The sequence below is a fragment of the Crinia signifera genome, chromosome 19, assembly GCF_055691185.1.
Source record: "Crinia signifera chromosome 19, ASM5569118v1, whole genome shotgun sequence".
Classification (NCBI taxonomy): domain Eukaryota; kingdom Metazoa; phylum Chordata; class Amphibia; order Anura; family Myobatrachidae; genus Crinia; species Crinia signifera.
In genome coordinates, this window is record NC_139226.1 from 114736078 (window position 1) to 114808131 (window position 72054).

The following is a 72054-nucleotide window of genomic DNA, read 5'->3' on the forward strand; positions in this document are numbered from 1 at the left end:
AACCGGAGTACCCGGAGTAAACCCACGGAAGCACGGGGAGAATATACAAACTCCGCACAGTTACGGCCATGGTGGGTATTGAACCCATGACCTCAGTGCTGTGAGGCAGTAATGCTAACCATTACACAATCCGTACTGCCCCATGAGTGCATGAGAAAGCTATGATCTCAGTAACAGAGGTTAATTAAAAATCAACCCAAATATATAGATACAGAAGTACCAACAACACCATTCCTACGAATGGGGTGCAAAGCCATAAGGTACTTGGCAGTTGAGCTTTAACCCAAGAAAAAAACACATGTTCATTTTAGCTATGATGTGTAAGCAGTTGCCAGGTTCCTAAGAAAACCAGCGGTTAGTGTAGGACTTGCTGTGAAATTGGGTCCCTTGGCAATGGGCTGCAAGCTCAAATGCATTGATCAATTCATGAACTAAAGCCCCATTATTTATTTAATTGATTATTTGAATGTTAAGGTGAGTCAGTTTGTTGTAGCGAGTGCTGGGCCCCCTGTGTTTATATATATATATATATATATATATATATATATATGTGTGTGTGTGTGTAGTAGATAAGGTGGCACTCTAGACTTTTTTAGTGCAAAAACAAACGTGGGTTTATTACATTTGGGGCTTTCAATTCTTCGCCCCTTTCTCAAGCCACAACAAGTGAAATAATAATGATTAAACAAACAGTGTATAAATAACTTACAAATAAGATGTACCTCCTCCTTCCCTCCTCCAGCACGCCCGGCGTGCTGCCAGCGTTCCGCCACTCTGCCTACACCCGCTCTCACCAAGTGTCTGACGTCACAGGTCCTGCCCCGCGCAGCTCAGCCATTCTGTGCTGTGTAGGACGGTCAGGGCGTTTGGTTGCCGCAGCAACCAGTACATTACAACAAGCAACACAGACTTAACAAGTTTAGTTCAATATATACAATACATTTTAAAATCACATAACAACAAATATGTGTTAAAACAATCGGACCCCTCTGTATCGGGGAACAGTGTTATATAATCATACTATACTTAAATACTGGAAACGAGTGATTAATTTCACTGACATCTATTGGTAAACTGTGTGAGCGTTCAACATACAGATATAATAAATGTATATCCTCTGGTGATGAGTGATTATTTTCATACTAACGTGAACATGTTCCTCCCCATTCACTCTGTGACCTACTGTAAAGGATACACTATTTGCAATCTCATTTGAACAACAATGTTTCATTTTGAAAAATAAAATGATGTGTCTAAGTGTTTTATGGCCTATGCACCCATGGGGGAACCTAATCTATCAAGAACTAGGGTGTAGCTCATGTGCTAGACACCCGCTGAGACAACATATGCGCTACCAGCAAGTGAATGTCACATGCCCTACATGTCGCGTCCCCATTCCCCCTGATTGTTTCACTACAACTCACCCTTACTTGAACTCTTCTTAAGAGTGACTCCTGAGTAATGCACCACCTTTCTCTGTAGGTGCCCAGGTGGTATTACCCCGTGGTCCCCTCCGATTACAACTGTGAATGGACTGTACAAGTATTCAGTCCCTAAGGCTGTAACAGAATAGTACTCTGATAAACTGGACCACCTCTTCATAAATTAATTACTTTCCTACACCATGTATCGGCTTCCTTAAGATTAACAGGAGAGCTAATGTTATGAATTCACAGGAAGCAGCCCAACCATAGGGACTCATTTAGTCCCTTCGGGTGTACCGTATCCATCCTGTGGATCCATTTGGCCTCCAGCTGCAAAAGGGCTTTGCCCCTGTTTCCATCCCATGGAGATAAAGGTACCTGGTCTATGACCTTGTGTCGCATGGACGCCACCCCATGTTGTTTTAAAGCGAAGTGGCGGGCCACTGGCTGTTCACTGTTGCCACTTGCAATGGGCGCCCGGATGGCTGTGCCATTCTTTCCCTAAATTGTCGCTTTGTCTTGCCCACGTAACATAAGCCACATGGGCAGTACAGAACATATACAACAAATTTAGAGGTGCACGTGAAGGCCTTATCAATGAGAATCTTTTTGCCCCTGTGGGGATGGGCTATGGTGTTTCCCGTCAACATGAAGCCACACGTGGTGCAGCCCAGACATTTGTGACACCCTTTTTGTTTTTTCAACAGAAAGTGCATTTTGGTTGCTCCTGTCTGCAGTCCCGTCACTTCTGTTTTAAACAGCCAGTTTTTCAAGTTGTGGCCTCGTTAGTAACTGGGCATCAATCGATGATTTTTGAGGACTTTTAGTTTAGGATCAAGGTGACCACTGGGCAAAATCTTTTTCCTATATTCACCAGGCTTTTACTCTGTTCATGGTATTGTTGTACCCATGGAATAATCTCTGTTGTCCTTGTTCTCTTACAGTCCTTCAACAGTGCTTCCCTTGGTTGTTTGCCTGCCCTATTTCTTGCTGTCTGTAATTCTTAAAATTTAACTTTTAATAGATCAAGGCCTTGAGAAAGCTGCGTGGACAGTGAAACATGTGTTGGCTAGATCTATACTGAATGTCAATTAGCAGAATTGAAATAATCTTCAAATGTATTTAGATATTTAAACTTTCCCTATATGTGATACACTGAATGGAATTTTTTTTGATGTTATGTTCTTCTCTTTGTGAACAGTAGAGGGCACCCCTGCCTGTGAAGTATTTAAACTAGTATTGTGCTGGGGCTCTCTAGATCTGTTCACAAAACAATGACTAGGTGGCAACAAAAGAGGCAATATTGCCAGAATTAGTAAGACCACCCGGTCCCCGATTTAGGTGACTGTATTTAATTGTTGGTACTTTATCATAACATATAGTACTCTTTCAATATATTAAATTGTTCCTGTATATAATACACTGACCAGGAAACAACTTAGTGCTATGTTCTCTCTATAAACAGCAGAGGGCACCCTTGCTGATAAAGCATTTAAACCAGGGGTGTCCAAACTTTTTGCGACAAGGGCCAGATTTGGTAAAGTGAAAATGTGGGGGGCTGACCATTCAGCCTGACATTCTTTGAATCATTAATCACATCAGAATGTTCCCCCACTCTGCCCCCATTCACTCTATGTCCCCCAGCCTGCCCCTTCACTGTATTTCCCCCAGCGTGCCCCATTCACTGTATGTCCCCCAGCCTGCCCCTCCTTCACTGTATGTCCCCCATTCACTGTATGTTCCCCACTCTGCATCCATTCACTCTGTCCCACAGTCTGCCCCCTTCTCTTAATGTCCATCAGTGCCTCCATTCATTGTATGTCCCCAAGCCTGACCCTCCTTCACTGTATGACTCCCATTTACTGTATGACCCCCATTCACTATGTACCCCACTCTGCCCCCATTCACTGTATGTCCCCCAGCCTGCCCTTGCTCTCCCTTCTCTGAATGGCCATCACTGTAAGTCCCCCAGCCGGACCCTCCTTCACTGTATGTCCCCCACTCTGACCCCTCCCTTCTCTGTATGTTTCCTAGCCCCTTGTGTGAGCCAGAGGAAGGAGAGGCAAAGCAGGCACTGCAAGGACAGGAGATGCTTGGGCTCCCGCTGCTGCCCTCCTCCACTCTGCAAGCTTCCCCCTTGCTGCCCCCCCTCTCCAAACACTGCTGTCACTGTGATTGTGGAGTAGGGTGATATACGATTGCAGCAGCAGGGGTAGGACGCCAAACACATCTGACTGTGGCGGCCGGCACCTCCTCACTGCAGCAGACAGCAAGGTAAAGGCGCGCTCGCCAAGGCCCCACCTTTAGTGTCTTGTACTGTGCTTCCCACATCTGATGCTCTGCCCGCTTCCTGCTGGAGGCTGTGGGCCACTTGAAATGACAGCACGGGCTGCAATTGGCCCCCGGGCCTGACTTTGGGCATGCCTGATTTAAACTAACATACAGCCGGGGCTCTCTAGATCTGTTTATAAAATACCTATTAGGTGGCAACAATAGAGGCAACTGTGCCAGAATTATTAAGACCACCCGGTCCCTGATCCAGGTGACTGTATCCATTTGTTGGTACCTGAACATAGTACAGGGGATATTCATATATCCACCCCTGGGCCTTGTATATAAAAGTGCCTAGGACCCCTCAGTGGACCAGCAGAGGGCAGCAAAATAAGAGTATCAGAAATAAACAGTAGACATATTGGGTATAAAATAAAATAATTTTATTGTCAGAAGTATTTATACAACAAAGACAATTTCTTGACAATAAATCTTTCTCCTATACATTGAAGATCTGCTAAACCAATAAAATTGACATTTTCAGTTAAATATCTTTTTAGGATCACTTTTTCCTTACTATTTTTGTCACAAAAACACCACCTGTGTGTATATATGTTTGTATGTGTGATTTTAACCCCTATGAAGTCACTGCGGCCTCCCATCATATCACATAATGGGATTTTTTAGAAATATGATCTATTTAAAGTTTAATTTTATGTAAATATTTCTGTTCGAAATGCGCTCCCTGAATAACAGTCCTCTTTTCTTCTTGCCTATTGCTTAAATCTCTACTGTTTAGGAACTGCACCCCCACAAACCAATTGATTTAAATGTGGGGAATTGATCCGCGGATCATATGAACCTAATTTTTCTTAAGAGTGCAGACATACCCCAGCTCCGACAAGGAGCAAACCCGTTCCTGTCTGTAATTCTTGCATGGGGTATCCTCTGGCCACAAATTTTTTGGACATGAGGTCCAGTTGTATGTCTCTTTCTACAGGGTCACTGGTGCAGCGACATAGTTGTTTAAGGGTCACCCTCAAGGTGGTAACTTATTACATTACATACTGTAGTTAGGGTAAACTTAAGATTGTAGCAAATATAAAGTATTGGTATTATTGCATATTTATTTGATGTGTATGTTATTGTGTTAAAATTGTGTGCTGTGTTATTATTGTGGTTTTGTGCTTAAAAACACATACAAAGTAGAAAAGTTCCTCATAACTAAATGTAACAATTTTGTAATACTTATTGTGAAATTTACGGAGTTGCGTTTGAGGAACCACCTGCCTCTCTGCTGTGGGCATGCAAAGTCTGGGAGAAGCCCCAGGAATGAACAGTTTGCAAATCATACCAGTCAGTTCTCCAAAACACAAATACCCCACTAAGAGGGGGTTGTTACAAGAGACACAAACTGAGGATGAGACTGAAAGACAGAGGAGGTTGAGTGGTAGGCTGATGGACACAGAGGGGAAGGCTGAGGAACACATAGGGGAGGCTGATGGACACAGTGGGGAAACTGGAATGACAGGAGGCTAGAGGGCCAGGAATCTGTTAAGACAGACATCCAGAGGCTGGAGAGACACAAGAGGCAAGACGGAGAAAAGAAGGTGACATGATGGCATGAGTCTGGCTTAACCTTTGCTGTGTGATGATAACATTGGTTTTATTACTACACCAATAGGTACAGTATCTTCTATAACACATGATTTGCTACAGCAACACTGAATACCAACTCTTGTCTGTCCAGGGAGAATCAACTTCTTCAGCGGCTCCTTTTTGCACAGCAACCACCATATAATTACTGTAAGGTGTATTTGGATTGGAATGTTCCCAGAGTGATGAGAAATGGATGGCCTGTTATACTGACTATGCCCCTCATTCCAAGGACCACGCCACTCATGACACCTCCAGTACCACTAAGTAAATATTTCTATTTGCACCACTGCACAGAGTGTGCACACAAAGGCCCAGCTGCCATAAAGCTGGCACAGAGTGTACATACAAAGGCACAGCTGCCATAGAGATGGCACAGAGTGTACATACAAAGGCCCAGCTGCCATAAAGCTGGCACAGTGTACATACAAAGGCACCGCTGCCATAGATGATTGGTTGAACTAGATAGACGCAAGTCTTTTTTCAACCTTACCTACTATGTAACTATGTAACTATGTCATCGAATTTCGGTGACCAAACTGGCGCTAATATGTCTAAAAATTACTAATACATATCATTTCAAAAAAAGGTATAAATATATGGTACTCTTTACCTAGAACGGCGCCCGCGATTAGAATCGCGGGCGTCGGGGGTAAAAAATCGCGGTAATCGCGGGCATCGCGGGTAAATCGCGGGTACATAAAAATCGTGTACCCGCGATCACCGCGATTTTCCCATAGGGAACAATGTTAAAAAGCCTGATTGACCGCGATTTTACATTAAAATGCCTCAATGCCCGCGATTTTCACATAGGAATCAATGTCAAATGGGCTACAGAGCCCAAATAGGCAGAATTAACCCTTAAATGTCCCCCCAATTTTTGTACGCCACCCCACGATCCACGTCAACCCGAAGCGTGGCGAGCGCAGCGAGCCCGCGAGGGGCGGCGGTACGCGTCCTCCGACCTTTTCATGCCCTACTATCCACGTCGGCGTGGAGTTGAGAATAGAATAGTGTGGCGAGCGCAGCGAGCCACCGAGCCCGAAGCGTGGCGAGCGCAGCGAGCCCCGCGAGGGGACGCGGATACCTTCACAGTTATACGCGTCCCCTCGCGGGCTTCACAGGTATCCGTGGCGAAAAGCGGACACCTGTGAAGCCCGCGAGGGGACGCGTTTACCTGTGAAGGTATCCGCGTCCCCTCGCGGGGCTCGCTGCGCTCGCCACGCTTCGGGCTCGGTGGCTCGCTACGCTCGCCACACTATTCTATTCTCAACTCCACGCCGACGTGGATAGTAGGGCATGAAAAGGTCGGAGGACGCGTACCGCCGCCCCTCGCGGGCTCGCTGCGCTCGCCACGCTTCGGGTTGGCGTGGATCGTGGGGTGGCGTACAAAAATTGGGGGGACATTTAAGGGTTAATTCTGCCTATTTGGGCTCTGTAGCCCATTTAACATTGATTCCTATGTGAAAATCGCGGGCATTGAGGCATTGAATGCAAAATCGCGGTCAATTAGGCTTTTTAACATTGTTCCCTATGGGAAAATCGCGGTGATCGCGGGCATCGCGTCGCGGCCGTTTATGTACTGCCCGCGATGTCGCGATCACCGCGATGGGCGCCGTTCTAGGTAAAGAGTACCAAATATATATATATATGCAAGCTGCAGCTTTTCTATATGCTCAAGTGTTTGAACATATAAATTGTATTTAGTCCGATACCTAGGGTTACCACCTAGTCCCTTTAATTCCGGACACATGTTAATTACACAGGTTCTGTGGCAGTTTAAAATCAGGTGGAGCTGAGTATTGAAGTCAGCCAGCCACAGAACCTGTGTAATTAATATGTGTCAGGAATTAAAGGGACTAGGTGGTAACCCTACCGATACCAGAATTTTCGTATCCGGACTTCACACAAAAAAAACAGAAAACCCTATAGGGTTGGAAATGCTGTGCTAATTTGATAATATCTCTTTAAAAATCAATACACCATGAGTGAACACACGTGCAATAACAAGATGGAGACTGTCTTATAAAATATCAAAAATGTTTATTACATACAGTATATAAATTCTTATTTAATAGGCGGCCACCTATAAGCAATTATAAATCAATTACAAAAATCAAGAATAGTTATAATGCGCATACATTTAAAACCATACACAAGAACGAGCTTTCATATTAGTATTAATAGCTATTTTTTATATATATTTGTATATATCTCCAGATTTATGCCACAGATATTTTCAAAATAATGGATGGTGTGGGTATAAATTGCCAAATGGAAATAGTGTTCATATATACATATACAGGGCTATTTTTCTGCAGGCTCCAGCAGGAACTGAGGCCCTTATTCTAGTTCACTCTTTCTGACAAAATATTTCTTAGATGGACAAAACCATGTGCACTGCAGGTGAAGCAGGTGTTACTTGTGCAGATATAATTAGATTTGGGTGGGGTTTTACACCTGCCTCACCTGCAGTGCACATGGTTTTGTCCATCTTAGAAATATTTTGTCAGAAAGAGTGAACTAGAATAAGGGCCTCAGTTCCTGCTGGAGCCTGCAGAAAAATAGCCCTGTATATGTATATATATATATATATATATATAGGGGTTTGGGAAGCGGCACTCTCGCGGACTTGCAATAAAGACGCTACACAAGGTAGGTAGATTGACGTTTCGGATGTAATTCCTTTTTCAAAATCAAAGACCAACAATATACAGAAAGAGTGCTTACCTAAATACCAGTGCACATGTTCGCTCCACCTCCTGGCGTCCGTCCACGGCCCGCCCGGCATCCCAGGCACTTCCGGGATTGCGTCAGTTGCTCCGGTGACGTCACTGCGTCAGCACGTTGCTATCAGGTCACCACTATGCACTGGTTGCCTAGCATCCGCTGTGAACAAGACGCTGAGGGAACAAAAAGACATATACAAAGAATAAATACATGACATAAAGAAAATCAATACAATAATATAATCTGCAAAAGAACCGCGTGAAACAATAAACCAGATAGGATGAGGTAGAGATGGAACTGGCACATATTAAAGAAACATATTGTAAGACAATTGCTCATTTAGACCTCTGGGGCTCATGGTTCCAAGTTTGTGAATCCAAAAGGATTCCAGTTGGAGAAGTCTTTTAGAGCGATCTCCCCCTCTCTTATTCGCTGGTACATGGTCAATTATAATGTATTTTAAATTGGCCAGGCTATGTTTTGCCTCGAGAAAATGCCTAGCAACAGGCTGATCATTTTCCTTCTTGATCAAAGCAGATTTAATAGCATGACGATGAATAGCAATTCGTTCTCTGAAGGTTCGGATAGTCTTACCCACGTAGCATAAGCCACACGGACAATGTATGAGATACACTACGTGGGTAGAGGTACAAGTCACCGGATGTTTGATCATAATTTTATGTCCCAAATGAGGGTGGTGAAAGAATTTAGATTGTGTCATCCCACCACAAGTGGTACAACCCACACATTTATAACATCCCCCAGCTTTAGATCTAGTATTGGGGGGTAGTCTGGTAGAGATGTCAGTATTGACCACCCAATCCCGAATGTTCCGGCCGCGTTTGTAACACGGCATCAGGGTCACATTCTTGAGTTTCTTCAGATCCCTATCCAATTGCACAACGGGCCAGAGTTCACGGGAGGTGTTGGAAATACATCTATCCGCAGTGTTATAATCCCTTACCCACCCCAGTCTGTTGGCACACTTATCATCATTGGGGGGTTTTCTCTTCAAAAGGGCTTCTCTTGGGATAGCATCAATTTTAGCTCTGGCTTTATCCAGGATGTTGTGTTGGTACCCTCTTGACTCAAATTTGGACATCATTTTGTCCAAGTCGGCAGCTACTTTATTGCCGTCGCTCGTGATACGTTTCACTCTCACCAGTTGTGAGAAGGGTAAGCCTCTCAACAAAGCTGGTGGGTGATGACTCTTGGCACTTAAAAGTGTATTACGATCAGTCACTTTTGAGAAAATGGAGGTCACAATTTTGGATTCTTGGATAGCAATATTAACATCCAAGTAATGGATCGATGATTGGCTCATCTCGAAGGTAAATTTAATGGGACAATTCAATGAGTTGATGGACGACATGAGTGCCCTAAAGGCTTGTTCAGTACCACACCAGAAAAGCAAAATATCGTCAATGAAGCGGGTGTAAAATTTCACAAACGGAGCCACTTCATCATTCAGGAAGAGATCTCTCTCAATGCTGTACATAAAGGTATTGGCGAACGAGGGTGCGACAGGAGATCCCATCGCACACCCCGTTCGCTGCTGGAAGAATTCATTATTGAAAAGGAAAAAATTCCTTGTCAATGTTAACTCGAGGAGGCGAATGAATAGGGACACCGGAGGACCATTGTAGAGAGCATCCTCATTGAGGAGTTGAGCTGTAGCCTGCAGTCCCTCTTGGTGGGGTATACTCGTGTAAAGGCTACTAATGTTCAAAGAGCATAGCCACATCTCTGGAATGGCATCTCCAAATTGTTCCAATTTGTTAAGAAGGTCTGTAGTGTCTTGAAGGTAAGTCGATAGACGTTGGACACAAGGCTGCAGAAAGTGGTCTAGGAATGTTGAGACCGGGCTGTACAGGGAGTCACGAGCCGAAATTATAGGCCTCCCAGGAGGCTTAGATGAGTTTTTGTGCACCTTCGGCAGGCAATATAACAGCGGAGTCTTGGGAAATTCGGTAGTCAGGTATTCCTTGGTTTTCAATGGAATTTCCTGATTGAGTACTGCTGTATTGAGAATTTGATCCAGCTCTCGTTTGTAGTTTAGGGTAGGATCCGTGGCCAGACGATCATAAGTGTCAGGGTTGTTGATTTGGGAATACACCTCTTGTTTGTATGCCTCAAGGTCCCAGATAACGATCCCCCCACCTTTATCGGGGGGAAGGATCATAATGTCCTCATACGATTTTAAATTCTTAAGGGCTTGCCATTCTATCTTAGACAGGTTAGAGTAGGGCTGAAGGAGAGTCGCAGATGTATTCACTTGTACATCCAAAACTTTGATAAAGCTTTGGATTGCTACATTAGTAGAGGGAGGATCGAAATGAGATTTGCGTTTGAATGAATCAAATGGAGTGGTGGTTTTAGACGTTAGAGATACCACCTCATGTTTGAAAAAGTCTTTCAATTTAAGATTTCTATGAAGTTTATTTAAATCAATCTTCCATCTGAAGTCATCAAATTTCTGGGTCGGTACAAAGGATAACCCTTTGTTTAATACCCCAGTCTCAGCCTCTGTTAGGATCCTCTGCGACAGGTTGAAGATCAAGGTTTCTTGTTGCGACTCTTGGTTTTTGATCCTTCGCCCCTGCCCACCCCTGCGTTGGGGTCGGTTGTTTTTCCTCTGCCTGCCCGAGTGCGTACCCCTGTTTGGGGGCGCTGCAAGTTTTTTGACGATTGAGGCTCATTGCTGGATTCATTCTGGGATATCACGGATTCACTGCTGGAATCAGTTCCTTTATTCCAACGATGTTGTTGGTTTCTCTGTCTCCCATATCTCCTTGTTGCTCTGGTAGAGCCTGAAGACCACATGTAGACTCTCTGTTCAGCATAGTCTTTATTTACTTTATCAAACTTGCTGCGTTTGAATGTGACTAGTTCTTTTTTGAATGTCACAATTTGTACATCCAATTTCGTCAACCAATCATCCGATTTGTCGTCAATAAGTACTTGTTTGAAGTCTTTTTCATAAGTAGCAATCTTCGATTGCATCAGTGTCATTTCCCGTGCCGACTCTTCAATAACTAAAGTCATTAAATCGAAAGAGCAGTTATTAAGCACTGCCACCCATTTTCTGCAAAAATCGCTATTATAGCGACCGATGGTGGGCATATTTTTAATTCTGAACCCTCTGGGTATCTTTTTTTCTCTATAATACTCATTTCGATCCTCCCTCTACTAATGTAGCAATCCAAAGCTTTATCAAAGTTTTGGATGTACAAGTGAATACATCTGCGACTCTCCTTCAGCCCTACTCTAACCTGTCTAAGATAGAATGGCAAGCCCTTAAGAATTTAAAATCGTATGAGGACATTATGATCCTTCCCGCCGATAAAGGTGGGGGGATCGTTATCTGGGACCTTGAGGCATACAAACAAGAGGTGTATTCCCAAATCAACAACCCTGACACTTATGATCGTCTGGCCACGGATCCTACCCTAAACTACAAACGAGAGCTGGATCAAATTCTCAATACAGCAGTACTCAATCAGGAAATTCCATTGAAAACCAAGGAATACCTGACTACCAAATTTCCCAAGACTCCGCTGTTATATTGCCTGCCGAAGGTGCACAAAAACTCATCTAAGCCTCCTGGGAGGCCTATAATTTCGGCTTGTGACTCCCTGTACAGCCCGGTCTCAACATTCCTAGACCACTTTCTGCAGCCTTGTGTCCAACGTCTATCGACTTACCTTCAAGACACTACAGACCTTCTTAACAAATTGGAACAATTTGGAGATGCCATTCCAGAGATGTGGCTATGCTCTTTGGACATTAGTAGCCTTTACACGAGTATACCCCACCAAGAGGGACTGCAGGCTACAGCTCAACTCCTCAATGAGGATGCTCTCTACAATGGTCCTCCGGTGTCCCTATTCATTCACCTCCTCGAGTTAACATTGACAAGGAATTTTTTCCTTTTCAATAATGAATTCTTCCAGCAGCGAACGGGGTGTGCGATGGGATCTCCTGTCGCACCCTCGTTCGCCAATACCTTTATGTACAGCATTGAGAGAGATCTCTTCCTGAATGATGAAGTGGCTCCGTTTGTGAAATTTTACACCCGCTTCATTGACGATATTTTGCTTTTCTGGTGTGGTACTGAACAAGCCTTTAGGGCACTCATGTCGTCCATCAACTCATTGAATTGTCCCATTAAATTTACCTTCGAGATGAGCCAATCATCGATCCATTACTTGGATGTTAATATTGCTATCCAAGAATCCAAAATTGTGACCTCCATTTTCTCAAAAGTGACTGATCGTAATACACTTTTAAGTGCCAAGAGTCATCACCCACCAGCTTTGTTGAGAGGCTTACCCTTCTCACAACTGGTGAGAGTGAAACGTATCACGAGCGACGGCAATAAAGTAGCTGCCGACTTGGACAAAATGATGTCCAAATTTGAGTCAAGAGGGTACCAACACAACATCCTGGATAAAGCCAGAGCTAAAATTGATGCTATCCCAAGAGAAGCCCTTTTGAAGAGAAAACCCCCCAATGATGATAAGTGTGCCAACAGACTGGGGTGGGTAAGGGATTATAACACTGCGGATAGATGTATTTCCAACACCTCCCGTGAACTCTGGCCCGTTGTGCAATTGGATAGGGATCTGAAGAAGCTCAAGAATGTGACCCTGATGCCGTGTTACAAACGCGGCCGGAACATTCGGGATTGGGTGGTCAATACTGACATCTCTACCAGACTACCCCCCAATACTAGATCTAAAGCTGGGGGATGTTATAAATGTGTGGGTTGTACCACTTGTGGTGGGATGACACAATCTAAATTCTTTCACCACCCTCATTTGGGACATAAAATTATGATCAAACATCCGGTGACTTGTACCTCTACCCACGTAGTGTATCTCATACATTGTCCGTGTGGCTTATGCTACGTGGGTAAGACTATCCGAACCTTCAGAGAACGAATTGCTATTCATCGTCATGCTATTAAATCTGCTTTGATCAAGAAGGAAAATGATCAGCCTGTTGCTAGGCATTTTCTCGAGGCAAAACATAGCCTGGCCAATTTAAAATACATTATAATTGACCATGTACCAGCGAATAAGAGAGGGGGAGATCGCTCTAAAAGACTTCTCCAACTGGAATCCTTTTGGATTCACAAACTTGGAACCATGAGCCCCAGAGGTCTAAATGAGCAATTGTCTTACAATATGTTTCTTTAATATGTGCCAGTTCCATCTCTACCTCATCCTATCTGGTTTATTGTTTCACGCGGTTCTTTTGCAGATTATATTATTGTATTGATTTTCTTTATGTCATGTATTTATTCTTTGTATATGTCTTTTTGTTCCCTCAGCGTCTTGTTCACAGCGGCTGCTAGGCAACCAGTGCATAGTGGTGACCAGATAGCAACGTGCTGACGCAGTGACGTCACCGGAGCAACTGACGCAATCCCGGAAGTGCCTGGGATGCCGGGCGGGCCGTGGACGGACGCCAGGAGGTGGAGCGAACATGTGCACTGGTATTTAGGTAAGCACTCTTTCTGTATATTGTTGGTCTTTGATTTTGAAAAAGGAATTACATCCGAAACGTCAATCTACCTACCTTGTGTAGCGTCTTTATTGCAAGTCCGCGAGAGTGCCGCTTCCCGAACCCCTGTCTACTACCCCCGGTGTGCACCCCGGCAAGTTGTCTCCTGCATTATTCATCCACGGAGTGCCAGCGTATTGTACTGTGTATATATATATATATATATATATATATATATATATCTTATATATTTAGCCAGATCTGTCACTCATCCCCTGTGTAGGTAACGTTCCCGCCCAGCAGGATACACAAATCCGCCCCCTCCAGGGAAAAGTGTTCTATGTGTATAACGTTCTACACATCCAGATCCCAACCCCTTGACATCACCTCCCCCCGCCCAGCCAGGGCTACAGTACACACCCACCATCCACCATTACTCCACAGCCACCATCCACCATTACTCCCGCACCCCCCCTCTGCCAGCAAACCGACACCCACGACCCCCCTCCCGCGATTCGCGGCACCCAACGCGACCCCCCTCCCCCCATTCGCGGGACCCCCGCGACCCCCCCTCCCGCGATTCGCTGCACTCCCGCGACCCCCCCTCCCCCCATTCGCGGGACTCCCGCGACCCCCCCCTCCCCCCATTTGCGGAACCCCCCGCGACCCCCCTCCCCCATTCGCGGGACCCCCGCAACCCCCCCCCCGCGCGATTCGCGGCACCCCCATGACCCCCCCTCCCCCCATTCGCGGGACCCCCGCGACACCCCCCTCCTGCGATTCACAGGACCCCCGCGACACCCCCCTCCTGCGATTCACGGGACCCCCGCGACCACCCCCTCCCACGATCCGCGGGACCCCCGCGATTCGCGGGACCCAGCAACCCCCCCTTCCGCGGTTCGAGTGACCCCCGAGACCCCCCCTCCCGCGATTCGCGGCGACCCCCCCTCCCCCATTCCCCCTCCCACTGCCGGGAGCTGCATACTGTCCCCCACCCTCCTCCAGTTCTAGGGATGCCCATCGACCATCTATGATTTCAAATCATCGATGGTTTATGGCCGATGTTGAATACTTTTGCCATCAATGTGGGAGGACCAGATGGTTTCCCTACATCAATGGCAAAGGAGAACCAATCAAGTTTCACATTTTTTTAAGATGCCGGGACACGGAGCACAGCTTCGCCCCCCCACACCCGGAAGTCCCGCCACCGAGTTCTGATTGACCCATGGTCTATTCAGTCAGATATATTGGATGACCATCGATAGCTACAACAATCGATGGTTATCCAAGTAATATGTTATTACTATCGATGGCATGGTGCAAAATTGCCATCAATGCCAACCATCGATGGCGTCTGCACCAATGCCCATCCCTACTCTGCAACAGCCAAAAACCGTTACTACCCCTCATGCCCACACACCTCTATCACTGCCTTGCCTCCTGTCCTCCTGCCACGTAACTTCCGCCAGTGGGAAGCCGCTCACCCTGTGTTGCCCACATTCCCCTATCATGCTTTACCACCGAGCCTCCTGCTCTCATGCACCCTAACTCCCACCCAGTAGGAGGAGACACTGACTCAGGGCCACCATCCTGTACTCCTGTGCTGCCACGCTGGACCCTCACCCACTGGCAGAAGCTGCACAGTGTCCCCCACCCTCCTATTTAGTCCCCCTCATGCCAACACACCCCTATCACTACCCAGCCTCCTGTTTTCCTGTGTCATGACCTCCGCCAGTGGGGAGCCGCTGACTCAAAAATACCCTACTATACTATTGCACACACACACCTAAACAACATGCACCCCCCCACCCACAAATGTCAGTCACTGTACCCTCCACACTATCAATGTACATCTTACTCTGTAAACGCTTTTTAATTAAACAAAACAATACACACCCCCTTCCACATCATATGCTCTCTATTTAACACATTTCACCTGTAACTCAAGTTGCAATACAGGCATCTGTCATACAATTCTAACCATATTTCTCACAATACAAACGTTCACAAATTAACGGGGCACAGCCCCTTACGACGGTGTGAAGAGCGCCCGTAGGGCGCGATGAATCACCTAGTATATATATATATATATATATATATATATATATATATATATATATATATAAATGAAATAACCAAGCTTATACCTGCAGTGATGCCGGGCCACAGCACTTCACAGCGGGCAGTCCTTTGTAACGGAAAATTGCCTCATATATAAGCAGTTCCTGTATATCAATGCAGGTAGAATGGAGGTGGGTGTGTATTGTTTGCGTATCTCACCTAGACCTCCAAACAGAAATGTCCTTCCCTTGTATGGATTACGGAGTGTCCCGCCGTGCGGAGTTTAACAGGGTGTTTGGACAGGGGAGTGCGGTCAGATGGTCTCGCACTTAGCGCTGTCAGCTTTCCCCCCGATCCCAGAGTGTCTCTTACCCACGTGTATCGGGTACTCCTGCTGGCATTCTCCTTGAGAGGACTCTCGAATCGGTGGCTCTACACAGCTGTACGTGGAGCAGATTTTTTTTATCAATAGGTTTCAGCAAGTATGGCAAAATGCAACCAGTCATCCAGGACAGTCGGGTGGTAAATTGTATTTCCAATCGCTGGGGGGTACTACTAATGTGTTTCGCCCTCCAAAAGGGCACAGAGTGTACACACAAAGGGACAGCTGTGATAAAGATGGCACAGAGTGTACACACAAAGGCACAGCTGCCATGGAGATGGCACAGAGTGTACACACAAAGGGACAGCTATCATAGAGATGGCACAGAGTGTACACCCAAAGGGACAGCTATCATAGAGATGGCACAGAGTGTACACCCAAAGGGACAGCTATCATAGAGATGGCACAGAGTGCACACACAAAGGCATAGCTGCCATAGAGATGGCACAGAGTGTACACACAAAGGCACAGCTATCATAGAGATGGCACAGAGTGTACACCCAAAGGGACAGCTATCATAGAGATGGCACAGAGTGCACACACAAAGGCATAGCTGCCATAGAGATGGCACAGAATGTACACACAAAGGCACAGCTAGCACAGAGTGTACGCACAAAGGCACAGCTATCATAGAGATGGCACAGAGTGTAGACACAAAGGGACAGCTATCATAGAGATGGCACAGAGTGTACACACAAAGGCACAGCTGCCATAGAGATGGCACAGAGTGTACACACAAAGGCACAGCTGCCATAGAGATGGCACAGAGTGCACACACAAAGGCACAGCTATCATAGAGATGGCACAGAGTGTACACACACAAAGGCACAGCTATCATAGAGATGGCACAGAGTGTACACCCAAAGGGACAGCTATCATAGAGATGGCACAGAGTGTACACCCAAAGGGACAGCTATCATAGAGATGGCACAGAGTGTACACACAAAGGCACAGCTATCATAGAGATGGCACAGAGTGTACACACAAAGGCACAGCTGGCACAGAGTGTACACACAAAGGCACAGCTATCATAGAGATGGCACAGAGTGTACACACAAAGGCACAGCTATCATAGAGATGGCACAGAGTGTACACACAAAGGCACAGCTGGCACAGAGTGTACACACAAAGGCACAGCTATCATAGAGATGGCACAGAGTGTACACACAAAGGGACAGCTATCATAGAGATGGCACAGAGTGTACACCCAAAGGGACAGCTATCATAGAGATGGCACAGAGTGCACACACAAAGGCATAGCTGCCATAGAGATGGCACAGAATGTACACACAAAGGCAAAGCTGGCACAGAGTGTACGCACAAAGGCACAGCTATCATAGAGATGGCACAGAGTGTACACCCAAGAAGACAGCTATCATAGAGATGGCACAGAGTGTACACACAAAGGCATAGCTGCCACAGAGATGGCACAGAGTGTACACACAAAGGGACAGCTGCCACAGAGATGGCACAGAGTGTACACACAAAGGGACAGCTATCATAGAGATGGCACAGAGTGTACACACAAAGGCATAGCTGCCATAGAGATGACACATAATGTACACACAAAGGCACAGCTGCCATAGAGATGGCACAGAGTGTATGCACAAAGAGACAGCTGCCATAGAGATGGCACAGAGTGTACACACAAAGGGACAGCTATCATAGAGATGGCACAGAGTGTACACACAAAGGGACAGCCATGGGCAGATTCAGGGGGGTGGCACCCGGGAACGTGCCCCCCTCTGTCATTTCATTTTGTAGCTGAGGACCAGGGCTTTCCAACGAGCCCAGCCCTGTGTCTCTAGCCCCCCGGGAACCGGAGATATCGCCTGGCAAAGCTGTAACGTTTTCCCCATAGGATAATATGGGACTCGTTAATTCCGACCCCCACCCGTTTCCAGCGGCTGCCAGTCCCCACCTGGCATCACAGAAGCTTGTGGTTGATCTCATCCAATTCCAAATTGCTGGGCCTTCAATATGATACCAGGCTGGTCCATACCGGTCAATCAGTTCCAGAGATATTGCAGGTAAACCGTTTTTTTTTATTTTTGAAATGTAATTTCATTTCTGTTCATGTTCTTTGAGGGCAGATTACTCTGAAACCAAATTTTCCAGTTTCACGGGACCAAACTCATTCAAAGCCCACTCAAAAGTTCTTCAATATGATACTTGTCTCATGTAAATGGGTCAGTTCTTTCCGAAGATATAGCTGGTTAAATGAGATAACTGGTTTGTTTTCTCTCCCCTTCACACCAGAAAATGCAGGGACTAGGCTGGTGTAAAAGGGGCCAACCTGGGAATGCATTTTCTAGTGTGAAAGGGGTATTATTTCAAATAACCGGGACCTGCAGTGGTCTGAATACAGCCAGGCTCTGCCACTGTCAGTGGCTGTCACTTCTGCCTGGCGGCGGCTGTCCCCATTTACTGCGAGCATGTATTCCCCCTTGTCAATGAGCATGTAATCCCACATGGCAACGAGCATGGAACCTCCGGCAATGAGTATGGAACCCTTGCCAATGAGCATGTAGATAGGCAGCACTTATGTAGCATAATTTTTAATAAGCATTATGGTGTTTGGCATAATAAGTAATGGACATAATTACGTGTAACTTAATATGTAATGGACATTATGGTGTAAATATTTAATGCACGCCTTTGGCGCACAATGTCCCTGTTTATGAATCGTATTGTGAATTTTGGCATAATTTGTGTGGCATTATGTGAATTCTGGCTCAATCCTTGTGGCATTATGTGAATTTTGACTCAATCCGTGTGGCATCATGTGAATTTTGGCTCAATCCATGTAGCATTGTGTGACTGTTGACACAACCCATGTGGCATTATTTGAATTTTGGCTCAATCCATGTGGCATTATGTGTAAGGGGCATGTATAATGGGGTTTAGTATTTTGTTGCATAATGTGTAGAAGCTGTATATGGTGTGGTACTCTACACTCAAGGAGACTCCCCCTGTTGAGTGGTAACACCCCCTTTCCGGAGCGCGCCTTCGGCACGTACACAACTACATTCTTTACTTTTGTCGCCATGGTGGGCCTGCATACTTTAAATGCCAGGGCCTATTTTTAATCCCATTCCCACCCTCTCTCTGCTCTCCTCTCTCTCGCCGGTCTCTTAGCATGTACACTGGCAGCACTAACACCGACCCTCCCCAACCCAAACCCTCTTTTATCATGGTGCTCCCCCTGTCATTTTATCCTGGATCTGCCCCTGCGGACAGCTATCATAGAGATGGCACAGAGTGTACACCCAAGTGGACAGCTATCATAGAGATGGCACAGAGTGTACACGCAAGTGGACAGCTATCATAGAGATTGCACAGAGTGTAAACACAAAGGCACAGTTGGGATAGAATTGGCACAGGACTGGGACTTAACTAATAGGTGCACACTACACAGATATGGTCGGTCTTATGGCTGTATTATGGGAGTGTCACGGGTGTGTTGTTGGAAATCTTTGGATACACAGAAGCTCAGCCACTCACACAAGAGGCCATACACAGATAGCAGAACTACACCTACCATACAGCTAGTGCAAGTTTCGGTGATGCAATGATTGGTCCACCTAAAGACATACCAACCAGTATTTCAGTACCTAAAGACAATGACAGTGGGTGTCTCCACCCTTACACATTCATATGTACTCCTGTGCACCATGGAAGGACTTAATTGGGGCATTTGCATTAAGACACGGGGAGGGGGCGGGTGTACTAATATCTGCCACCATACATCGTAGCTTACCGCATATGCACTAACATATGCAATTATTAATGCAAAGGACAGCTATTGTGATAAGAGCTGTCCTTTGTGAAACGACTCTGGCAATGGACTTCTGGGACCCGGTGGGGCATGCTGGGAGGGATCCATCACTCAGCACTGCAGAATGAGAGGCTTCTATAGGTTATTGCCAATTTCCTCCACAGCGGAGCCCAAAAATTGGGTTTTTACCACATTTTAACTTTAGTGCATCCTGCCCATAGACGGATGACCACCAATAGTAATGGCCGACAGATGTAAGTCAATGTAGTTTTGTGCCTGACTGATATGCATACAAGGTAAATGGATTTAATGACAGAAATGAGGATACACACTAAGCAATGTGCAGTTCTACATGACTCCTTTATTCATTTTGATACAGTAATTAATAGTAAATCATCAAAGGTGATTTTGAGAATTCATCAGGATAGATTCGTACAGAGGACAGATCAATTTCTTCTTTTCAGGCAAATCATTGTGGAGCCTGGAAAACAAAGCAATATTTTAAAAACATTTAATCATGTCATAGTAAAACTACAGATAAAGGGAGATTTTGGGTGTACCTGCGCACTGAATCTGTAGTTCAGGCTAGCTGCTGCACTTAACGGATGACTGTGTCCGTTCATTTTACAGGAGAAATAGTTTGGTTAGTGCTGCGCTCTGCCCCGTCTGTGTTTCTAAATAAGTGCTTTCTATAGATTTTAAATATAACTTTGAATTTTATTCTAAATGAACAAATTATAAACAATATATAAACAATATATATACAGTAAGTGTTCGTTGCATAATATTGTCTTATGCACATAGAAAACCTTTTCAATAAGACTGACCAGCTCCCTGCTGTATCAGTTTACTCCCTCAAGGATTTTTAAACGTCTTCAATGATGTGCATTTAACTGTACATACTGTATATGTAGAGAAAATTTGAAGAAAGGAAAAAATAATCCTCCTATTCTGGCAAAGTGTATAAAGGGTTTCATCCGCAAGAGCTACATGCTTTGTGGAATCGCAACGCTTTAGCTCCTCCTTCACTTTCTCCAGCTGCTTCTGCAATAGCTTGATCAGGGGAATCACATGACTCAAGCTGGCAGTGTAGGAACTGACTTCACGTGTGCAAGTTCAAACGGCTGGAGAACCTCACACAACACAGAAATAAGCCTCCACTGCGCTTGAGTCAGGTGCATCCCTCCTTCTTTGCCTATGTCATAGGGGGCTGTGTAGGCCTTTTGCTGCTCCTCCATCCTCTGCAGCATATAAAGGGTGGAGTTCCAGCATGTCACAACCTCTTGTTTGAGGTGATGGCAGGGCAGGTTCATGAGGGTATGATGGCGCTCCAGTCTTTGGCAGGCAGTAACAAAATGGCACAAGCATCTGGTTAGACCCTGAGGAAGATCCACCAACCTGCCCCCTAACTCTGTTGCCTCTGAACCAAGGTCCGTGGGTCTGTGCAAAAACTAGGCTTCGCCTATAACAGCCGCGTTTCAAGGAGCCGGTAAGGCCAGCTCCAACCCTGATGCCGCCAGGTCTTGAGGAGGGAAAACGGAACTACGGAGACGGCCAGTTGGCAATAGGAAGTCTAACTACCTGCTGAATGGCCAGGCCAGGGGACCCCTCACTGGACACTATGAGCAATGATGCACAGTGGTGGTTACTGCATCAAGCCTGATAATTGCAACAATGCAAAGATGGTGGCATATAAATAAATAGCAAATGGCAACTATGCACAAACGATGGTATATTAATAATGACAATTGCAACAATGCACAAATGATGGAATAAAGGTAAATAATGAAGGCAACAATGCTCAGATGATGGTACCAAAAATCCAACAACCTCTTCCCCCAATTCCCTACACTGCAAGGGGCAAGCCCCAAATACAGATACCCGCAAGGATACAGGTGGAACTGAAGGCAAGAGGACGTCAGGAATGAAGCAGGTAACTTAGCTGAAGCAGGGACTGGAACTTCGGAGCAAACAGGCTAAGGTTTAAAGGAACCAGGAACACCACTTGACTGCTGTCGCAGGGTTAAAGAAGCTATAACCGGCGTCTGTTCCCAGCAGACGCCGGCTATTTATTCAAAATTACCACCCACCACGGCTGCTGACGTCAGCCGCACTGTGGACGCTTGCTGGGCGGAAGTTCGTTTATGTTGCCGAGCAATGCCCTGACGCCCGGCAGGAGGAAGTGAGAGAGCGGAAGATCGGGGCATTGCCTGGCAACATCCCCGAAGCTCCCCCGCTGCACTGCGCCTGCCCCAGACCAGTGCACATGGTTTTGTCCATCTAAGAAGGATTTTGTCAGAAAGAGTGAACTAGAATAAGGTCTTTAGTCCTCCTGGCAAAGAAGTAACTACAAATTGAAATACTGTATTACACTCTGACATAGATCCTGAGGGTAGATTCTTACTGGTTGACCTCAATCTTTTTAATTCGGCTATGTGTTTTGCAACACATACTGTATGCCCCTAACTCCCACAGCGCCCCTTTTTTCAAGATGGTTATAACTAAACTAAACTCTTATATTTCGGAACGTTTGATTTTGGGAGGTGATTTCAATATTGTCTCCTCAAATATTATGGATTCTAACCCCCCACACATAGGAGACCCCCCACCAAGATTGGTATCCCATTCCTCCTACAACAATTGAACTTGACTGATGCATGGACAGCATTACATCCACTTGATAGAGATTTCACGTGTCTATCTGCCTCACATGGCTCCCTATCCAGAATTGATAATTTGCTGTTGTCTGATCTCATATTTTTCAACATTATTGATGCCCACATTGAGCCAATGTTTATTTCGGATCACTCACTTATTTGGGTATCGTTTACATCCTTGCTAGATTTAGCTTATAGACTTATAGATTATGGCACTTTCCTTCCCACCTTGCTTCCTCCTTAGACTTTAGTGAAAAATTAGAATCCTTCTGGGAGGAGTTCAGACTTAACGTCCTAAAGGTATCAGAAACCAATCCCATTTTATTCTGGCAATCCTCCAAGGCAGTTATACAGGGGTCGTATAATACAATATGTTTCTCAAAAAAATAAAAAAAGGAAAATGCTTCCTAAACTAGTATAGTCCCAATTGACAGACGCTTACCAAACCTACAAAGCGTCTCCATCTCCTATGCCAAGTCTGTATTCACAAAGGCAAAACAAATTTTTTAAGGCCTGCTTGTTAGGAGTCATCACCTATGACTCCTATCTTTCTTACCTGTCATGGGTTTATTGCAGCCTGTGTTAGTATCCACTCTCTGGTGGCCTCCAGTGGTGAGTCTGTGCCATTTCAGTCCACTCCTCTGTGCATCAATTATGCACAAGTGTGTGTTGATTACACCCTGCTAGCCTGGAGTTCACAGCTGCTCTAATCACCTGAGGCCTTCATAAGGCAGCCTCACCTGTTCAGCCCTGCCAGTCATAGCCCTCAGTCAGCCGTGTGCAAGTCTCATAGTCCTGTGCTCTTGCATGTTTGGAAGTCATACTGTAGCTTCTTGAACTCCTGTCTTGCTGTGTCCTGCCGGTCTGTCATAGCCTCTTGTATCCAGAGTGTTCTTGGTTCCCGGTGGTTAACCCTCGCCTGTCCAGCCTGTTTGGCGTGCCGCGTATCCAGAGTGTCATCCCTGTGATCCAGTGTACCCTTTCTGTGTTTTCCTGCCAGTCTATGCTGTGGTGTCCCTACTTCCCTGCTGTGTACATCTTACAGATAAGTTGGGGATTACCCACCAGATCATTGTTTGGCATTGTTTTAGTTGCTTATTATACCTCAGTGTATTGTTACACCTGCACCCTGTATTGACACTATAGGTACCGGTCCATTCATTTTTATAGTGTCTCATCTCCTGAGCATTGTTGCTCCCCTGGAGTTTCTGGGAGTTCCCCGTTTCTTGTGGGCAGTAGTTAGTTTGTCCCCTTTCTCTCTCCTGGCCTTGGTGGGCGCGTTGTCACTCTTAAGACCTGGTGGCATTGGGGTTGGAGCTAGGCTAACTGGCTCCTTTGAACGCGGCTATTAAAGGCGAAGCCTAGCTCTGCACGCGTACGCCAACCCTATTGAGAGGCAACGGAGTTAGGTTTGGCGTGGACACTCTCAGTTCCCTTACACTGCTCACCTCTGTCGGAGAGAGACATTCTTTCTATAAAGATTATAGATTCTACAGATTTGGAAACAAGACGGGTCGTTTACTTTCCAATCTACTCAAGACATCCCCCCCCTCACCTCTTATCCCATCCATCCAGTGTCCTGATGGTACAAATACCTCTACTGGGAAGGAAATTTCATCCATGCTGCATGCATTTTATAGTGATATCTACACACAGCCCCCTAGAGACACATCGGGTGAAGTTGCTTTTTGGGACTCCGTAGACACCCCCTCATTGTCTACAGATGCAACTGCGCACATCTGTACCCCATTCACAACACATGAAGTGGAGGCTGCTATAAAGTGCCTCAAGCTGGTGAAATCGCCTTCTATGGATGGGTTTTCTGGAGAGTACTAAAAGATTCTATTGTATAAAATTCTAGAACCCCTTGTGTCGGTCTTCAACACTATAATCTCAACCCAATCTATCCCTCAATATTTTACTGGTGCTATAATTAGTTTATTACCTAAACTAGGAAGAGCCACACATTTACCTGGTTCATATAGACTGATCTCCCTCCTTAACACGACTATAAATTGTTTACGAAACTGTTGGCAGATAGGATAAAACACCTTCTTCCCGATATTGTCCATCCGGATCAGACGGGCTTTATAGTTGTCAGGCACTCATTGGCTAATATACGTAAAGTTATCTCAGCCTCTTATTGGCTGCAGGCTACTTCTGAATCATCCGCTTCCTATTTATTATCCCTCGATGCTGAAAAAGCTTTTGATATGGTCTCTTGGGACGACTTATTCTATACACTATCTAAATTTGGCTTCCCCGACCAATTAATATCCACACTACCGGACATTAGAGGTGTGGTTATTGTTCAACATTCACTTAAGATTGCATTATTTGCAGACAACATGTTATTTCGGACTCTCTGAATGGCCAGTATTTCCCAACCACTGCACAGGAACAGGAGGCTGCTTCTACTGTACAGCATTGACAGTAATGCCACAGGATAATGACAGATAAAAGGGAGGCATGGGGGGAAGGGGGGGGGGCACATTATCTGCCCTACCTGCATCAAGAAAAGACCCAGGTAATTAGTAAACCCACACACCTGTATATGGCATGTGTAGACAAACAGGGCCTGCTTGATGAAAAATATACATCTAATACCAGTGATTAATTACATCCATTGAAACGCAGAGGAAGGCACCGCCTTTTATAACCAATTTTTAGTAAAGACTTTAAAAAATTGTTTTATACTATTGATTCCAATATTATCAGTTTATAAAAATGTTATATCACTGAAGCAATGTCAGTCTAGTTAGCATTAAATAATTAAGACTAAATACTGTACCAATTCTGCAAAGACCAAGTTTGTACCACAACTCAAAGAGCCAGGTCTGCCTAAAGGAAACAGGAAAACATATTTTAACATCCAACTACAGTATATTGTAGTAATGCATAAAATAATAATACAGCAATGGTTTACATTTCATAAGCAAATACCTAAGGCACTGTTGAAATTCTAATGATGTCAGCCAATTGATGCATCACGACTGGTTGTTTTATTATTTTGATTGCTCATTTTAACTCAGTAGCAGACACTTTTTTCCAGCCCGCTCTCCCTGACACTGTCCCTCTCTCTCCCTGATGCTGTCTCCCTCTCTTCCTGACACTCTGTCCCCCCTCTCTGACACTCTGTCCTCCTTCTATCCCTGAAAATGTTTCCCCTTTCTCTCCCCGACACTCTGTCCCAGCCCCGATACTCTGTCCTCACCTCTCTCTCCCTGATACTCTGTCCTCGCCTCTCTCTTCACGACACTCTGTCCCCCCTCACTCCCTGACACTCTGTCCCCCCTCACTACGTGACACTCTGTCCTCCCCTCTCTCCCTGACACAATCTCTCTTGTTTCTTTCTCTCCCTCCCTGACAATACTGTCTCCCTCTCTCTCCCTGACACTCTGTCCTCCCCTCACTCCCTGACACTCTGTCCCCCTCACTCCCTGACACTCTCTCCCCATCACTCCCTGACACTCTATCCCCCCTCTCTTTCTGACACTCTGTCCCCCCCCCCCCCCCTCTCTCTGACACTCTGTCCTCCTCTCTCTCCCTGACACAATATTTCTTGTTTGTTTCTTTCTCTCCCTCCCTGACAACACTGTCTCCCTCTCCTCCTGACACACTCTCCCTGAGTGGTGTTTTCGTACTCAACTAGACAACCAGAGCCTCTTCCTGTCCTCACTTGGTGTGACATGCCATCACGAGGTGATGCAGCAGGCAAATGGGGAGAAACCATATCACAACACCCAGGAGGCTGCGCGATGGGCTTTGTAAACATGCTTGTCCGGGCTCACAGGGTGTCACGTTCAGGAGCCTCTGGGGGAAGAAGGTGTTCCAGAGCCAAGAGGATCACCGCTGGGAACACCAACCGGGCCTTGCCATGGACAAACCCACGGAAATCAGGTAAGCCCTTACTGAGGTCTTCATTTGCAAATTTGCACAGGAGGATAGGGGAATTTTTGCCTAGGGTGCCAAGAAACTTTGCCCCGGCCCTGCGAATACCACCTGCATTATTGTATATAGGGCCTAATTCAGACCTGTTCTCTAGGCTGTGTGTAATCGCAACCTAACAAACAAGTAAACGCCGCCCAGCCGAACGCCCTTTTGGATCATTGGCAAAAGTAAATTCTCTCTCTAACGGACAAAACCATGCTGCACTGCAGGTGGGGATGATGTAACAGGTGCATAGTTAGATTTATGTGAGTTATTGTGTTTCTGTGCAGAGTAAATACTGGCTGCTTTATTCTTACACTGCAATATAGATATCAGTTTGAACACACCCCACCCAAATCTAACTCTCTCTGCACATGTTACATCAGCCCCATCTGCAGTGCAGCATGGTTTTGTCCATTAGAGAGAGTATTCGCTTTTGCGAGTGAACCAGAATCAGGCCCCAGGTGTGTGACATGTGCCATGGTGTCAACTCTGGATACTGTGTAAGAGGCACTGCAGGTGGCACGTGTAATATGCACTACTAGGGGCAGTGTGTAAGGGGAACTACTGGGGGAATTATGTGTGTGGCATAATGCGATATGGGCATTAGGGTGTGTGGCATAATGTGATATGGGCATTAGCATACCTCCCAACATGACCTTCTCCAGGAGGGACACAGTACTCAGTTTCTGGACTTACCTCTTAATTTATGATTACCATCACATGTAGTGAAACACCTTTCTTTTCAATTAACCTGTTTTGAACAGGTGATGGCAATCATAGATTAAAAGGAAAATCCAGAAACAGAGCATTGTGTACCTCCTGGAGAGGGTCATGTTGGGAGGTATGCATTAGGGTGTGTGGTATAATGTGATATGGGCATTAGGGTGCATGGCACAATGTGATATGGGCATTGGGGGGTGTGGCATAATGTGATATGGTTATTAGGGTGCATGGCATAATGTGATATGGGCATTAGGTTGTATGGCATAATGTGATATGGGCATTAGGATATGTGACATAATGTTATATGGGCATTAGGGTGTGTGGCATAATGTGATATGGGCATTAGGATGTGTGGCATAATGTTATATGGGCATTAGGGTGTGTGGTATAATGTGAGATGGGCATTAGGGTGCATGGCACAATGTGTTATGGGCATTAGGGTGTGTGGCATAATGCGATATGGCTATTAGAGTGCATGGCATAATGTGTTATGGGCATTAGGGTGTGTGGCATAATGTGATATGGGCACTAGGATGTGTGGCATAACGTTATATGGGCATTAGGGTGTGTGTCACAATGTGGAAGGGGCATTACTGTATTATTGGTACTATTATGTGTCTCACACAGTCTTACAGGTTGCTCCCTGCTCTACTGCATGCTAAAAAATGATGGACAGAATTTGGTTGGTCACTATGGACAGCAACTCCACTTGTCTACTTTACAAGCTTATGTAAGTTTCCCCTGCATGTTTAATGGTTCAAGTTGTTTTCTTGGCACAAGAAGGTGAATGGACTATTACTTGAATTAAAGCTTTAAGATATTCCCTTTTTCTTCCAAGCTGATACAGTAGCTGACTAACTTACATTGTTCAGCATTACAGTTAGCATATTGCAATGAATCACCACAATCCCCAAATCCCATAATATAGTAATGTCATTTTCATTTACCACATTTTTGCGGAAATTTGATATAATGCATATCCTTATGTTAGTCGGTTTATTTGAATTTTCAGGAATAAGTTTCTGCAATAAGAGAAATAAGAATCATAGTGAGTAGTACAGAGAGCCAACAGCTTCCCTATTAGATGAAATGTATTTTAACGTACAGTAAATATTATTTCATTTTAATATTTTATTTTATTATTCATATCTGTATCCACACACCATCCTTTCCCACCTGTGGCACATACAGGTACCTTTAGGGGACTCACTGCCCACCTACTTACTAATGCACAATAGGCTGCTGCACAATATTCTCATCTTTTGTTTTTAGGCATTGTTGATATTCTCGGTTGTAACTGACAAGTTTGTGCACTATCATTGATTATCTTATTTAGGCCCTTATTCAGATTCGAGCGGTACGGCCCGCGTGCGGCCGTACCGCCGATGTTTTCCGTCTGCACATGCGCAGAGGTCAATCTGCGCATGTGCAGGCGAATTCGCCGCACATAAATTTACTACGCCGCAAAGGGGGCGTATAGGGGAGTGAGGGGCTTCATGCCCTCATTTCCCTATGTATACGCCCCGCGTTTCATGGGCGTTCCCATGCAAACGCGGGGCGTACGCATGCTAATGAGGGCATGACGCAACTCATGGGGGCGGAAAGCTGACGTCGCCGGATGTCAGCTTTCAGCCCCCATACAAGCTACCACACGGACGATTGTCCGTGTGGTCTCAGCTTGCGGGAGCTGCCGCGGCGTGCGGACCTGCCTTCGATGGTCGACGACCATCGAATGCAGGGGGCAGCTCCCACCATGGTGGAGGCGTAGCCTCCACCATTTTTATGCGGATCGCCAGCCGTCCGTGTACGGACGGCCGTGGCGATCCGTAGGGTGGGCGGGGATTCGTCTGGTGCGGTCGGAGCCGCATATGCGGCTCGACCGCACCAACCAGAATAAGGGCCTTAGTTGTGTACCATACTCAACAATAGTACTATGAACTCCAGTAGCCATAAAGGGTGAGCGCTTGGCTAAATACCATGACTGGAAAGAGAGGCAGCCAGTCCTCCCCCCTTCCATGATGTGCGGGAGGTGGGGGGAGTGATCACACCAGCAAGCCCACTGTCCCTTGTAGCAGTTCCCCCTTCCCACCCCCACCCCTACCCCTACCCCCACCACTTCCTGTGCAGAGTGTGTGGGCTACTTGCTTGATACAAATTTAGCATCACCACACTGGCCACACCCCATCTTATCATCGGTGCCCGACAGAGCTGTTTACGCCCCTGGAAACACTTAATAAATTAAAAATACCTTTAATTGTTCATATTCCTTCATAAAGCCATTATAAGCCTCCATTTGTTGATCCTGAAATGCATACAAATAAAACATAACGGTAAACTTATATATTGTATGAAATAACCTCACTTTTCTGTGTGTGTATGTGTACAGAAGAAGTTCGGCACCACCGATGTGTGTGGGAACATTATGCTCTTTAAAAACAGATACTGTATTTAAAGGGAATCAGATAACTGACCATAAAATGGCTTATTTCATGTCATTTAAAAATATTATCAGTGTTAAAAAGTTAACAGGGTGGATTTATTAAGATAAGTAAAACATAAAAAAGATGACAATTAAATAAAAAAGGATAATAATAAAACAGTATAGTGAATCTAAAACATTGGACAAGTATAAGGAGGCTCAAGATGTAGCTTATCTGGATGAAGGAGGTAGAGCAATACCAAATGAGTTTTGTCTAAGGAGACTTTAACAAGGGGTGAAGTCCACATCTGCCGGCACTCATACAGTATACAGTATCAAAGTCAGCTGCTCCGGTGCCATTCAAAGTATTACCATAAGAATCCAGGAAGAGACTTTACATCCAACAAGAGCAAAAACATGCATTCAAGTTAACTTAATAAGTTATTTTTATATATTTTTATTGTTTTGTAAAAGCACTCTCAGGCTGTGAGGTATTTTTGGGCTCACATCGAAACTGTCTCCTGGTAATACCATTTTATACAGGCTCTTTTAAAGTGAATGAACCAGTGTTTTGTGTATTAAGCACTCTTAACTGTTATACACCAAGAGCGGACTAAGTTTCCTGGTTATAGAATTGTTTGTGGTTATTGAATTTTACCTATATTGAATATGGTGTTACCTCATTAAAAGTTGTATTATCATTAGGATTTTAAAACTGAATTTAAGTGGCCACTTGGACGGGACCCTCATTTATTGGACCCTAGCCTCATTTGACCACACAAGGTCTGGCCATTTAGACCCTGATTATTCCAGAACCTCATTTTATTATTTATTCGCTTAGTTGAGTTTACTAAAATGTTAAAGCTAAACCACTGATGAAGTCTCGTTGGAGACTAAACGCTTTGGGTGATGTGGCCCATTAACCTTGAATGTACATCGAAATACCTTAATTGAAGCTTTAATTTACTAAAAAAAGAGACTTTTAATATACGTATACTGCCAATATATGGGGCCCATATATTGATTGATACACTGCAATCTACTCAACGTGAACATTTCTCTAAAACCTTTGATCCGCACTACCTTAACAATATCTAAAAGTTAAAAGATATATTTGGAAGTGCCATTATTATTATTATTAATATTATTTTTATTATTATTAATGCTATCATAGGGTGAAAGTAGAATTTGACCATATTTCCCCCCCTCTCCGCCTCCCCATCCTCCACCTTTCAAACCCCCCCCCCCCAGTATGTATGTATGAATGAATGATTTGTTCAATATTTCTTGTTTTTTCTCTGTTCACTGTTCATATATTATATATTATTTTAATCCTTATAAGTTGCTTTATTTCCTTATACGTATACATCTGTTTTACAAGCATATCTAGGTGGCGCCGTGCTAGGAAACAAGTATCTGGAATTTTAATATTATACAGGCCATTGTGCTTTGTTTCTATTGTATTAAATATTTAGCAGTATTCAGTAACTTGCTCCAAAGCTCTGTTTGCCTGTATATTTTTTTCTATAACAAGAGGTCTTGTAAGAAGACAATACACGTAGGGTAAAATGCTGTAGGATCCATCTTGAGGATACACAATTGAAACAACCTCAAGAGTGAATAACCTAAAAGCAATTTAAAAACTGTATTGTGTAAGCATTGCTCTGGCATTATTTAAAATTGTGTCTTTTGATACATTTTAAATATATATATATATATATATATATATTAGGAAAAGAGTGAGAAACAGCGCACTCTAGTGTAATAGGTAAGTATCCACACTTTTTGGAAATTGGTAATGTATTCTAGTGATTTTAGAGCTCATCAAATAGTGATCTTTATTACTTTTCCTCATGGTTACCAGGATGCTACCCGGACGAGTTCAAAGTTGTGATCCAAATATAGGTGCCATGCAGTGTTATAAAAAAAGAAAACTCCAATTAAAATTAAATTGTGGAGTTTATTAAAGTGCATAAGTGATTAAAAAAAAAGGTAGCTTACATGAATAAAAAAGCTGGGGTAGAAACAAGCTGCTTTCTATGCGTTTCATCACTTATGCCCTATTACATGGGCTGGACTTCATCAGGAGAGTATAGTTACAAGTTCAAAAAGGTTCTGCACTTATAGCCAGGCTCGGACTGGCCTGGCGGGGAACCGGGGAATCCCCCGGTGGGCCCCGGTGATTTCTAGCCCCGCCCACTTGTTTAGGGGGGCGGGGCTATTGCTCTTTATTCCCCCGCCGCCACAGTACAGTAGCAATATCCCGGCAGCCTTGCCTGGGAACCTGTCACACTGACTGCTGTGCTGCGCTGCGTCGTGCGTCATGACATCAGACGCCGCAGCCACACGCCACAGACAGTTCTCCCGACCAGGCTTGCCTACCCTCCCGCACTTAGCAGGAGGCTCCCGATTTTTACAGGAGCCTCCCGCTGCCCCGCATACCCCCCTTTCCTCCCGGTTTTTGGGACCTCTCCAGAGAGTTCCAGAGTGCGCATGCGCACGTCTGGAAATGGTGGGGTCGGGGGTCGCAGCCGGCCACCACAGGGTAGCGGTGGCTGAGCTGCTGTAACTTGTAACGCTGCCAGGAAGTCACTGTGTGTGACTGGGCATCGGAAGGAGCAGAGAGGAGAGACCTGACAGCCAGAGCTCTGCTGCTTCCCGGAGGCTCCCCCCCGCCCACCACACTGACCAAGCTCCGTGAGGCCAGCTCTCCCTGCTCTTCATGGCTGCTTCTGACTGAGCCTGCGGTGAGCTGCCTCCCCCACCACACTGCCGGGTCCCTGCACCTTCCAGGCTGGAGCAACACAGCCAGGTGAGTGCTGTGTATACTGGGGAAGTGGGGTGTGGGGTGTGTATATAATGTGGGGGGTGTATATAATGTGGGATGTGTATATAATGTGGGGGGTGTATATAATGTGGGGGAGGGGGTGTGTATATAATGTGGGGGAGTGGGGTGTGTATATAATGTGGGACCTATGTGCTGTACTATATGGGGGACCTATGTGCTGTACTATATGGGGGACCTATGTGCTGTACTATATGGGGGACCTATGTGCTGTACTATATGGGGGACCTATGTGCTGTACTATATGGGGGACCTATGTGCTGTACTATATGGGGGACCTATGTGCTGTACTATATGGGGGACCTATGTGCTGTACTATATGGGGGACCTATGTGCTGTACTATATGGGGGGCCTATGTGCTGTACTATATGGGGGCCTATGTGCTGTACTATATGGGGGGCCTATGTGCTGTACTATTTGAGTGGGGGACCTATGTGCTGTACTATATGGGGGGCCTATGTGCTGTACTATATGGGGGGCCTATGTGCTGTTCTATTTGATTAGGTAGACCTATGTGCTGTATTATATGTGGGGGGACCTACGTGCTGTACTATTATCTGTGTGTGGAGGACCTATGTAAAGTATTATATGTGGGGGTACATATGTGTGGTATTATGAGTGGGGGGGGGCTATGTAATGTATCATATGTAGTGTTCCCACTAGGCTTCTTTCACAGGGCGCTGCGCCCTGCCCCTTTGAAAGCCGCCGAATTCCGCCCTGCCCGGCTTTTTCCGCCCTGCACAGTAAATATCTGCCGCTGACAAAATAAGGTCTGTGGGTCCCTGGGAGGTAGGTGGTACCTGGGCAGCAGGGTCCGGGCATGGGGGTGCCTGCGGCGTATAGACAATCTCGGCGAGGTCCCTGTGGTGTATGGACAATCAGTGGCGGGGTCCCTACGGCATATGGGAACTAGTTCAGTTCCCATCCACCGCAGGGACGCCGCCGTTGATTGTCCATCCGCTGCAGGGAACTCAAGCCCGCCTGCGCTTCCTGGACCCCGCTTCCCAGGTTACCACCTGCCTCCCAGGGACCCACAGACCTTAATTTGTCAGGGGACCCTTCCCAACCCCCCCTTGCACCTATTCATGTGCCACGTGAATCTGAGCTGTGCACTGCTGCCGGCAGCAGTGTTCAGTCACAGGTTTCACAAGAAATGCACCCAGCACTGCGGTCCCACCACCCCCCTCCTCTGCCCGGCATCTGAGCTGCACAAGCAGCTGGGTACAGGGCAGCTGAACAAGTAAAGTGCCCAGCACGGCGCCGCAGTCCCGTCCCTCCTCCTCTCCTGCTGCGGGCAGGCTGCACAAGCAGCGTACCCAGTGCTGGGGTCCGCCACCCCCCTCCTCTGCCGTGGCATCTGAACTGTGCACAGGCAGCTGGGTACCAGGCTGCTGAACAAGTAAAGTGCCCAGCACCACAGTCCCGTCTTCCTCCTCTCCTGCTGCGGGCGGCTGGGTACAGTCACAGGCTGCACAAGCAGCGCTCCCAGTGCTGTGGTCCCGCTTCCCTTCCTCCTTTGGCCCAAGTTCTGAGCTTTACTCTGAAGCAGGCAGCTGGGTACAGGCTCAACTAGCAAAGTGCCCAGCGCCTCTGTACACCTGAGCGGGCAGCAAAGGTGCAAGATGAAGAAGGTGCCCAGTGTGTGTAGTATGTATGAATGAGGGTGGCAGTGTGTAGTATGTATGTATGTATGTATGACGGCTTCAGTGTGTGGAGTTTGTATAAATGACGGCGGCAGTGTGTATAGTATGAATGAGGGGGACAGTGTGTGTAGTATGTATGAATGAGAGCGGCAGTGAGTGTAGTATGTATGAATGAGAGCGGCAGTGAGTGTAGTATGTATGAATGAGAGAGGCAGTGGGTGTAGTATGTATGTATGAATGAGGGCGACAGTGTGTGTAGGATGTATGAATGAGGGTGGCAGTGTGTGTTGTATGTATGTATGTTGTATGTATGTATGTATGTATGACGGCGTCAGTGTGTGTAGTTTGTATAAATGACGGCGGCAGTGTGTGTAGTATGTATGATTGAGAGCGGCAGTGAGTGTAGTATGTATGAATGAGAGAGGCAGTGGGTGTAGTATGTATGTATGAATGAGGGCGACAGTGTGTGTAGGATGTATGAATGAGGGTGGCAGTGTGTGTAGTATGTATGTATGTCTGACGGCGTCAGTGTGTGTAGTTTGTATAAATGATGGCGGCAGTGTGTGTAGTATGTATAAATGAGGGCGGCATTGTGTGGAGTATGTATAAATGATGGTGGCAGTGTGTGTAGAATGGATGAATGAGGGCGGCAGTGTGTGGAGTATGTATGAATGAGAGCGGCAGTGGGTGTAGTATGTATGAATGTAGAAGATGCTGGTACCTGGTAGAAGATGCTGCTATTGGGTCCTAGGGGAGAGGGAATGTAAAATGAAGGTAGATTCTACCTCCATTTTACATTTTAATTTGATTTAATTTGATTTGATTGCTCTGCATCGGATTAAACATTCCAAAGTGCACTAGTGGAGGGGGGCCTTTACACTTGAAAAGAGACCCCCTCCCACCTCATAACATTTTGCATCATTCAGTGAGGAGCATACAGCGAGGAGCCCTAGAAGACAGAAGGAGAAGAAAAGAGAAGAAAGACAGAAGGAGAAGAAAAGAGAAAGACAGAAGGAGAAGAAAGAAGACCAAGAACATGGTAAGTAAAAGAAAGATCATTATCTTGGCAGACAGTGGTTGTTTTAGGGTAGGGCAGTGCACCAACACCAACACATGCCCCCTGTCATTAAACACTAGTGAAAAACATAATAATGTGTATGGGTGGAGGCAGAAGCAGCCTGATCTGTGTCCCACACAGGGACGTAACTATCTGTGTGCCAGTTGTGCCTTGCCTTGCCTTGCCCACAGTGCATTTGCACTGTATAATGGACTCATTATACATAGGCCACACACCGTGATGCCCATTATACATTTGCCACACACAATGATGCTCAATATACATATGTGGCTCTCTCTGTGTCCTCGCTGTCACTCTCTGTCTGCTGTCACTCTCTCTGTCCTTGCCGGGGACATAGCCAGCAGCTCAGAGCCACTAGCCATGCCCCACAGCGTCAAAAATGGGGGCGTGGTCTCATTGAAATAGGCCACACCCCCATATTGCTAGGTCACGCCCCCTAAAAAAATCGGGCGCGCCTGCGGCGCGCAACACACCTCTTGGTGGGCCCCTGTCAGTGATTTCCCTGGTGGGCCCTTCATGCCCCAGTCCGACACTGCTTATAGCGTAGTCAATATTTGAAGTTGTAACTATACTCTTCTGATTTTTTTTTTTTTATGGTGGTCCTAGTGGTATTTTATTAGGTGTTTTTATTTGATATCGGAGTTCATGTTTAGATGCCACAGCCATTGACATAAGTTTATAGGCATCTCTTTTAGACAGTGTTATAATGAATATTAAATATTGAGGCCAAGAACCTTTAGCTCCATAAGGTGTTTAACTTCATCATACATTCTGCAATTATATTGGGGAAGATGTATTAACCCTGGTGAAAATATAAAGTGGAGATAAAGTAGAAAGTAATAACACACCAGCCAATCAGCTGTTTTTGAAAAATTACAGTTAGGAGTTGATTGGCTGTACTTTCTCATCTTCCACTTTATCTCCACTTTGGCCCTTATTCAGGTTGACTCGATCGGGCGTGTATTCGCACTGGGACCGATGTTTTGTGTATGCACAGCCACAGCAGCATTTCTGCACATGTGTATATGCTGGGAGCATGCAAACTTGGTGCAAAATCTGATCACTGAGTGCACGCTCCCTGCCTTTCGAGGGGGGATGGAGAGGGGCGTGGGGTGCCGGCCTGAGCCATTAGTATATGTGAATGTCCAGCGTTTCATGGGCGTTCCCATAAAAATGCTGGACGTACACATGCTAATGTGTTCATGACACACGTGCAGGGGGCGGACAGCTGACATAACCGGATGTCAGCTGCCCGCCCAATTCCCTGCAATTCTACATGCATATGTACTAGTAGTCAGGACCACCCTTACATGTGCATGCGCCTTCACCATCATTCGATGGTCGGCGACCATCGAAAGATGGGGGAGGTTCCCACTGGCATGCGAATGGATGTTTATGTAAAACATCCATTCTCTTGCTGGGCAAAGGAACCTGTCGTGCGAAGGGGGCGGGCGTACAGCCAATCGCAGGTCAGGTTCCAGTTGACTCGCAAGGGTGCGAATTCGCCTCCAAGCAAGTCAACCTGAATTAGGGCCCTTATCTCTTCACCAGGCTTAATACATCTGCATGAAGCAAGGTTTCAAAACATGATTCAAAGTTTGAACTCAGACACTGAACTTGAATTCTCCTTGGCAGCAGCTGTATCAGGAGACAGGGAAGAGCCCGGTGCGTGCGGGTGCAGTGTAGCATTATGGCCATGGCTGGCGCCACTGCTCAGCCTCTAAGCTGAAGCAGGGATCCCACCCCCTGCCGCAGGTGATTCGTGCAGCTGTCGCATCCCCTCTCAGACTATCAGTAATGCTCTGAGGGTGGGCTGCGGACTGCAGGGTGGGCCGCGGGCATCCGGCATCAGAGCCAAGTCAGGGTGTTAAATGCGGTGTGGAACAGGGTGCAATTGGGGGGCAGGGGGGGCTGGGCCTTATCTATGAGGGTGGTAGGCTTTGGGACCCTAGCACTTTGGGGTCCCTGGGCAACTGCACATCAAGCCCATACATTAAGACGGCCCTGCAGTAGTGCCAGTTACATATTATGTCCACAGTAGTGCCAATTAAAGATGTCCCCCCCTTATGTTAGTTACAGATGTCCCCAGTATTGCCAGTTACAGATGTTCCCGGTAGTGCTGTTCACAGTAGTGCTAGCTAAATATCATGTCCCCAGTAGTGCCAGTTACATATCATGTCCCCAGTAGTGTTACTTACAGATGTCCCCAGTGGTGCCAGTTACAGAAGTTCCCAGTAGTGCTAGTTACATATCATGTCCCCAGTAGTGCCAGATACATATCATGTCCCTACATGTTAGTTACAGATGTCCCCAGTACTGCCTGTTACATGTTATGTCCCCAGTAGTGCCAGTTGTATATGATGTCCCCAGTAGTGCCAGTTATATAGTAGATGTCTTAAGTAGTGCCAGTTACAGATGTTTCCAGTAGTGCTAGCTACATACAGTATCACGTCCCCAGTAGTGCCAGATACATATCATGTCCCCATTAGTGTTAGTTACAGATCTCCCCAGTAGTGCCAGTTACATGTCATGTCCCAAGTAGTGCTAGTTACATGTCATGTCCCCAGTAGTGCCAGTTTCATGTCATGTCCCTAGTAGTGCCAGTTACATATGATGTCCACAGTAGTGCTAGTTCCATGTCATGTCCCCAGTAGTGCCAGTTAAAGATGTTTCTGTAGTGCCAGCTACATATTATGTCCCCAGAAGTGTTAGTTATATTTGTCCCCAGTAGTGTTAGTTATAGGTGTCCCCAGTAGTGCCAGTTACATGTAATGTCCCCAGTAATGCTAGTTACATATCATATGCCCAGTAGTGCCAGTTTCATGTCATATCCCAAGTAGTGCTAGTTACATATAATGTCACACATTATGCTAAACACTACAATGTCCATTACACATTATGCCACATGCCATAATGCCCATTAGACAATAGATCTCACATCGTAATGCCTCTCTTACACATTCTGCACAGGGTAGGCTAATGCTGTGCAATGGGAGGGTTAGGTTTAGGCACTAGTGGGGAGGGTAAGGGTCAGACTGTGTGTGTGTGGGGGGAATAAGGTGATATAATCTATCTGTACGAACACACTGACCCTGACCCCCCTGCACCTCTCGGTTCCCCATGCACCTCTCCATTCCCTGTCCTACCTGCACCTCTCCATACACCTGCACCTCTATGTCCCTCTGTTCTTCGCTGCACCTTTCCAACCCCTGAACCTCTTGGTACCTCTGTCCTCCCCTGCACCTCTCCATCCTCCTGTCCCCTCTGCACCTCTCTGTCCCCCCTTTACCTCTCCATCCTCCTGTCCCCCCTGCACCTCTCTGGCTCCCTTTACCCCTCCATCCCCCTGTCCCCCCTTAACCTCTATTCCCCTGTATCTCTCTGTCCCTCTGTCCTCCCTGTTACTCAAATAAAATATACTGTACGTAGAAAACATAAAAAATACTAAGAACAAATTATATTTACCTAAGTTAAGGCAGACAGCAGGCGGAGGATGGGGCGGGCCGCGTGCGGCAGATAGCAGATGGGCGGGCAGAGGAGGTAAAGTGCCGCTCTAACAGCCACGCCTGTGTCCCAGACTCCCAGTCTCATCCATTGCAGTCTTGCCCCACCAAAGCCATGGCAAGACAGGCTTTCAGAGAGGGGGGCCCATGGGTATTAGTGTTAGCAGGTCCCGGGTTTTATGCCTCCACAATGCTGCCATGTATGTGCTGTCTGCTGACTACACATGTGATGTGATGGGTTATGGTATATTAGACCCCTCCCATCATTTTGTGCCTCCACAATGCTGCCATGTATGTGCTGTCTGCTGACTACACATGTGATGTGATGGGTTATGGTATATCAGACTCCTCCCATCACTCTGTGCCTCCACAATGCTGCCATGTATGTGCTGTCTGCTGACTACACATGTGATGTGATGGGTTATGGTATATTAGACTCCTCCCATCACTCTGTGCCTCCACAATGCTGCCATGTATGTGCTGTCTGCTGACTACACGTGATGTGATGGGTTATGGTATATCAGACTCCTCCCATCACTCTGTGCCTCCACAATGCTGCCATGTATGTGCTGTCTGCTGACTACACGTGATGTGATGTGATGGGTTATGGTATATCAGACTCCTCTCATCACTCTGTGCCTCCACAATGCTGCCATGTATGTGCTGTCTGCTGACTACACATGTCATGTGATGGGTTATGGTATATTAGACTCCTCCCATCATTTTGTGCCTCCACAATGCTGCCATGTATGTGCTGTCTGCTGACTACACGTGATGTGATGACCGTCTGCAGTAACTTTCTGGGGTCCTGTCATTATTTTTATTGTCTAATGGGGTCCCAGAGCAAAATAGTTTGAGGACCCCTGAAATATTGCATTGCAAATTTGGCCGAGTTTACCACATCCCATCTAAGATGCGAATTAAGATAAAGATAATGCTCTGTACTATCTAGAAGCATACAATGTTCACAAAAAGTATGATGTTATCAAAATAAATTGCTGATAATAGAAACATTAATACTCTGCGGTCCGTCTAGACCAGGGATGGGGAACCTTTTTTGTGCCAAGGGCCATATGTATGGGGAAAAAAGGGGCCATATGTAAAAATGTCTCTTACAAATTGTCCTGCTGCAGCCGTCCCACGCTCCAGCAGGTGAATAGGACTGACAGTCTCTGACTGCTGCTGATGAAGAGGAATCTCGCAAGAACTACCGACCTCTCACGAGAATTCCCCTGTACTTGACTCCCGGCAAAGCCGCCGGGTGGGTGGGCCACTCAGACCGGCTAAGGGGGCCGCATACGGCCCCCGGGCCTGAGGTTCGCCACCCCTGGTCTAGACAGTTTCATATGGGGCATCGGGAATAACTTGTACAGTTGTACAGTACTAGCAGAGCAGAATGGTGATGTCAGTAACTTGGGAATAACTATAATTGTTGAACAAAAAAGAACAAAGACAAAAGAAACATTTTCTTACCGAAATCTGCGCAGGGCAAGTTTGCAACGCAACTAGAAAAAAATATATATATTTTTTAATATAACATTTACAGATAGAATAGAAGCATTTAGCAAGGTAAAGTGAAAACATAATTAAAAGAGCAACATTTTAATTTGTTCTTGATATTGAATAGAGAATAACTTTGTTCCCAACCTTTGGAAACACAAGATGACAATGTATAGCTAAAATGTTCTGTCCTGCAAACAGGTGATTGACAGAAAAAGTGCAAAAATGTTGCTCTATCATCTAGGAATACTGCAAACATGACAGGTAATGACACGTTGGGCGAGATTTAATGGGATGGATTTTATAGCATTGGTACTTCTTTACTTTCACGGCGCAAGCATGGCGCCGCGCTACTTCCGGGTTACGCTCGCCACAAACTAAGTAAAATAAACGAAGTTAACGCCATGCCAACATGGATAGTTCATACCTCCACTATCCATGTTGGCATGGAGTTGATTTTAATTAGCGTGGCGAGCGTAGCAAGCCACCGAGCCCGCAGCGTGGGCGAGCGAAGCGAGCCCTGCAAGGGGACTCTGACGCGCGGCGCCATGCTGGCGCCGTGAAAGTAAAGAAGTACCATAGCATTTTCCGAAATCACACTTGTGGTTCAACAAGTCCCAGCATGCGAGCTAGGTCTGCTGGGACTTGTAGTTCACCTGTAAATAGTAATATTTTTTTGTTACACTTGAACGCGCATTAGCCCGGTGTCCACTGCCCCTGGATGTCGGGGACAGCCCCGGACTTCAGCCCTGGACGGGTGAAGCCGGGTGGGACCCCTTTATCGGGGGTCCCCACTCCCCCAGGTACCCCGTTCAGGGCTGACCAGCCACGGTGAGCATGATACGGCCAGGGGACCAGATGTAAAAAGTGTCCATGGATGTGGCATGAAGGCTGTTGGAGCCCAATGCTGTTCCAAAATACAGGGGGGACCCCAGTTATTTTGTCCCCCATATTTTTGGAACCAGAACCGGTCCAAGAATCCGGGGCTGGTTTTAAAAATATGGGGGACCCCTACACTTTTTGTCCCACGTATTTTTGGAACCAGGTCTGGCTCAATGAGCCCAGGGCTGGTTTTGCTCAGGAGGGGAGAACCTCATGCCATTTTTTAAAAAATTTTAACTTTTCCACTTTTTTTAAGATAATCTGTGCATGGTTCTGTCAAATTAGTTTGGTGTGGCTATGCGCTTATAGGTGCACTTTAGAAACCTGTCCAAAATATCACAGTTACTGTATTTCCTAAAAAAATATTAGTAGGGAATCTCAGGTGCGAGCTGCAGTATAAATGTGTGTACTTTACCACATAATGTAGAACTAAAGAAAACCAAAAGAAAAATACTGCGCTAGAACTTGAGATTCCTCCCATATACTGACAACTTCCAATAAATCTCTGTCACCACTAAGGGTCACAGTCTATTCATTAAATTAAATGCAATATACACGATATAAAATAAATAATATATTTAATTCTAACTCATGAAAATGGATAAATGAGACATACAAAAAATCATATAAAATACACAAAGCATTTAAACAGAAATAATAGCCACTTCTAATCAGGCTATATGTGGAGAGGTAGAGTGTTCCACTTTTAGTAAAGCAGCAAGAATGTCACTGTGCAGTAGATATTAGCTCTCCTCTATTAGTAGTGCAAAGAGCATGAAACAGCAAGAAGAATATCGCTGTGTAGTAGATGTTTAGTACTGTTTGTTGTCTGCTCTATTGACAACAACAGAGGCAAACTTTTGGTTAGTCCATGATGGTTAGTAGTTAGACATTGGTCATTTCCAGAAACTGTCACAATTGTGGATTGACATTTAATAGTTGCCACTCCTTTTATAGCAGCAATGTTATCTGCTGGAGTATATATGATCCTGTGGATCAGCAGAGAGCCACCTCCTTCACAGATATAGCAAATCAGTCCCAGGCTGGGTTAGTGCTTCCAATTCAGCCATCCAGGGGTTGCCAATGGTGGGAATGCAGCTGTCCACATGAGAAAAAACTGTTACCAGGTAAAGTAAGTCACATGCGTTTCTCCGTCTAATAGCAATCAGCGGCTTCCTCAGAGAGTATGAATTCTCTCTGAGGAAGCCGCTGATTGCTATTAGGTGGAGAAACGCATTAGGGTGACTTACTTTACCTGAAACCAGTTTCTTCTTATGTATATTGCATTCAATTTAATGATTAGACTGTGACCCTTAGTGGTGACAGAGATTTATTGGAAGTTGTCAGTATATGGGAGGAATCTCGGATTCTAGCGCAGTATTTTTCTTTTGGATGTTTGTCAAATAGGAGCACCGGAAGTTATGAAACTGCCATCTTTATCAATGGCGGCAATAGAGATTAATACTGCCATAGGATAACATTGTGGAATGCATGTGCTTTCCCCCTAACTGGAAGTAGGTGTCCCGGATATCCGGAAACGGACTCTGTGTGTGTGTGTGTGTGTGTGTGTGTATATGTATATATATATATATATATATATATATATATATATATATATATATTAACTAGTTTTTAAGTTTTCTGCTATTTTTAATACTCGTTTGTAATAAATAATTATATGAATAAATAGGATTTTGTCTCCTATTATATAAGCCATCAGTGCTTTTAGATTATGTGAAATACACTCCATTTAGTGATTTACATGCAACAGGTGCTTTCTTGATTTGCCATATTGTTTGGGGTATATAAACCAGCACACGGTACCACAGGTATCACCTTGAAAAACCAGGCACAGACACCCACCAACTGGATTACAACTTTATTGTCCCCACTCTGACCGGACCGGCTTTCGTTTGCCCCCCTCAGCCTCACCAACATAAGGATGCAAACAAGCTATCTGGACATTTGGGTGACTATATCTGTGCACATATACTATATGGTACCAGAATACCTTACGGCAACTATCTGCATGTCTTAAAGGTTTTTTATTAATTTCTTTTAAATTTATCTTAATAAAAAATTCTTACTATTATACTGTTACACCTGTTGCATGTGTCTAGATATGGTGCAGTTTTACCACCCCCTTCCTTATAACCTTGCCTGTCAGAACCTGGTCTATTTATTTGGCGATTTTTAGGAACGTTTACCAAAAATCGCATCCCATTAAATTTGCGAATTGTATACTTTATAATGGGAAAACATCTGTATGCGATTTAAAGTGGCAGGTCAGAATGTGCGAATTTGCGGGAACATTTTTTATTTTTCCCCCGCAAATCGCATCCTATAAAATGTGCGATTTTTAAATCTCACCCTTTATATGATTATCACCATTGTTATACTGTAAGAAGATTAATGCCTGCCTGCTTTGCTAAATATTTGCTACAAAACCCAGTAATACGGTAACATGGAACTATAAATGCATTTACTGTATATGCACATACAATTCTATTAAACAGATACATTTACATACACATACAACTCTATTAAATGGATACATTTACATACACATACACCTCTATTAACCCCCTCAGTGGCACTCCTGGAATTTTCCGGGTTATGCTCTAGTGCACAGACTGGCAACCCCAGAAAATTCTTGGGAGTGCCACTGCCTGCGCTCCCTCCTGCCATGCAGCGCTGCTGAGTTGAGCGCTGAGATCAGCACTGCGTTCAGCTTCAGATGCTGCCCAGCTCCTGCTGCCCAGCCCTGCCTCCTTCCCCCGGCTCTGTGCGGCGTGACCTTGCTAACGTCATGCCGCACACAGCCTAGTTGCCGGGGGCAGGGCTGAGCAGCGGCTGATAGAGTGTTCAGTGGCTCTACATGGACCAGGGAGTTACAGTGGTGGGGGTTTTTAGGGTGCGCTCTCCAGAATAAAAACTTGCCCAGTACAGAGTGCTCCCTAAATAAAAACCCACCACTGAAGGGGTTAAACAGATACACATAGACCTTTATTAAACAGATACATTTACATACACATACACCTCTATTAAACAGATACTTTTACATACACAAACAACTCTATTAAACAGATACATTTACTATACAACTCTATTAAACGTATACATAAACATACACCTCTACTAAACAGATACATTTAAATACACATACTGTACAACTCTTTTAAATAGATACATTTACATACAACTCTAATAAACAGATACAATTACATACACATACAACTCTAATAAACAGATACAATTACATACACATACAACTCTATTAAAACAGAACAGATCTTACCAAAGCTACAGCTGAGCACCAGAAGGAGTAGAACAATTACAGCCTTCATCGTTAATGTAATTAGTGTTGAGTTTAGAATTTGCAATTACACATGCCTTATAGTGAGCGAGGCAGGACCATTTATAGTGCAACAATGCAGCTTCAGGGTATTGACTTTAGTGTCACTCGTAGTCCTTTGGCACATGATGGAAGTCATCATTACCTTCGTCATCGGCTTCTGAAACTTTGTAATGATCAACACAGCTTCATCCTCCTTACTAAAATATTTGTCACCTGCTGTCCCGAAGTTGTCTTTCCTATATTTTCACTGTAAATGTAATATTCTATAATATTGTCCTACTTATTATGACACAGGTGCTTCCATTTCTTCTCAATACAATTGTTCAAATCTTAACAATGCAAATCTTTCATTTCATACAGAATAATGTCATGAATGTTTTGAAAAAAAAAAAAAAAATCCACTAAAACCAGAACCCATGCTGCACGAAAAGTCCAGTTCTGTATCTGTAGACTGTAGAAGAGGAGATAAATGCAGCTTCCTAACTGGCCTCCACAGACTGATCTGCAGATGGCTATTGGCGCTATCCCATCGCCGGGCACGTGTGTCTAATTTGCTCCCATTGCGCATAGAAAAGCATTGAGCAACAATGTCGCAGGGTGGTGTTGCCCCGACGTTGGCATGCCAAACAAGCACAAGCATTGTGTGATATAGGACCTTATTTTAATCACTTTTGGTTTGCACGGGAGACCGATGGTATGTCTCTGCACATGTGCAGATGCATTTCTGTGCATGTGCAGATGCAGGGTGTGTGCACCCACAGCGAACATCCTATTTGCAGAGTGTACGCACCCTACACAGCGGGCGGGGGCCGGGAAAGGGCGGGCCTTTTCATGCTAATGAGGCTATGGCGTGGGTGTAGGGGGGGTGCAGCGGACATCAGTAGATGTCAGCTGCACACCATGTCCTTGAACAGGGCGCCCGCAGTTTAGAGACACCATATAGTGCTCTGACACCCAGCGGTGATGCCTCCAACCCATCGCACTCTGTGGAAACCCCACCCTGGCCAGTTCTGCCGGGCTGTTGTCATACGTGGCCATTGCAGAGATTCTGTGTCTGCACTTACTGCATCTCAGTGATTTGTAAGTTATATTTCCACTAACAATATCTGTTCGGCCGGCAAAAGCTGGGCTCCAGGAAGGAGAAAGCTGTGGGCTATGGGCATGAGAAAAGCACAGGGTAGTTCAGACTTTGGTCTCAGAGCTGGAGGCAGTGGAGAGACAGCAAAAAGGGTTTTGAAAAGATCCCTTTCCCACACAAGCTGTGATGTAAATGTAGAATTTAGGTGGACGTAGTTCAGCACATTGAGAGGATGTACTGTAGTGTATAGGTCAGGGTTGCCGACCCTCCCGGAAAAACCGTGAGTCTCCCGAAAATCAGGTCCCCCTCCCGGAATCTGGGGGACCCTCCTGAGCCCCCTGAATCGCGGCATGTTAATGCTGCAAACCGCGGGTCTCAGAGGAGGGGGTGGAGCTAAAGTGGCACAATCGTGTCATTTTAGCCCCGCCCCCTCCATGGAGATCAGTAATTTCCCCTATTTCCCGTAATGGGGGGTGGGGCTTAATGACGTCACAGTCAAACCCCGTCCCCCGATCGGGTAAGGAAAGTCTCCTCTTCGGGCTCCTCCCGGAGAGGAGCATTTAAAAGTCGGCAACCCTGGTATAGGTTTGGGGGATATATTTTAGTGATGTATTACCACACATTCGTGGTCATATAGTGCCTGATACTGATACACGCGGTAAGCTGAGAAGTTCGCAGCTTACTGAGCGACTGTGACACCGCCCTGCCAAATCCCCCCCCCCCCCTTCCCCCGCCAATTCCCCTCACAACCATGCAAGGGGATGTGGTGAACGCAGATTTTGGGTTACCGCACTAGAGGGGTTATTCTGGTTCACTTGCAAAGGCAAATTCCTTCTCAAATGCACAAAACCATGTGCACTGCAGGTGGGGCAAATGTAACATGTGCAGATAGAATTAGATATTGGTGAGTTATTTTGTTTCTGTGCAGGGTAAGTAATAACTGCTTTATTTTTACACTGCAATTCTCTCTGCACAAGTTACATCTGCCCCACCTGCAGTGCACATGGTTTTGTCCATTTGAGAAGGAATTTGCCTTTGCGAGTGAACCAGAATAATCCCCTAGGTCTTATTGGTAACGTTAATTTATAGAGGAAAGACATAAAGAACCCCTCCTTTATATTTGGTTAACATACATTTTTATTATCCTTGAGGGGTGCAGCCATAGACAGTAGTAAATGTAAAGAACAAAAGAAGGAAACAGAGAGTCTATTCATGGCGCACTGGGTGAGCTAATATGTGGAATATATATATTCTCAAATTAGGACTGGTATATTCCAAATATTGTGCACAAGAAGGAGAAAAAGAAGGATCTGATCCCTGTGCACTAAATAACAATGCAGTAAAATGTATTAACTTTTATTGATTTATTTTAAAATACTTATCTAACTTCAGCGAAATATACTTAAAATGTAAGGAAATAAGGGCCCTTATTCAGATCTGATCGCAGTACAAATTTGTTCTCAAAATGGGCAAAACCATGTGCACTGCATGTGGGGCAGATGTAACATATATGGGGCCAGATGTATCCAGCTTCAATAGTGATACAATGGAGAGTGATAAACAACCAGCCTAACAGCTCCTACCTGTCATTTTTCAAACCCAGCCTGTAACATGGCAGGTAGATGCTGATTGGCTGGCTTTTTATCACTCTCCATTTTATCACTTTTTGAAGCTTGATACATCTGAGCCATGGAGAGAGTTACATTTTTGCGAGTTATTTTGTTTCTGTGCAGGGTAAATACTGGCTGCATTACTTTTACACTGCAATTTAGATTTCAGTTTCAACACACCCTACTCAAATTTAACTCTCTCTGCACATGTTACATCCAGGCTCGGACTGGCCTGGGGGGGAACCGGGGGATTCCCCGGTGGGCCCCTGTCATCTAAGACCCTGCCCACTTTTACAGTGGGGCGGGGCCTAACGCTTTACATGATATGCCACCGGGTAGTCAATAGCTAGCGGATGACTTACCCGGCGGCGGGGCAGGCAGCTGGAGGCGGAGGGTGGGGGGCGTGCAGCTGGAGGCGGCAGGGCGGGCAGCTGGAGGCAGAGGGTGCGGGCAGTGAGACGTGCTGCTGCCATGTAAAATTCACGTCTCACGCTGGACCGCTAGCCAATGGGCGCTTGCGGTCCAGCAGCCAATCAACTGGTGGCTGCTGGACCGCGAGCGCCTATTGGCTAGCGGTCCAGCGGGAGATGTGAATTTTACATAGCAGCAGCATGTCTCACTGAGTCTCTCCCAGACACAGCGGGGAGCGGGGGACTCAGGACCCAGCACGCAGCATGCAACACAGGCAGGGGGAGAGGTGAAGTGAGCAGCTAACCGGCGGCTCACCCACCCACCCTGCTGCAAGCTGCACCCACCCACCCTGCTGCAAGCTGCACCCACCCACCCTGCTCCAAGCTGCACCCACCTACCCACCCTGCACCCATCCACCTACCCATCCACCTACCCACCCTGCTGCACCTACCCACCCTGCACCCACCCACCTATCCACCCTGCACCCATCCACCTACCCACCCTGCACCTACCCACCCTGCACACATTCACCTACCCACCCTGCACCCACCCACCCACCTACCCACCCTGCTGCACCCACCTACCCACCCTGCACCCACCCACCCTGCTGCACCCACCCACCCTGCTGCACCCAGCCACCCTGCACCAAGCTGCACCCACCCACCCTGCACCAACCCACCCTGCTCCAAGCTGTACCCACCTACCCACCCTGCTCCAAGCTGCACCCACCCACCCTGCACCAAGCTGCACCCACCCAGCACCCACCCACCTACCCACCCTGCTGCACCCACCCACCCTGCTGCAACCCACCCTGCTGCACCCACCCTGATGCACATGACTGCAACCCACCCTCCCTGCTGCACCCTCCCTTCCTGCTGCACACTACCGCTCCCTCCATGCTGCACACTACCGCTCCCACCCTCCCTCCCTGTTGCACACCACCACCGCTACCACCCTCCCTCTCTGTTGCACACCACCACTGCTCCCACCCTCCCTCCCTGTTGCACATCACCACCGCTCCCACCCTCCCTCCCTGCTGCACACACCACCGCTCCCACCCTCCCTCCCTGCTGCACACCATCCTCCCTCCCTGCTGCACACCACCGGCGGTGCGCTGAATTGAAAATACCGGCCGGGAGCAGGCCGCTGCACAGTTCTGTCCACCTTGGCAACAAGCAAATTCAGACCCCCTTGGCATCGAGCATGAAGCCCCTGGCATTGAGCATGTAGGTAAGTGGCACTTATGTGTCAAATGTGTAATGGGCGTTGCGGTGTGTTATATAGTATGTCATGGGCATTGCAGTGTGTTATGTAGTATATCATGGGCATTGCAGTGTGTTATATAGTATGTCATGGGCATTGCGGAGTGTTATATATAATGTCATGGGCATTGCGGAGTGTTATATAGTATGTCATGGGCATTGCGGTGTGTTATTTAGTATGTCATGGGCATTGCAGTGTGTTATTTAGTATGTCATGGGCATTGCGGTGTGTTATTTAGTATGTCATGGGCATTGCGGAGTGTTATATAGTATGTCATGGGCATTGCGGAGTGTTATATAGTATGTCATGGGCATCATGTGTGCGACATATTGTGCAATTGTCATCACAGTGTGCAGCGTAATATGTAATTGACATCACAGTGCGCGGCGTAATGTGTAATTGGTATCAGGGATAAAGAGTGTATAATGATTTAAGTAGCCTGTCATTGTTTGGTCTTTATCTGTGAGGCGTACTAAGTCACTGTGTGGCCTTCAGCCCGCCAACTTAAGTGCGGGAATTACGCCAAACCCCCTATTTTGGCGCGCCTGCGGCGCGCGCAATTTCTTCACTACCATGTTATGTATTTGGGGGGGGCCGCATTTTTATTTCTTCGCCATGGGAGCTGAATTGTCTAGAAACGGCCCTGGACCTATGTGCTGTATTATATGTGGGGGGACCTACGTGCTCTACTATCATCTGTGTGTGGATGACCTATGTGCTGTAATATCTGGGGGGGCTATTTGCTGTATTATTATCTGTGGGACCTATGTGCTTTATTATCAGGGTGGGGGATTTACGGATCAGATGTTACACACCTGCGATTTTGGCCCGATTTTGCCTGATTATCGGCCCAAAGTGCCGAAATCGAATGAAATTGGCCCAAAATCGCAAAGTGTATAGCCACTCCTCTCTGGTCAGGTGGCCACACCCCTTCAAAAAAGCCACGCCCCTTGGTGGGCCCCTGTGAGTGCATTTCCCTGGTGGGCCCTTCATGCCCCAGTCCGACACTGGTTACATCTGCCCCACCTGCAGTGCACATGGTTTTCCCCATTTTGAGAACAAATTTGTACTGCGATCAGATCTGAATAAGGGCTAAAGTGTGAATTTAAAATAGGGCTGTGTGTTGTTGCCCCGACATGTGAAAATGTATATCTGGTGTGCTATTCTAATAGTTAGTTATATTGTTCCCTAATCAGACAATATGGGTGAGATTTAATAGGATGAGATTTTCAGAAAGTGAGAGATTTCGTGAGAAATCTCCAGTTTTCTTAAAGCAGCAATCATTTACACTTCAAAATCAAACTGGTTTAGCAGTGTAAATGATTGCCGCTTTAAAAAAAACCTGGAGATTTCTTACTAAATCTCTCACTTTCTTAATCTCTCATCCTATTAAATCTCACCCTATATGTCCCATCGGCACATCTGGACCGATGTTATCCGTGGGATTATTTCTGAATTGTCTGCAAATAATTATTGGGTCAGTGCAGCGGCATAACTACGTTTTGGGCGCCCCCCCCCCGCCGTTAGGGGGGGGCGCCCCCCTCCGCCCATTCAAACCCCCCCAATTCCCCGCAGCCACAAAATGGCCGCCCCCATACAGCAGACAGTTTCAGAGAACTGTGTGCTATATGGGGGCGGCCATTTTGTGGTGGTCCTCAGCAGAAGAACGGAGCCGCCGGGACCAGCGAAATAGGTAAGCCTGCGGGGGATTGGGGGAGGTGTAACTATAGCACCGCAGCCCCCGGCGCTCCCATATGCACAGCGCCCCCCTCCCCCCCGCGCGCGGTGGCGGGGGCTGCGGTGCTATAGTTACGCCAGTGGGTCAGTGTAGTACAACAGTATAGGGCTAATTGCTCTATTTATACAATGTATCTGTATATTTATTGGCTGTGGGCCCAGTATAACATGAGTCACTTCAGATGTTGAAGTTATACATTGTACTTATGTAGTGAGTTACACGATTATTGGCTGTGTGTCCTCAGTTGGTTTGCTACAAGGTTTCTTTTGTTGCCACTGTTAATCTGTGGCAATTTTGAGTTGCTTGTTAATTCAATGTGTCGTTATTTTCTTTATCAATCTTAATTTTAAGTATATTTCACTGAAGTTAGATAAGTATTGTAAAATAATCCATTATAAATTAATACATTTTACTGCATTGTTATTTAGGCCCTTATTCTGGTTGGTGCGGTAATGTCCGCGTGCGTTCGTGCCGCCGATGTTTTGTGTCTGCGCATGTGCAGAGGCGTCTCTGCGCATGTGCGAATGGGACGCACGGCCAAATTCCGCATGAAATGTGTACACTACGAACAGGGGGTGGAGAGGGGCGTGAAGGGCTGTTTGGGCTCATTACCATATGTTTACACCCCGCGTTTCATGGGCGTTCCCATGCAAACGCTGGGCGTACGTATGGTAATGCGGCCGTGACGCACGTCTAGGGGGCGGACATTTGACATTGCCGGATGTCAGCTGCCCGCCCAGATCCCTGCTTTTGCACGGAGAAATGCCCGTGTGGTCTGAGGTTGCGGGAGCTGGCGGACCACTCGGTCCTGCATTCAATGTTCTGCGACCATCGAATGATGGGGGAGGTTCCAAGAGATGGAGGTGGTGTATCCGTAAGAAATTCACTCGTGCTCCGTGCGGTCAGCGGATTACCGCATTCGGACGGAGTGAGCGATCCGTACGAAAGGCGAGGTTTAGGACGCACGGTCCTGGCCGCATATTCGGCTCCGGCCGCACCGACCAGAATAAGGCCCTTAGTGCACAGGGATCAGATCCTTCTTTTTCTCCTCCTTGTGCACAATATTTGGAATATAACAGTCCTGATTTGAGAAAATCTATATTCCACATATTAGCTCACCCAGTGCGCCACAAATAGACTCTCCCTTTCCTTCTTTTGTTCTATGCAAGGGGATGTGTTGCGAAGACAAATTCCCCGTGCATGTCTTCACTGCAGGAGAAATTATTTGATGGTCATCACCAACCATCAAATGATTTCTCCTGACTTCACATGCGCACAGCGTCTATTCCCAGAGAGAGAGAGGGGCTGGGGGCACGACCAGCAGCCAGGGCCGCAAAGAGAAATCCTGGGCCCCGGTACAACAACTTCCTGGGGCCCCCACGGATGGAGCTCCCCGCACACTCTGTTGACGCTTATTACGCCACTGCTTCCAAGGGGGATACATGGACAAAAATGTACACCTTAATGCCTATTACACATGTCACACACCCATTACATATTATACCACATGCCATAATGCTCATTACACGTTATGCCACAGCGTAGTGGCCAGTACACATTATACCATACACTGTAATACCTATTACATATTTTATCACATGCCATAATGCCCATTACACATTATTCCACACACCGTAATGCTCATTGCATATTATGCCACACACTGTAATGTCTATTACATATAATACCACACATATTATGCCACATACTGTAAGTTCTGCTTACCTAAATGCTCATTGCTATGGGCTTCATGCTTGATGCCAGTGGTTAACATGCTTTACCAGGGGTTAACATGCTCGTTGCCATGGGTTTACATGCTCTGCCTGGAGTTACATGCTCTTCCAGGGGTTAACATTCTCTACAGGGTTAACATGCTCTTTGTCATGGGTTTAACCTGCTCTGCCAGGGGTTACATGCTCTGCCAGGGGTTACATGCTCTGCCATGGGTTACATGCTCTGCCCGGAGTTACATGCTCTGCCCGGAGTTACATGCTCTGTCTGGGGTTAACTTGCTCTGCCAGGAGTAAACTCCCAAATCACGTGGCGGGCTCTCAGCAGGCCCTGGAGTCGGAGAGCGGAAGGGCCTCTGTGATGCTGCTGCCCCCATGCCGGCCCTTGTCCACCCACATCCGCACTCCCAATGCCGCCGCTGAAAAGTTGACTACGGCGCACTCAGACCCAGGGCACTCGCCACCAAAAAAAAAAAACTGTGTGTCCAGACCCGGGCCCCCCTGACAGGCCTGGGCCTGGGTAAACTGTACCTGCCCCCCCCCCCCCCCTCTCGGCACCCCTGCCAGCAGCTCACAAAGCCAGTGGCGTAAGTTCGTCCCAGTTGGCTGGAGGCAAGATAAATATTGGTGCCCCCCAAAACGCACACCATCTTATATAAATATATGCATGCATGTAATGGATATTATGTTTAGAATAAAGAGTGTGCAACATCTATGGTCCTGCTACGAGGAGGAGAGAGCCACAGAAGCGATATCAACGGCTTTCAATTAACTGATTCAAACTCACAGCAGCGCAGAGGTGCCCCCTTGGGAGCAGGATCCCGGTGGTAGATGACTCCATTGCCTCCCAGAGTTCTGCCTCTGCACAAAGTGCTGGGCATGCTCCCACAGGAGGAAAAATGGAGTGTGGCCTAGAGGGAGTGATGTGATTTGTAGGCCACTCTTCCAAATTTCAGGTGCACACCTTATGAAAGTTCCCAAAGTTGGAAAGTTTGGTTCTACATTGTATTTCCTACTGTACATTGTATTGCTGTTGTTATGCTGGCACATTATGATGTATGCACTGCAGGAGCAGGACCTTGTTCCACGGACTTCTCCAGTGCATGTGCACAAATCATTTGGAACCGCCCAATGCAGCCATTTTCCCTGTGATTTGTGTCTACAGTGCAGAGACGCCTCTAAAGGTCCCACGGAACCAGAAACCGCACACACTGCACCCAACTATAGATGCACTGCCAGTATTTATTGTATCTATAAAGTGACCCAGACTGTACACTCATGGTTACCCAAGCATCTTTGGTAGCTGGCCACACCAGAGGCGTAACTAATATTGTGGCGCCCCCCCCCCCCGCCCAAAAATTACCTTACCCCTCCGCATGCCGCCGCCGGCCCCGTATTCAGTCCGGCACCGCAGATAGCCTCCGGGCTCCGTCTCCTGCAGTAATGAAAAATGACACAACAAAATGGCTGCCCCCGTACAGCAGACAGTTTTTTAGGGATGTTAGAGGAGGCGGTGGCCTCCTCTAGCATCTGTAAAAACTGTCTGCTATTAGGGGGCAGCCATTTTGTCGTGACATTTTTCATTACTGCAGGAGACGGAGCCCGGAGAATATCTGCGGTGCCGGACTGAATGCGGTGGCGGCGGCATGCGGAGGGGTAAGGGGGGGGTCTGACCAGAGTGCCCGGGCACCGGGGGCGCCCCGCTGGCGCTTGCTCCCCCAAGCAGCCGCGGTGGCTGCCTTACGGTAGCTACGCCTCTGGGCCACACCCATAAACATTGACCCCTTATCACTGCAATCTCCCTTTCGGCCCTTCATGGGCCAGTACAACACTTAAAGAGGGGTGTGGATCATTAGGTTGACACAGGTAAAAGGTTGACATGGTTTAGGTCAACATTGAAAAAAGGTCAACACAAGCAAAATGTCAACATAAAAAATATGAGTTTATCTTTTATTTGGTGTCTATGTCGAAATCTGCTGACATGGACACTGTATAAGTGTATCACGTTCCCTCACGTATCTCGCTGGCTTCGGGCAAAATTGTGATAACACTCTATGACCACTATGATTGTGAAGTAAGTCGATTTAAAAAAAAAAATGACAAGCTTATGTCAACCTTTTCATGTGTCGATCATTTTCATGTCAACCTGCACATGAGCATAATACACCATGCACATGCCTAGTCCTCTTAATATCAGGACGGGGCTGAACTCGCTATATAGCGAGAAGATCTGAATCACCCCCATAATGCTGTTGTCTGTATAACAATCTTTGCAGCTGTTGGTGTAAATACTTATTTCTCCTAGTATCTGGAGCTTATTATTACTTGAGTGCCATTACACTATGTAACCACCAGGTGGCGCTCCCCTAGCAATATAATGGAGATAGTTACTTCATTTATTACTTTACTATTTACTCTAAGCTAGGCACATTACAGTGTTTATATAAATTGTATTGATATTATGGGGGAAATTTACTAAAGGAAATGTGTAAAAAATAGGTGTAAAAATAGGTGTATTTGTATCCAGAAATACACTTATTTTTGACATTTTCTATCCCGAAAATACGGCAATTCGTATTGATAGCACATCAATATGAATTGCCGTATTTTCGGGATAGAAAATGTCAAAAATAAGTGTATTTCTGGATACAAATACACCTATTTTTACACCTATTTTTTACACATTTCCTTTAGTAAATTTCCCCCTATATATATTGTTTTAGATATTATTTTTTAGAATTCAACCCGAGGTGCACAGCACACCGCCTGCACTGTCCCGTCATGGTGACGTCACCCAGTACATTCAACCCCAGAAAAAATCTAATAAACTGCAGAAAGAAACAAATGCATACATGAAGATACAAACGTACATTTAGTGTAAAACCAGCAATATAATTACAAAAAAACATTTCAGTCGTAAGGTCTCATTTAAACCCTGTGGACTAAGAGAATCTAATCTAAAAATCCACTCCGCCTCCCTTTGTAGCAGAATTTTAGATCTGTCACCCCCCCCCCCCCCTATCTCAAGAGGGGGAACATGATCAAATATCTTATACTTGAAAGCAGTGGGAGAGTGTCCCATAACGGCATAATCCCGGGCGACCGGCTGCTCACTAGAGCCTTTGAGAACAGCTGTCCGTATGGCCATTCTATGTTGCACCATGAGCGTTTGACAGTCTGTTTTCCCCACATAGTACTTGCCACAAGGACACACTAGTACGTCAACTACAAATTTAGTTGAGCAAGTGACTCTAAATTTGATGGGGTATGTTTTATTCTTGAAAGGATACTTTATAGTGTCACTGATCCACATGTAGCTACATCCATCAAATTTAGAGTCACACATACAGTACAGCGCTGTACACCTATAAACACATAAAGTATAGCGCTGTGCACCCATATACACATACAGTACAGCAATGTACACCTATATACACATAGAGTACAGCGCTGTACACCTATGTACACATACAGTACAGCGCTACACCTATATACGCATACAGTACAGCGCTGTACACCCATATACGCATACAGTACAGCGCTGTACACCCATATACACATACAGTGCAGCGCTGCACACCTATATACAGATACAGTACAGCGCTGTACACCCATATATACGCATACAGTACAGCAATGTACACCTATATACACATACAGTACAGCGCTGTACACCTATATACACATACAGTACAGCGCTACACCTATATACGCATACAGTACAGCGCTGTACACCCATATACACATACAGTACAGGGCTGCACACCTATATACACATACCGTACAGTGCTGTACACCTATATACACCTATATACACATTCAGTACAGTGCTGTACACCTATATACACAGCACTGTATAGGGACACACATATAACAGGCAGGCACAGGGCGGGAGACTCTCACCCCTCTCTCTCTCCACGGACATCCCGGCTGCTTGAATCGGCCTCATTGAGCGCAGCATCCCGGCAGCTGTTGGAGGCTTCATCGAGTGCAGCATCCAGACGGCTGCTTACTACGGGTGACCCGACACCACCCCCCCCCCCCTGCAGTGTTAAAGCTGGTTGACCAGGTCCAGCTACTGCTGGAGTCCACGAGTGTGTCCGGCCGCTGCTGAGGACCCAGGGCGGCACAGTGAGAATGGTGGTGAGTGGGTCCAGCCGCCAGGCAGGCAGTTAGGGGTTCAGGGACTCTTGCGGCAGATTGCCGGCTTCGGGTGTCTTCAGCAATTGCTCAGAAGGCCCTGCTCATCGCGCCGCACCTACACATGCGGGAGATATGCAGGGCCTTCTGAGCGACTGCTCTGAAAATATCCAACAGGTCCATTCTACATTGCGGCCCAGATTCAGACAGCGGGGCTGTGCATTTGCATCGCTGTGTAGGCTACACACACAGCAATAGTCAGCCACTTTCTGAGCGATTATGTAAAATCGCTCCGAAAGTGGCTGACTATCGCTGTGTGTGTAGGGCCCTTTACCCTAAATTAGTTTACTAGCAGCAGCAGGCTATGGATGAGTAAACACCAACACAGATAAGAATGCATGTTATCATGGCCCTTATTCTGGTTGGTGCGGATATTCCCGCATTCTTACGGAGCGGTCCGCACGCCACGGTGTTCTGCCGCGTGCGGCCATCGTCCGTAGAAACGCCCACGGGTCCTCCGCATTCGGACGGACTCACTCTTTAAGAACAGGGCGTGTTTACGGACGACATACAAACCATGCGTGTGCGGGAGAAACACTCCGATTCTGCACGGTATTACAGAGTATTACAGAGTATGCTCGGGAATACCGCATCCGAACGGGAGCCAAGCGGTGCTACCGCACGTAAGCGGAGTATTTACGCCAAACAACCCACTATTATGTATCTTCTGCAATACATCACATGACCCACTTATTCAATTACCTATCCTCATAAAAAACTTCTTATTTGGAATTGGAATCAATTAGATGCCAATATATCCTTACAAGCATGCCTAACACATGCATTGCACACATTAACCCTTACAGCAATTGAAGTGCAATGGTTTCAATTAAAGCACTGACAAGCGTCCTATTAGTGAGTAATGAGTAAAGGAGTCGATTCTATTGGGTTCAGGTGTTAATGCTTGTAGTCATTAGGCGTACGTTCGCCTACCGCATGAACGAGTGGTGTCCGCAAAGCAATAGTACACTTGTGGACACCGCACATTTCTTCCCTTTTTGATCGCGTGCATTCGGAGTGGTATCCGAATGTACGCCCCCCAACATAAGTGTACTCCCCCGTGTCCGCCCATGTTTCCGCCCCGTTTTGCCCACTTTGAAACTACGCCCATGTGTCATTCCGCATGACGCCCATAATACGCCCCTATTTCCCGACTGATTGCGGGGAACAGTTTTGGACGGGATTTGGCCGAACAGGTACGGAGTCAAGGCGTGGCACATGCGCGTTGCGTTCTCCACGCATGCGCAGACGCCGTAAAGACGCGATCCGAAAGTATGCGGTAAAGTACGCGTCAATCAGAATAAGGGCCCATCTGCTGTGTGTGGCTCTCTCTCTCCTGTCAGAGGTTCCCACAAAGGGAGATGATGAGAGTCAACTCCTGGGCTGCTACAGCAAATCACATTGATTACAGCAAATCACTGTCCTTGCAAAGAAACTCTTTATTGCCACCCCTGACGGAATCTGCAGAATCTGTCATCTAGCCCTATTTCCTAATTAAACAATAGCATGAAGCCCTGTGGTAATAATGCTGGCAAATCACAGAGCTCAGATGTGAATTTGGGTCTGATGCACAGCTTTTGCTGCCCTAGGAGATGAGATCCAGTTCTGAGTTCTCCAGTTCAGATGCCAGTTGTTAGCATCCAGTGGCTGCTACCCATCTCATGTGTCCATTGACCACTGCCCAGTTCATATACCTGGGGGGAATACGGTCATTAGTTCTACAACAACTAGGTCGACAAGCATTGGGTCGACGCCACTAGGTTGACATGCAGCAAGGTTGACATGGGTTAAGGTCGACATGGGTCAAGGTCGACATGGGTCTAGGTCAACATGACATTAGGTCGACACAAGCATTAGGTCGACTTTGGCTAGGTCGACAGTCAAAATGTCGACATGGGGTTTTTCACTGTTTTTTGAGCCGACATGTGCCAACAGGCTGTATTTCATGCCCTACCATCCACTAGGGCATGGTGGGAGAATAAAATAGTGTGCCTGAAGCTTCACGAGTGAAGCAAGGGATGCGAGGCACTTCAAACTGTGTCCATGTCGACTGTGTCGACATTCGGGTAAAAACAAGTGAAAACCATATGTCGACATTTTGACTGTCAACCTAGCCCATGTTGACCTAATGCTTGTGTCGACCTAATGTCATGTCGACCTGGACTCATGTCGACCTAGACCCATGTTGACCTTGACCCATGTCGACCTTGCTGCATGTCAACTACAGTACAGTAACTGTGTTCCACAAATCTAGGCAAAAATATGCATTGAAAAAGAATGGGAAACGGCACACACTTTGTTAAAAAAAAAAAAAATATTTAGCAAATTTTTGGACCATGTTACTTTTCACATGAAATCAACTATAAAATCAAACATAAAATTTTAAAGGCAGATCTAAATACAGCCAGAGCAGAATCATTATTAACACAACAGGTGGCTTCTCAAGAGATTTATCACACCAACACTGCGTGGCCATCAGCCACTAATTCAAGCAGACAGGGTCAACAGGGAAAAAATAAAAAAATAAAATCCAAGAGAATGTGGGTACCCTTTGCACGGATTTGAATCTACATTGCACACCAGAAGCTGACACACACACCAAAAACTAAAATTTGGGACAAAATAATGGTGGAGATTAATAGGGAGGACACAACTGCATTATTTGCGACCACGTTTGGCCTTGGTAGGGACCTTTCCACCCGCAGCAGCTCTTCTGACCCATTGTGCTCAGTGGCGCACTCAGGGGGTGTTTCTGAGTACCCAGAACCCCCCCCCCCCCCAGGGTCCACTCTTTCCATGGGTACAAGAATTTTAAAAATCGGCACTTGGGAACCGGAGATATCTGACTTCAAAGCACTGGTCCCCATCCAAGCCTGTTAATTGCTCTTCCCCATACCTCCCAACTGTCACGATTTTAGAGGGACAGTCCCGATTTTCGGGTCCTGTCCCTCTGTCCCACCCGCGGCAGGCATTGTCCCGCTGCGGGGGGTGGCAGTTGGGAGACCCCCCAATCTAGTAGAATAGACGCTGTACGCATGCGCACAGCGTCTATTCTCGTATGAAAATGAGGTCGCGGCTAATTAGCATAAGCCGCGCCCTCATTTGCATACGCCCCGCCCCCTTTTCGGGCACTGATTTCTTCAAGCCAAATGTTGGGAGGTATGCTTCCCAGTCAGATATTTCAGATTCTGTCTGACTTAGAGTTTTTCTGAGGGTATATTCCAAAAGCCGGGACTCTCCCCCTTTGATGGACACTAGTAGCTTGTCTCTACTCTTCCCAGAACCAGAGATATCAGCCTTCCAGCAGCTGGTTACTGCTCCAACTCCACACACCTGGTATGTAGTTTTATATCCTCGTTGGCTGATTGCTCTGCCTCCTGAACTCTGATCCCCTAGTCCCCAATAGGTGGGATTCTCTAGTTTTTAATTCCAGAATAAATTATGGGTGCCTTAAATGAAAGTTTCCTAATATTCTCATTATTTATGACAAAATATTATTTTTCAACATGGTGCATTTTTAATAATCCACAGAGATGGATCACATTTAAACAACTAAATCCACAGGATTTTTAGGGGCAGAGGAAAAGGGGATATGCTAATTGAATTGGAACAATGGTATGTTGGTGGCTGCACAAGGCTTCCCCGAGTCAGGTAAATTATATATTATTATAAAATACATCAACTCATAGGAACGTGATTCTCACAGGTGGAAGTAATATGACAATAATGCTAGGAGAATGATAAAGCCATATCACCAGTAATACCCCTTTCATACCGCAAATGCTGGGGACATTCCAGGAGCGGCCCGGCATTTGCCGTCTGCAAGCACTGATGCAGACCCGACTTATTGCTGGGTCAGTGACATCACATGGGGTGAGGCAGAGTGATGCTGTGTCATCAAGGGGCGGGAAGAAGGAGGCAGTGCTTGGAGCAGGGCCGGCGCCAAAACTAGGCAGGACTAGGCATTTGCCTAGGGCGCCGGCCACTGGAGGGCGGTACTGAGCCGCTGAAGGAGAGGTACCCTAGAGAGGTACCAGAAAGCCGCGAACATGGAGCAAGTGAGACTGTGATCTCCCCTCTTCCCCCCTCCCGCCCGTGAATCAACACTGCCCCTGGACACAGGTGGTGTGGGCGCCCGCCTCAGTATCGCCCTCAATCCCCCGTGCCGCAGTATCGTCCGCACCCTTCCCCCCATAGCGCAGGAAGTGCCACGCTGAAATCCCCCCCAGAGGGAAGCGGGGAGCAGGCGGGCGGTGCAGGGGGGATTTGCCTGGGGCGGGCAGGGAATTGCACCGGCCCTGGCTTGGAGCTGACAACGCTGCCTTCTACATACTTTGAACGGGACCCGGGTTGCTCGACCTGGTTTACCAGTTCACACCACATCATACTGGCCAGTACCCTGGGAAGATCTCAGGTTCAACCCTGGTAGATAATGGTTGAAATGCTGGGGCATGGCTCGTGGGAAAAAAAGACCGGTGTGAATGGGGTATAACAGAAAGTTTAGGTTTGGGCTTGTTGAAATTGACTTGTTTCTCTACGAAGACTGAGGGTTAATGACTGCTATGTTGGTGCAGCTAAATTTCCTAATACTATATCCACAGACGATGCAGGATAGCAGGATGTAACTAGCACAAGGTGTACTTATATTGTCTCTTTTAAGTTTCATAGTAAATATACCCTACTTTGAAAAACAAATACACTTAATTGGGTGAAGCCTAAATTCTCGGTATCAGAATAGAAAATCTTTGGTAAAGAGCCAGAAGCAGCACTTCCCAGTAAATCGTGTCCAGAGAAACTTCGGTGGTATGGCCGGAAATTTCTCGGGCTGAGCTGCGATGCCTGCACGGGCTCGCCGGAGAAATTTCCAGGCATGACACTGATTGATAGGTGTGCGCCAGTGGTGCCTCCAGCTGTGCACCACTGGCGCACCACCACTAGGGGCACACACTCCCTGTCGCTCCCCCCCAGGTTGTCACCTGTGGCTGGTGCCATCAACCCCTTTCCCCTCCCCTACAGCCCACTTACTACACTCCGGCGATCGTAAGCCGGTGCTCGGTGCTGCTGCGAGTCGCCCCGAACATCCCGAGCCTGCGGCCTGGTCACTGCTGTGATGGCAGGAGAAACCTGATGCGAGGAGTCGGAACTGCACTGACTGGTGAGCGATGGGGTGGGGGTGGTGGTGGTGTCTGCGCCTAAGTGCTGTGGTGGGTAATTCTGGGGCAGGAGACAAACCTGCCCTGGTTGGATTGTCCTGCTACAGAAAAATCCACCCCTCAAGGGATAAACAGCCAATGGTGCCAGCTAAGTCATACCAGGCAATGGTGGCCTATAACTGTAAAATGCTGACATTGTACACCAGAGACTTAAAGCATAGATTTAGTGTTATCAGTTTAATTGCCTTATGTCCAAAAGCTGCACACTGTTTCCAGTGATTGAGCTATTGATGAGGGTGCAAGACAGTAAGAATGATGCTTAGAGGAAATTACTTACTTTTAAAAAAACAATTGCAGATAGGATACAGATTTGAAACTAACGACTTTTATTGAAATGTGCAGTGTAGCAATTGTTTTTAAATGTAATGTTGAGGGTGCAATGTTGATTGGAAGTTGATGCTACTTACTTTGATTTTTACAGATGACTTTGCAATGCAGATTTAAGGGGGGGGGGGGGCACATGCCTTCAATCCCCCCCCCCCCCCCCCTGTCATTTAGAGTGGGGGAAAAATGTAACTATTTTTTCCATCTTTCCAGCTGCCTTGGTCCCCGGACACTGTATATATAATAATAGGTTTCAGAGGAATTGTTTGTCTATTCTGCACCGAGTCCTCCTTTGTGCGGATCACATATGATTCCCTTTTGCTTTTGTGTGTATTTTTATTATTCTTTTTGTTTGTCACACTAGGGGGGTTATTCAGGTTGATTCGCAAGGCTGCGAATTCGCAGCCTTGCGAGTCCACCAAACCCCGCCCGGCGAACGCACGCCCCCCCCCCCCCCCCCCCCCGCCACCCCAGCAAAGTGCGGCTTCGCCCGCACAGCAGCGAATGGATGTTTTGCATAAACATCCATTGGCTTTGCTGGGGTATCCGCCCACATCATTCGAATGATGTTTAGCGTGCACGCTTATATAAGTGACTTTTGAGTTACTTACATTTGCGTGCACGTTGGCGTGATATGGGCGGGCAGCTGACATCCGTGATGTCAGCTACCCGGCCCACACACCCGCGTCACTGCCTCATTACCATAAGAATGCCCAACGTTCTCATGGAAACGCCCATGGAACGCTGGGTGTTCCCATATGGTAATGGGGCAGCCCGGCGCTCCCCGCCCATCTCCGCCCCCATCCTCGCTGCCATGGGTGCGTGCACCCGGCGACCCGAAAGGTCGCCGTGGGTGCACGCACCATGCGCCTGCACATGCGCAGAAACACACCTGCGCATGCGCAGATGCACAACATCGGTACTGCGTGCGAATGCGCGCAGTACCGATGAAATCTGAATAAGGCCCTATTTCTTGTGTATTACTACTTTCACTTTTCAGCAGTTATGGTGCTACCCTTCTCTAGATATATGAACATACATAATGGGTAAAAGAAAAAAATAGAGATATTCACTGTGCACACTGGGAATTATTATGTGATCCGTTCAACTAATTGAGTAAATAGATTTTTTTTAAATGTAACTTTTATTCATATTTTCACTAAAAAGAGGGGGGATGTATTTAGCATTTCCTCTCCAGAACAGTGAGAGTAAAGAAGTGCAGTAAAGATAGGAAATTGTGGTTTAAAAACATGATTCTGAAGTTCTTGAAGGGGTATGTGCTGACTTTTCATACCTTTGTTGTCATTATATGTACTCCTTGTAATTTTTCAAATGCGTTTTTTCTTAATAAAGATTTATTTTGTTTTATTTTCCTTAGATATTTATTCTTGTTTATTTTGTCATCCCTGGAAAGATAAGCAGAATTATCTGATGCTGTGTGTCTAATACCCCTTTCACACTGCAGCTCTTAACCAGTTTATTGCCGATTTTTTAGCCTTTTAAAATGGTTAGAGCTGCAGTGTGAAAGCACCAGTCTGCATTTACCGGTTACAAATAATGGATCAGAGCCGTTTTTTATGCAGTGTGAACGGCTCTAAACCAGTATATATAGGACTCAGGCAGTAGCTATGAGAGTGCAGTACATATATAATGAGCCACTCATTACATATGTGCATATGTAATGAGCACAATGCATATGTAATGAACCAATCATTACATATGCGCATATGTAATAATCAGCTCATTTATATGCACGTATGTAATGAGCGTTACCCGCTCATTAAATGTGTGCATATGTAATGAGCGGCTCATTAAATATGCACTACGCTGTCTTATAGCTACTGTCTGTCCTGCTTTCACACTGCAAACCTGTTTGAGACCCGGTATTTATATGCATTGTGAAAGGGGTTTAAAACAGTAATGAACCATTTAAAAACCGTTTCAAAATACCGGGTCTCAAATGTTTAGGCAATGTGAAAGCAGTATTATTCAGATTGTTATTTTGTATGACTCCTCTGTGTTATTTGTATCCTTTTAGTTCTATTCAGATTCTAATGGTCTTTGATCTTCCTCTCTGGGCTCCCTGACAGTTTTTAATTGTAGTTATTAAAAGATACTTTGTTTCTATTCATTTTATCTTGTTCTACAAGCTTTCATGGAATTCCTTATCCTTTTTTAGATTTGTTGGCAGCAATTGAGTAGGTATATGTTAACTTCTACTATGCTGATTAAAATACTGCTACTGTTATTTCTAGGAAATCCAGTGTTGAGGGATATATGGTGTTACATAGTTACATTGTAGGTAAGGCTGAAAAATGACTTGCGTCCATCTAGTTCAACCTAGAATAGATTATCTATTGCTGATTTGGTAGGTTCTGATATTTTAACGTCAGATTATTTGTACCCATGGATGTTTTTATCCAGTAAATGTTTGTCGAACCTTGTTTTGAACGTATTTATTGAGCCAGCCGACACCACCTCTCCGGGAACAGAGTTTCAGAGTTTGACTGCTCTGACTGTAAAGACATTTTTTCTTCTAACGGAACCAAATCTTTTTTCTTTTAATCTATACTCAGGCCCTCGCATCCTGGATTCCTTTCTAGTAGAAAAAAGGGTGTGTGTCACATGCCGTCGCGGCGGTGCACGGCGGGTACTGTACTCACCCGTCCGTGCCCGCCGCCGACTGGCGTGTGTCGGCCTCCATGTCAGGTGAGGCGGCAGGCAGAGGTCCGGCAGTGATGAAGTCAGCATGGGAGTCTGCAGCGTGGTCCCGCTCTAGGCTATAGACGCCGGGAGACCAGCGCCGCCATCTTGCTTAAGGGCAAACAGGGGATTAGGCCAGGTCAGGTATTCTCACCTGTTTCACTGTGACAGCCAATGGCAGCCGCCCTCTATGCATATAGGGGATCTGCCTAGGTAGCTCAGTGTCAGTGCAAAAAGTCTTCTGTGCCGTGCACTTCCTGGGAGGCTCCTGACTCATTGTGCCCTTGCTATTCCCGCTGTGTCCGTCAGCTTGCTATTGGCTATTTGACCCAATCGCTTATTCCTGTCACGCTGGTCGCCAGCTTCTCCCTGGTACTCTTGGGTGCTACCTCCTGTATTCCAAATTCCGGTCCCGCTCCTGGATCTTCCAAGAATCCGTCTCCAGCATCCTCAGGTCTCAGCCATTCCTCCTAATTCTTTCAGTCTCCGGATCCACTATTGTTGCCATCGTTCCACTTCTTTATCTGGACATTCCTCATCATTGTAATCTGGACATTCCTCATCATTGTTATCTGGATATTCCTCATCAATGTTATCTGGACATTCATTATCTTTGCTATTTATTATTATTTTTGCCTGCCTTTTTCTCAAAGAAGTATTTGAGTCTCTGTATAACATAATTTATTAAACCCGCTCGTTTTAACCCTACTACTGCTGCCTCGTCTCCAGTCCCTGAACACCACACGACCCCATCAGAACCTTCAACCGTGACAGTTTGCACTGACCCGATGGAGTCGGGTGAAAATCAGGGATCCTTGGCAGATGTATTGCAAGGCATCATGGGCCGCCTGGAAAAGTTGGAGTCCTCACAGCGGCAAGTGGCGCAATTCCTACAAACGCTGACTTCTCCACCAGCTGCTCCTCCAGTTGCTGCAGCAACATCACAAGAACCTTCAGGAGGTTCCCCTGCCATGCCGCCAGCTGGGTCTATTATTCCTCCTCATCTGCATCTGCCACCCCCCCAGCAAATATGATGGGTCTCCTAAAGGATGTTGCGGGTTCTTGAATCAGTGCGATGTGCACTTCACTCTCCAATCATCCAACTTCCCAACTGCCAAGGCACGAGTGGCCTACATTGTCTCTCTCCTCTCTGGTCCAGCCCTGGATTGGGTTTCGCCTCTGTGGGAACGGGCAGATCCTCTGCTGAATAATTATGATGATTTTATCACTTCCTTCTGGCGAATCTTTGATGTACCAGGTCAAGTATCATCTGCTGCTACAGAGATTCTCAGAATTCGTCAAGGTAGCAGACCAGTGGGTCAATATGTTGTGCAATTCCAGACGCTCGCATCTGAGTTAGGATGGAATGAAGAGGCCCTCGTCTCTGCTTTCTGGAATGGCCTAGGCGGTCTCCTCAAGGATGAATTGGCCACCCGTGATACACCTCCCACCCTGACAGATCTAATCTCCTTGTGCAATAAAGTTGATCTGCGGCTTCAAGAGCAGCAACTGGAGAGAGCTCGTTCTGATCGCTTTCGACCTCGTTCCTCTCCTGCTGTTACTCCTCCTGTAAAAAGTGGATCATCTACTGCTTCTGCCACAGAAGAACCAATGCAAATAAATCGGTCTCGTCTCTCCCTCGAAGAAAAAACCGACGACGTCGAGACAATCTTTGTATGTACTGTGCTTCATCCTCCCATCTCCTGGTCTCTTGTACACTTCGTCCGGGAAACGACCACTCCTAATCCCCACGAGGGAGGTTAGATTAGAAGTGTTATTGCCATCTCCCTCCACCATAGACTCTACCATTTCTGTTACGCTGAGTACCCCTCAGGGACAGACATCCATCCAGGCCCTGCAGGATTCAGGCGCAGCTGGAAACTTAATTTCGGCTGATATCGCTGCACAGCTCTCCATACCCCTCCAGCCATTAGAGCAGCCTTTGGTCCTGACAGCCATTGACGGTAGCCACACGTCCAGCGGTCATATCACCTCTCAGACCATACCAGTACATCTTCAAGTTGGAGCTCTGCACCAAGAGAGGTTAGAGTTTTTGGTCCTTCCACAGTCTTCTCACGCTGTAGTTCTGGGAATGCCGTGGCTTACCAAGCACAACCCCCATGTGACTGGCTGACTATGGAGATTAAGGCCTGGAGTAAGGACTGCTTTTCTTCCTGTTTATCTCGAGTTATACCCATTCTTCTGAGTGAGCCACAAGCATCCCCTTCCAAGCTCCCTGCCTCAGTCATACCAGCTCCTTATTTGTCTTTCTCGGATGTCTTTAGTAAAGGAGGTGCCGATACTCTGCCACCCCACCGGCCGTGGGACTGTCCCATCGATCTCATTCCAGGCAAGACTCCGCCACGGGGAAGAACGTATCCCTTATCGTTACCTGAGACAGAGGCCATGTCAAATATATCCAAGAAAATCTGGAGAAGGGATTCATTCGGCCGTCCACCTCTCCTGCAGGGGCAGGTATTTTCTTTGTCAAAAAGAAAGATGGCAGTTTGAGACCTTGTATCGATTACCGGGGGCTGAATGACATCACCATTAAAAATCGCTATCCGCTGCCTCTCATCACTGAACTGTTCGATAAAGTTATTGGGGCTACGGTCTTCTCCAAACTAGACTTGAGGGGTGCATACAACCTGATCCGTATCCGCCAGGGGGATGAATGGAAGACGGCCTTCAATACCCGAGACGGCCATTACGAATATCTTGTCATGCCATTTGGTCTATGCAATGCCCCTGCCATTTTCCAGCAATTTGTGATTGACATCTTCCGGGACATGTTGTATGTATCTATTGTTGTTTATTTGGACGACATTCTCTTCTTCTCTCCCAATCTCAGTACTCACCGGCACACCGTCCGTGAGGTGTTAAATCGTCTTTGCCAGCTTTTCTGCAAGCTTGAAAAGTGCCTCTTTGAAGTCTCTTCGGTTCCCTTCCTTGGTCACATCCTTTCAAGTACGGGGTTGGAGATGGATCTTGAGAAGGTTTGTGCTATTCATGATTGGACGCCTCCTACCACCCTCAAAGGGGTGCAAAGATTCCTCGGCTTCTCCAATTACCATCGCCGCTTCATCCGAAATTTCTTCACCATAGCAGCACCTCTGACTGCACTCACCCGAAAGGGGGCCAATTCTGCCCAATGGCCGCCCGAGGGCTCCGAGGCCTTCAACAATTAAAACAGGCCTTTATAACCGCCCCAATCCTTCTTCAGCTAGATGTGAATAGACCCTTCATCCTGGAGGTCGATGCCTCTTCAGAAGTAGTAGGGGCAGTTCTTTCGCAAAAAGGAGAAAATTCAGAGCTTCACCCTTGTGCATATTTCTCCAAGAAATTTCTTTGTGTACAAAATAATTACCCCATTGGAGAACAGGAGCTGCTAGCGGTTAAGTTAGCCTTTGAGGAGTGGCGGTACCTGTTGGAGGGGTCTTGTCATCAGATTACAGTCTTTTCAGTTCACGAAAACCTTTCTTTTTACATCATGTCCAGTGTCTCACTTCTCGACAAGCCCGCTGGGCTATGTTCTTTGAACGATTTAACTTCCAAATCAAGTATCGTCCAGGGGTTTTAAACAACAAGGCTGATGCTTTATCTCGTTCCTTCGATGCCAGTTCAGACTCCGAATCTCTAAAGCAGCCCATCCTGAACCCAGTAGTCTTCGCTCATGTCACTGCTCATCCTACACCTCCTTCAGGCAAGTCCTTTGTGCCACCCAACTTACACAAGAAGCTGTTGACCTGGGGTCACACCTCCCGTTTTGCTGCACATTCCGGTATTCAGAAGACTTTGCAATTTCTCCTGCGTTCATATTGGTGGCCGACCATTCGGCAGGATGTAACAAACTTTGTGTCGTCATGCGTCAAGTGTGCTCAGCACAAGACCTCTCGAACTCCTCTGGCTGGAGCTCTGCTACCACTGTCCATCCCAACGGAACCGTGGACGCATCTCTCGATGGACTTTATATCAGAACTACCTCCATCTGGCGGGTATACTGTCATCTGGGTGATAATCGATAGATTTTCAAAGATGGCCCACTTCGTGCCTCTAAAGTCCCTGCCTTCTAATCCTGTGCTTGCTCAACTCTTCATATCGTCCATCTTCAAGCTTCATGGTCTGCCTAAAGAGATTATATCCGACCGGGGTGTTCAGTTTGTCACCAAATTCTGGAGAGCTCTATGTGCTGCTGTTCAAGTAAAACTGAAATTCTCCACCGCCTTCCATCCTCAGACTAACGGGCAAACCGAACGTGTCAACCAAGATCTAGAGACATTCATTCAACTCTTCGTGTCCTCCTCTCAGGATGAATGGAAGGATCTTTTACCTTGGGCAGAATATGCACACAATAACTCCTACCATTCCTCTTCAGGTACCACACCTTTCTTTACAGTTTATGGCAAGCATGCACGGTCCCCTGACTTCACAAGTCTGCCTTCTCCAGAGGTTCCCGCAGCTGCTTCTTCTCTTCATCGTTTTGTAAAGCTCTTCTTCAAGCTTCTTCCAGATATAAAAGGGCTGCTGACAAGAAAAGAAAGGCAGTTCCACTCTTAAAGGTAGGGGATCGAGTATGGCTGTCCACACGCAATCTTTGCCTTCATGTACCTTCCATGAAATTTGCTCCACGCTTTATTGGTCCGTTTCCCATCACTCAACTCATCAATCTGGTGGCATACAGATTGCAACTTCCATCTTCCATGAAGATATCGAATTCCTTCCATGTGTTTCTTCTCAAGCCTTTAAAGTTAAGCATCTTCCAAAGGAGGGTACCCAGACCTTCGAAAGTCAATACAGAGAAAGATGCAGAATTTGAAGTCAAATTAATCATAGACTCTCGTTATCACAACTCCCGATATCAATTCCTTGTAGAATGGGCTGGGTTCGGCACCGGAGGAGAATTCTTGTGTAGACCAAGCTGATTTACATGCTCCAAATCTTGTGAAACACTTCTTCCTGAAGAATCCCCATAAGAAGCACAAGCGTCCTGAGGTTACCCGAAAAGGGGGGCGTACTGTCACACGCCATCGCGGCGGTGCACGGCGGGTACTGTACTCACCCATCCATGCCCGACGATGACTGGCATGTGTCGGCCTACATGTCAGGTTAGGCGGCAGGCAGAGGTCCGGCAGTGTGGAAGTCAGCATGGGAGTCTGCAGCGTGGTCCCGCTCTAGGCTATAGACGCCGGGAGACCAGCGCCGCCATCTTGCTTAAGCAGGGGATCGGGCCAGGTCAGGTATTCTCACCTGTTTCACTGACAGTCAATGGCAGCCGCCCTCTATGCATATAGGGGATCTGCCTAGGTAGCTCAGTGTCAGTGCAAAAAATCTTCTGTGCCGTGCACTTCCTGGAAGGCTCCTGACTCATTGTGCCCTTGCTATTCCCGCTGTGTCCGTCAGCTTGCTATTGGCTATTTGACCCCATCGCTCATTCCAGTCACGCTGGTTGCCAGCTTCTCCCTGGTACTCTTGGGTGCTACCTCCTAGTTTCCTAACTCCGGTCCCGCACCTGGATCTTCCAAGAATCCGTCTCCAGCATCCTCAGGTCTCAGACATTCCTCCTAATTCTTTCAGTCTCCAGATCCACTATTGTTGCCATCTTTCCACTTCTTTATCTGGACATTCCTCATCATTGTAATCTGGACATTCCTCATCATTGTAATCTGGACATTCCTCATCATTGTTATCTGGACATTCATTATCTTTGCTATTTATTATTATTTTTGCCTGCCTTCTTCTCAAAGAAGTATTTGAGTCCCTGTATGACATCATTTATTAAACCCGCTCGTTTTAACCCTACTACTGCTGCCTCGTCTCCAGTCCCTGAACACCACACGACCCCATCAGAACCTTCAACCGTGACAGGTGTGTGACAGTTCCTTATATTGGCTACTGATATATTTGTACATGTTGAGCATGTCCCCCCTTAAACATCTCTTTTCTAATGTAAATAGTCCCAAATTGCTTAATCTCTCCTCGTAGCTTAAATTCTTCATTCCCCTAATAAGCTTTGTTCCTCGTCTTTGGATTGTTTCTAATTCTATGATGTCCTTTTTATAGTGTGGGGCCCAGAATTGCACTCCGTATTTGAGGTGAGGTCTTACCAATGCTTTATACAGTGGCATAATTACCCTTGAGTGCCTAGTTTCCATTCCCCTTTTAATGCATGCTACAACTTTGTTGGCCTTTTTTGTTGCTACATTACATTGGGCACTACACCCCAGTTTGCTGTCTATTTGGACTCCTAGATCCTTTTCGAGTATGGAATAACCCAATTCCTCTCCACTAAGGTTATAACTAGCACACTGGTCTCCCAAGGTGCATAATCTTACATTTATCTACATTGAACCTCATCTTTCACTTTTTTGCCCACTCATCTAGATTTGCAAGATCATTTTGAAGCGTGGTGACATCTTCTGATGATTTAATAACTTTTCTAAGTTTTGTATCGTCCGCAAAGATGGATACATTGCTGAGTAACCACATCCCAATATCGTTAATAAAAATGTTAAATATAATGGGCCCTAAAACCGAACCCTGGGGCACTCCACTTAGTACTGGTATTGTATCTGATACGGCACTGTTCACAACCACTCTTTGTTCTCTATTACACAGCCAATTCCCTACCCATCTGCAGATATTTTCACCCAATCCTAGGTTCTCCATTTTATTAATCAACCTCTTGTGTGGGACAGTATGACATGCTTTAGCGAAATCTAGGAAAATCACATCTACAGCGTTTCCATTATCAAGGTTTTTGATAACCTCTTCATAGAACCCTAGTAGATTAGTTTGGCATGACCGATTTTTCACGAACCTATGTTGGTTAGTACTGAGTAGACGGTGATGGTCTAAATATTCCTGGATACCATCCCTTAAAAATCCTTTCAAATAGTTTACCCACAATAGATGTAAAACTAATCGTCACAGGCGTGCGCAGCACATTTTATTAGGGGGTGCACCGTCAAAGGGGTGTGCATAGCTCCATCTATTGGGCGTGTCTAACACTGCCAATTAGGCATGTCTACATCATCGGCACTCGCTACAATATATCTCAGCCACACCATAATCTCCTGCCTATTTCAGTTTTAATCTTCTAATTACTCTGTGTAACAATACATGCAAATAAAGTCATACACATATATGGATGACACAGGTATGTAGTAATATGACAATGGCCTAGTACAATTAACAATGATTGCAAACACACATTATTGATTGATAGGTGCTTCTTTTTATGGAATGCAGTTCTAAAAAGCAAAAGTCTTTTGCTGGTATTTCTAGTGGCAGAGGTGTTATAAGGATGGGCACAGCATTAGGGTGTGCCTGTGCACCCCTAACACTCAATGTGTGCACACCTATGCTAATCGGTCTGTAATTAGCGGGATCCTCCTTTTTTCCTTTTTTGAATATAGGCACTACCTCTGCTATT

General features: G+C 46.3%; 1 long non-coding RNA gene across 1 annotated transcript; it reads right to left on the bottom strand.

The window, feature by feature from the left end:
- Nucleotides 1-20151: 20151 nt before the first annotated feature.
- LOC146042058 (uncharacterized) lies at nucleotides 20152-40118 on the bottom strand. Its single transcript, XR_014463725.1, has 5 exons — nucleotides 40086-40118; nucleotides 29372-29425; nucleotides 28071-28145; nucleotides 25259-25308; nucleotides 20152-20291 (listed from the first exon to the last, which is right to left on the bottom strand). It is a non-coding gene; the product is annotated as an uncharacterized LOC146042058 (long non-coding RNA).
- Between the last annotated feature and the right edge of the window lie 31936 nt (nucleotides 40119-72054).